At 41.1% G+C, this 72,089-nt stretch overlaps 1 non-coding gene across 1 annotated transcript; it reads left to right on the plus strand.

Moving 5' to 3' along the window:
• The first annotated feature begins 39,625 nt into the window (after nt 1-39,625).
• LOC118908711 (U2 spliceosomal RNA) lies at nt 39,626-39,815 on the plus strand. The gene has a single exon (XR_005023314.1). It is a non-coding gene; the product is annotated as a U2 spliceosomal RNA (small nuclear RNA).
• Nucleotides 39,816-72,089: the final 32,274 nt, after the last annotated feature.

Consider the following 72,089-nt stretch of genomic DNA (forward strand, 5'->3'; position numbering starts at 1 on the left):
AGAAGCCTCATGCCCTTACCTTCCTTCACATTCTTCTCCAGCAAATGAAGAGCCTTGGGCAGAGAAAGGATGTGAGCTAACCTGTATTTTTTCCAGGATCTTCTATCATCCACAGAACTTCCTCTCACTTTCTAAAAATCCTCCTCATTCTAGTTTCCCTGAAACGCTCAGCCTGACGTTGACACTGCCTTCGTCCGAGGTCCTCCCTTTCAAGCTAAATCCATTTCTTGCCTCAGCCACGACTCCATTTGTGGGGTCTAAATGTGTACCTCTCCGTCACCTTAAGGACTGAGAAACATAAAATGCTTACAATGCATTCTCACTGTTTAATTTTTAGCTCAGGGATTTAATCTGACAAATTACCCTTATTGCCTTTATGATGGCTAAGATTCACCAACTTTCCCCTGAACTAAAGGACAAGGTAAAATGCTGCCTAGGGGGAGAAACAAGAAGTTATAGTAGTTCCTGGGGTGCAATTATTAACACCAAATCTAATGTAATCATCTAGCAAGTGCCAAGTATAATCCCGGCACTTGGAGAAGTTTATCAGTAAGTGCAACGTTTGTCCGTCCTCTACCAGAATGGCTGGTATAATAAGAAAATATTTTAGAGTTCTCTCAAGGTTGAAAGAGAGCTCAAAGAATCCTCTTGATCACATTCATCAAGGCTAGAATCATAAAACAAAAGACTGATAAAGCACCCAGCTATCACTTGTTCTTAAGAAGCCATGTCAGAGGGTCTAATTTAATCATTTAGTGCTATTAAGTAGAAATGAGGTTTCCATGGAGGCAGTGGCTTTAGACTTGGCAGGATTGTGATTCTGATTTGCTAGTCTTTTTTTCTCTACAGAAAACATCAGTAATAATAGCATTCATTCCCTTTTGCATTTCAAAAGCCACAGAACCCTGAAGCTTCTTAACACCCAAATTTGGGTGATGACCTCTGAGGTTCATGGTTCTGGGAGGGGATTGTCTTCTGGCCATGGTAACATGAGACAAGATGAAGTAAGCCCAGCGCTCAGATTTTCCTCATTGGCATTTTAGGAGTCTGAAATTAGGAGTCGGAAGCTCTGGACTCTTTTGGATTGATTGTCCTGCTTGATGACTCGATTGATTTACCTGACTCTGAGTCGGTTTTTCTCATCTCTGAGGTGGGGATGATGTCTCTCCCACAAGCATGAACTGAGAGAACATGTGTGCTTTCCAGCAGAACCAGCAAGCTCAGAAGGCGTTCAACAGATATGAGTGCCCTTCTGTTCCCCGTGTGCAGAAAGCTGCACGGACTCCCTTATAGGCAGGATCAAAGGATGCACGTGTCAAACCCACTTAGAAAAGAAGTGATTGCTTTATATTTGCTAACTTACCCAATACATAGACATGTCCTCATTATGCTCTGAGTGGGAAATAGATGAGATTTTTATTTCTCTGGTCTTTCTCTGTTATGGCTCACATTTCTGAAACCATAGTTTATTAACTAGTGGCAGACCATCCCTTACATGGGAACCCCAGCATCCCAGACCTGAGCTTCAAGCCGTGTCCTCCCTATGACTGCGAAGACTTCCAGAGGATCCGGCTGTTGCTACTGAGAAGATGATTATGCTCATACTGGTGCCACCTCATCCCGGACCACATGGAGGGATGCTGCCAGGTTCAGAACTGGGCACACTCGGGCTGTGGCCCACCGAGCCTCACCTGACATCTGCTTCCCCAAACCCTGCTTCAGATGGTAGAGTAAATGGACTTGATCTTGGGCTGGCATAACCACTCAGTTCAGACAGTAGAGTAAATGGACTTGATCTTGGGCTGGCATAACCACTCAGTTCAGACAGCTGATTGGGTGACCCCATGGAGAATGATCTGGGAGAGAAAAGCAGGGAGGCGAGAGCTGCAGGTACGATTAGGAACTCATAAACCTTTAACTATTTCCCTTTACCATATTGTATAGATTCAGTTTTCATTTATATTTTATAGAGTAATTTCCTATTCTCCCCCAGCCCCTTTCTTCCATTCCTTTAACAAATAGTTAATGAGAACCTGCAGTGTGCCCAACATTGTACTGGGCACTGGGGAACAGCATAAATATTGCAGAAAGCTCCTTTGAGATAATTTCTAATAGCTATTTATTTCTACAAATGCAGTAAGCTTTTTCAGAAGGAATGAAGTCAGGCTCTGGACTGAGTACCCAAGTCCAGCCTATGCTGACACAGTTGTAGGATCCTGGGGCCTGAAAGAGCATCAGGCTCAGGAATCTCATCCGCGTCCTCTTTAAATCCTTTGTACAACCTCATGGGCTCAGCCAGTCTGCTCTTGCAGACTTCCGTGGATGAGATGCTCCTGTAACACCTACATTTTCAGAAATCTATCATTTCCAGAAAGTACCTCTTTCGCTTGACCAGAACCCAAGTCCTTCTTAATGGTAGTGTTCATTTCTTCCTTCTGGGACAATATGGAACTGATTTGCTCTAATATATGATTTTTGTCTGTCTTTCTATTTGAAGTCAGGTTTCTCATCTCTAGTGAATCTTCTCTTTTGATATTTGACTTTAGCTGCTTTCTCTTTGGTTCTTTAATTCTTGATTCTTTGGCTTGACCTTAAATTCTCCCACCTTCCTGGCCACTCTCTGGTGTCTGCCTTTTGCCAATTCAATGCTGACTAGTAGGTAGGGAAAGGGAGCAGGTGTAATTTTAATCAATCATTTGTCCTCCTTGTTAATGCTTCTGGAAGGTTCCTGGAGAATATTGCTACACTATGGCGAGAAAGAACATTTAGAGAGTTTCATGAGATTGTATTTATACCACCCCAAATATCATGGGATGTTGGAGCTGTGAAGAACCTCAGTGATGATATATCCCAACACACTCATTTTGCAGGTGGGAAGCTGAGGCCCACAGAGAGAAAGTGCCTTGCCTGAGACTCGACAGACAACATAAATGACAGTGGCAAAGTTGGGGACCGAATTCTAAATCCATGTCTCCTGATGGCCAGGTTAGTGTTCCTTCCATGCAGACACACTGTTCCTCCTGCTCCTTGGTACCAGGTTCTAGGCAGGGACACAGGTAACCTGGTAAGTTTGACCAAAGAATGGTCCTCGATAATGAGGTGTTGTCTTCATGAAGTACACAACCTAAGGAGAGATGCGCTTGAAACATCAGAGAGGAGGGTGACCCCTTGGTCCGGCCCTACCAGCCCCAGGGCTCTGTAGAGTGAGAGGTATGTCAGCTGAATGCTTCTATATCCCTCTCTTCCATAGAAGAGAGGTTGGCACATTACAGCTCTCAGCCTAAAAACAACAGCCTGTTTTTAAAATAGTTTCATTGGAACATAGCCACACCCACTCATTGACATAATAGCCATGGCTGCTTTTGCTCAGTGATAGCAGAACCAAGTAGATGTCATGAAGTGCACGATAGCCTGCGAAGCAGAGCTGTCTGCTGTCTGGCCCTTAGCAGCAGTAGCTTTGTGATCACTACCGTAGAGAGCTGGTGATTCCAGTAGTGCCTCTGACCCCAGTCCTTGCATGTTTATTAATCTACCTGTGCAGCCTCTTTGCTTGACTCTATCAAGATGGCTCTGGGTGACACTGATTTATTTGCACTATTTCAATCAATATAGGGAGCTAAATGGGCTGGGAATTCCAGTTCAGGCAAAAGGACTACATACACTATTGTAGAATTTATGTACATAATAAAGAAGCAAAAATCAGTGCTGTGTCTTATTTACAGATGTGGTTACCTATAGGTGTACATGTGTGGATAGGGTTGGGCAGGCTCAGTTTTGCTTGTAATTTTTAATTAAAAACAAAAGTTTGAATATTGACAGATGCACGCTAAGCTATACATGATAAATTCATGAGCTAGAATAGCAACCATTCATTGATGAACTTACTGATTGTGTCTTATGCATTAATGAATTTGATTACTTTTGTAAATTATTATTTATATATTTAATTAAGTCTGGTTTTCCACATTTTGACAGTGGTAGGTATATGATTTTGTTTTATCTTAACTTGATTGGGATATTTGAAAACTTTTATGGATGATCATGTCCTGCTGGGAGTCAGAATTGAGGAAAGAATCCTTCACTGTGCAGGACTGGCACACATTTGTATCATCATTGAAAGTTCTCAGGGATGAAGCCTCTGAAATATGTTACTATTTCATCACTTTGCACATGATTGCATTGCTTACATAGCTGAGGGCAGTTGAAATTGGTTATATATAATTTCAAAATATATTTCTCTATATTTTCAAGATCTCCCAGTTTTTAGAAGACACTAAAAATCCATCTTAAACACCTTTCTGTTTCCCAAGAGAGTTCAAAAAGTTTAATGGTTTCTAACAAGTATACTTGGAAAGGTTTGTTTCACAGTAATTGTACTAGTACCTTCTGAGGGAGATAGGTTTGACTTTTTTGAGGTTGAGCTATGATTGAACTTAGGAAATTGACAATTAAACCAGACAGGCCAGGAGCTGTAAAAGGAAGCCCTAAGGGTTTGAATTAAAAAAAAAATTTGTCCACCAAATTAATTGAGAATGAGGTTAGATTTAGCTCAGTTGTGGTTGCCTAGTAACCAAGCTATATGCTGGAAAGAGGATGAGGGTACTTTAGCCCCTGGGTACCACTTAAGGCACTGAGTTTCCTTGAAGGATGTGAGAAAACTCTGTGCTTTGGGAAAAGCTTTTTTAATTTTTTGGGAAAAAAACTTTAGGAAGTTTCTGATAAAGATGCATGTGATCCATGCCATATGCTTTGATGGCCTTTCACCTTTTAAATCGGATTCGGTATTGAAATTCAGCTCAGTGTCACCTCTTGTGTGAAGCTTGCCCTTACCATTCCCAAGGACCCCCAGAATCTGGGCCATGCCTTTTTCCTGTGCCCCCCTCATCCTGTGCATCTCATTACCTTTGCACTTATTGCAGTGTCCTAGAGTCAATAACTTGTTCACATACCCACTTGTGTATCTGTCTGCCCAGCTGGATTGTAATAGGCACTGTCTCTTGTTCCTTTTTGTATCTCCCACGCATGACCATGGGTCTTGTATTTTGTAAATTGGTCTGGCATTGTTAGATGATGGATGATGAAGAAATGAATGCGTGAATAAAACAAAGAGTCAGTCAAGTTTAGGGAAGATACTACTTTTATTAGCAGACGTCCCTATTTTGTTCAGGGAGTCTGTAACATGTGCAATGTAACAGAGTAACTAATACATATTACTGGGAAGAACTTAGTGAGAAGCCTATGTCAAGCTATGTTCTAAAGAGTTAGTTTGAATTAAGTTGCCTTCTCCCTATTTTCTGTTCTCTGCTCTATGGGCTGCTTAAGTGGTTGTGGCTGGTTTTTAAAGTGAGTTCAAATTGTCAGCCAGTTGCTTCCCATCCCAAGGTAGGCATGCCTAACTGCTTCTCCTTGCTTATGGGGCTTTGCCTGTGGTTTATTGCTCTGTTTATTACTCATGTGCTGCTTCTCCCCTTTCATTTTGATGTGTAGTATTCATGTCCGGTTGGCACAGGGAAGTTTTCTTGGGGAAACTCTTGGTTCACTGTGGCTGTTAACATGTTTATTTATGACTGTAATAACCCTAGAACTCCCTCAGATAATCCTTACAAAGGAAACATCAGGATGTTTCCTGAGCAAAGGAGCTATAAAGTGAACTCATTTCTCAAATCCAGGCCTTCACATCTGAGGCATTAGAGGAATTCTGTTTGGGTCAGGGCTATGGCAGGAATCAGATGGAAGACAAATCAAGTAGTTTGGAGAATATTTTAGTGAGGGACTGTTTATAAAGATGTGGTCAGTGCATAGGGAAACCAAGAGAGATTGGGTAATGCTCTGTGGCTAGAAACAGGCTAGTCTCAAGGGGAGATGGGAAAGAATGGTTGCCAAAATCTAGAGGAAAAAAATCAACAAGAGTAAATGGGAGCTATGTGGAGAGGGTCGACTGAGGGGAGGGCACTCTTTGTTTAAGCCCATGGAGATTCTGCAGAGGGGCATCCTGGGGAATAAATGTCCTGAAATATTCCACTCCCTTCTCCTGGTCTCCTGTGGATGCACTTGCAAGGGCCAAACCCAGCCAGAAGCCAAGGGGCAGCAGAGCCCAAAGAAGTGTCCCATCCGAGCCAGCCTCTTGGAACACTGGGGTAAGTGATGGCAAGAGGGTCTGGAAGGGCAAGGGAGATATTCAACGCAACCACCCAGCAGGACCTCAGACTGAATGGGCCCTGTGAGTGGAGGCAGTGTTTCCTATAGCTTCACTGAAAAATAATTATGGGGGAAATATTTTGACATTTTCTTACTAATCTTCAACTACTTCTGTAAGTATTTATTTTGTTGCTCATTGGCATTAGCCTCTTACTGATTTATCAATTTAAGGTCTACAACACCATAAAAACAAATAAACACAAGCTTCCTTTGGCTTGTTATTACCTTGAGGATAAAGTCCACCTTTAGTGTGGCATTTGAGAACCTTCAGCTCTGGCTCCAACTTTTCACTGTCTGGGTAGCTCTTAATCAGCTTTCAGTGCTTACTAACTTGAAACTTAACTGGATATAAGAAGAAGGAATCTGTGTTATATTGGTTTAGGCAAGGAATAGAATTTAGTGGACAGATTACTGCTCAGGAAGGTCAGAGCTCTGAACAGCTTCTGGGATTTCAGCATCATAGCTGGGGAGGTTTCTCTCTAGAACACTATCATTAGCTCCCTGTCTCTATGTTTTATATGTTTCATTTCAAGTTCTCTGGAGAGATCATCTGATTCGTCCAGCTCAGGTTAGGGGGGACTTGTTGGTCTAATTAGGTATGGTCAGTAGAGATACAAAGTAGCTATGGTGTCCCTAGGAACTTCTTGGTAGGTAGTGGTCATGGAGCAGATAGTTCATAGAGAAGAGAGGACAGATTATGAGTTGAGCACACACTTTTAAAGGTTACCTACTATAAAGAGTTAATTGTGATCTTTTTAAATGAAGTCTTCTCAAATAAAATGCATTCACTTTGGTTAGGAAGAAGTAAAACTGTCACTGTTTGCATATGACATGATACTATATATAAGAAATCCTGAAGACTTTGTTAAAAAACTATTAGAATAAACAGATTCAGCAAAGTTGCAGGATATATAATCAATATGCCAAAATCTGTCACATTCCTATGTACTATCAATCAACTAGCAGAAAGAGAAATCAGGAAAACAATTACATTTGTAATTACATCAAAAAGAATAAAATACTTAGGAATAAACCTAACCAAGGAGTTCAAAGACCTGTACTCTGAAAAGTATAAGACACTGATGAAAGAAATTGAAGAAGTCACAAATAAATGGAAATCTCATGCTTATGGATAGGAAGAATTAATATTGTCAAAATGGCCATGCTGCCCAAAGCAATTTACAGATTGAATGCAATCCTTGTTAAAATACCAATAGCATTTTTCAGTGAACTATAACAAAGAATTCTAAAATTTATGTGGAACCATAAAAAACCCCAAAGAGCCAAAGCAATCTTGAGAAAGAAGAAAAAAGTCATGGGTATCATGCTCCCTGACTTCAAGCTGTACTATAAAGCTGCAGTGATAAAAACAGTATGGTAATGGCACAAGAACAGACCCATAAATCAATAGAACAGGAGAAGAGAACCCAGAAATAAACCCACAAACATATGATTGATTAATATACCACAAAGGAGGCAAGAACATACAATGGGGAAAGAACAGTCTCTTTAATAAATGGTGATGGAAACTGGACAGGTACATATAGGAGAATGAAACTAGGTCACTGTCTAACTCCATACACAAAAGTAAACTTGAAATGGATTAAAGACCTAAATGTAAGACAGAAAATCATAAAACTCCTAGAAAAAAACAGATAGGAAATCATAAAACTCCTAGAAGAAAACATAGGCAAGAATCTCCTGAACCTCAGCATGAGAAATTTCTTTATGGATATGTCTCCCCAGGCAAGGGAAACAAAAGCAAAAATGAACAAATAGGACTGCATGAAACTAAAGAGCTTCTTCACAGCAAAGGAAACCCTCAACAAAGCAAAAAGGCAGGCTACCATATGGGAGAATATATTTGCAGATGATATATCTGTTAAGGGGCTAATATCCAAAATGTATAAAGAACTCATACAACTCAACACCAAAAATCCCCCAAATAATCCAATTTAAAAATGGGCAGAGGACATGAACAGACATTTTTCTAGAGAAGTCATATACAGATGGCCAACAGACACATGAAAGGATGCTCTACATTGCTAATCACCAGGGAAATGCAAATCAAAAACACAATGAGGTATCATCTCACACCAGACAGAATGGCCACTCCAAAAGACAACAAATTTAGCAAGTGTTGGCAAGGATGTGGAGAAAAGAGAACCCTCCTACACTGTTGGTGGGAATATACATTGGTCCAACTTCTTTGGAAAACAATATGGAGGCTCCCCAAAAAACTAAATATAGAAATACCATTTGACCCAGCAATTCCACTTCTGGAAATTACCTGAAGAAGACAAAATCACTAATTTGAAAAGATATATACACACCTGTGTTCACTGCAGCATTATTTATAGTAGCAAAGATATGGATGCAACCCATGTGCCCAACAACAGATGAATGGATAAAGAAGATGTGGTATATATACACAATGTAATATTACTCAGCATTAAAAAAACAAGGAAATCTTGCCATTTGTGATAACATGGATGGACCTAGAAGGTATCATGCTCAGGGAAATAAAATAGGCAGAAAAAGACAAATACCATATGATGTCATTTATATGTGGAATCTAAAAAACAAGAGAGAGAAATACACCCACAGATATAAACAACAGACTTTGGTTACCATAGGGAAGGGAGTCAGGGGGTGGGTGTAATAGGTGAAGGGGATAAAAAGGTACAGACTTCAAATTATAAAATAAATTAGGCATAGGAATGGAAGTATAACATAGAGAAGTTAACTAAGAATATTGTAATATCTTGGTATGATAATGGGGAACTGCAACAGTTGGGGAAAGCATATAGTAATGTATATGATTATCCAGTCACTATGTTCTGCATCTGAAACCAATATGATATTATGTATCAAGTTTATTGCAATAAAAAAAGACAGAAAATAAATAAATGAAGTGTTCTCAAATTCCTCTAGAGCCTTCTGTATCCTTTTTAATATGCTTATATTGTTGTCATCTAGTTATTTTTCTAAGTGTTCATCAGTTGCTCCCCTAAAATGCTGAATTCAAGGAAACGGACTATATCTTGTTCATCTTGGTATGCCCACTAGTTACATGGTGAATGGAGAAGCACACAATACTTCTGGTTAAGCAGGTGAGTGAACATCTTAGTGGAAAGGTAATGGGCATTGAAATTGCCGTTCATTTACTAGGTCAGCTGGTAGATGAGAGGTCTAGAGGCCTGTGTGCCTTTTAGCATCCCATAGATTATAAAGGGAGGCCCTGGCTGTGCCTCATTGAGAATGACCCTGCCTGGAGTAGTCTTTCCAACAGTGTCTTCCTTCTCTAGGTATAGAACAAAGGGTAGTTTACTTGAAGTGGCAACATTATCTACTCTCACTCTATGGATCACTCCCTACCGCGTTCGCCCCTTGTGGCGGTGACGACAGCGATACGTACACAGACCTGGTTCACTTCAGTTCTTTATTGTTGCTCGGAAGGCCGGGAGAAGGTGAGTGAGAAGAAGCAACAGCTGGGGGGAGCGAATGAGAGGAAGAATGAGAGGAGAGAGAGACAGAGATTGAGAGAGAATGAGTGAGAGACTGAGAGAGTGAGTGAGTGCTTCTCTTTCCTGCTTATGCCTTATATAAAGGAAGCTGGCCTATGGTGACCAAGATCATGCAAGCCTATAGGAGCAACTTCCTTATGCTAATGCCACCAAACCAGGCAGGGTGGTGCCCAGGAAGCGTGCGCCACCTTAGGGCATTGGTCAACTAGAGTGGAAGGGTGGTGTTCAGCCATAGTGGGACTCAGCCTCGGCCGTAGGCCGGCCCCTACAACTCCCAATCTCAATGACTTGGTCTTTCCATCTGTGAAATGGGGCTAATCCCCATCCTGCTTTTCTTACAGGATAGTTTTGTAAACCAAAGAAACAGCATGCAAAACATTTTGTGAAGAGCCCTGAAAATCACAGATATGTTTCCAAATGTCTCAATCTCATGTAGCTCGAGGCTTAGAAAGGCATTTTTTTCAGGGTGGGGATAATTCATCTTGATATTTTTTGCTCTCCCCCTTAAAAGGAGAATCCAAACCATCAATAAACTTTGCGAGACTGTGTAGGTTTAAACTGTCAGTGATTTTTTAAAAATTCAGGTTTATTGGAATTGGCAACAGGGAAACATGGATATTAAAAGACCAACTCACAAACTGTTCTGGAATCTTAAGTAAATGTTGAAGAAGAAAAAGGCTTAGTTCTAGATGTTAAAGAAATAATATGAGTTTTACATGTAAGAATATCATACATTCGTTTATAACTGAAGTAATTAACAAGATACAATTCATAAACTATCATTCTATTCTGAACTAGCCATTTAAAAAAATTTTCCATAATAAGATATATTTTACAGACTTTGATATCTAAGCAGCATAAAGGTTTGTATTTCAGAAGCACTTAAACACATTCTATAGTAAAATTGAGAATAAGTCCTTCTTTGCATTGAAGGGTGGAACACTACCCATCTTTATTTATGATTGGCAACTTTGTTGTACTTTCTGCCTTATCTGGTTTGTGAGCCAACTGAAGGCTTTGTGTTTACCAACTGTGTTTGCAAATTGTGGATCCTGTGGCTTTTCTATTAGCATAGGGAAGGAATTAAAACCAGAATTTTCAAAGTACTTTAACATTCTAGAGATTTCCTTGTAACTTCCTTTAATTAAAGTCAATTCCCTTTTTAAAGAGGGACTCATTTCTGGTCTCATATACTCCCTTCTTCTGTCAAAGAGGGAACTCACAATAATCAGTTTCCACATTTGCAAAGGTAGGTAGCTTTCAAATTAATTGCTCTTTTTTTTTTTTGAAACCACTCTTTCCTGTGAATACCTAATGTGGTAGTTTTCTGATTTGCAACAGAGATCAGTGACCACTGGATTGTATCCAGAATTCAATGAGTTAAGTAGATGCAGAGGATTTAGAATGCCGCCTTGCATAGAGTCAGTACTGAATTGAATGTGTGCCTCCTGTTGCTGTGGTTACTGCTGTTGGTGCAGCAGTTGCTGTTGCCTTTGGTACTCCATGACCTTCTTGAATCATATTCTTGAAAGAACATGAAGATTAATGGACTACTTTTGTTTCTTGTGCTCTAGTAGAATCCAAAAAGATTAGACCAACTAGTAGGATGATCTGAGGAGATAAATACAAGATTTTATTCCAGAAGCTTCAGTCTTTGAGAGTCTTCCCCTTGGGAACAGAATGATGACTATTTGGAGTACTCCAAAGCAGAATAATGAATATTTGCTTTTTCTTTCATGTTTTTTACAGTTTTCCTGACTCAGAGGCACTAGTGGCTTCTGTTGTCAGTTTGGTATTCCCTAGCTGTTATTGTGGGCACCTCGCCTGATTCAGTTATGCTTTATAAATTTTAAAGTAGTGCTGGAGTCTTCATAGTGCTTTATCTCTGGGTCTGAGAAATGCAAAAATGAAAAATATAGTGGAAGCCTGTACTTGTTACAATTAAATTCAGCTGCATATGAAAGAAACTAAAATATCAGTGGCTTAACTAAAATGGCCTTTTGTTTTGTTTTTTTCGGCCTCACATAAAAGATGACTCTTGGTTGGCAGTCCAGGGCTGGTATGGTAGCTCCACATTTATCAATGACCAGGTCTGTTCTTTCTTTCTACCCTTCCATCCTTAGTATGATTTCCGTCCTCAGGGTTGCCTCATGGTAGTGATATGGTCATTGTAGCTCCAGCCATCACGTTCATGTTCTAGGCACAGGATGGAGGAAAGGAGAGGGGAGCAAAGGTGATTGTGCACTGATCAGCTACTTTTAAAAAGCTTTGTGGGAAAACCACACTGCAACTCTTCCCTACTATCTCAAAGTGAAGATGGGGAATATAGGCTTTATCTAGAATTTGCTGAAACCATTTATAGTTTGGGGGTGTGTCTATACCATCTCTATGTGCTGACCAGCTATACTTGCCATTGTATTTCATAGTGGTGAGAAGAGTGGACTACATGGGTTACAGAATCAGAGCAATCTGAATTTGGATCCTGGTCTGCTCCTTATACTCTTTTGATGTCCTTGGATGAGTCAAGGAACTTCTTTGAGCCTTGATTTTGTCATTTGTCAAGTAGAGGTAATAATAGAGCCTACTCTATAAGGACTGAAAGAGATGATATAAGTACATAAATTTTAATCCCATTAATAATTTTTGAAATGAGTACCCATATTAGTCAAATATTGTACCAGATTTTGCAAATGTCATATCTTAAACTCATAAGAAGTGTGCGATGGATTTTACAAATGAATAAATCAGTAGCTTGAAGAGCTAAGTAGCTTGACCATAATTATACAAAACTGAAATATAAACACAGCCTAGATCTTTCTGACTTTGACAATGCTGTTTTTTTCATCCAAATTAGATTGTTACAATTAAATACTCATTATATACAAGTTCTTGCAGTAACAATTTGGGTTCTAAAAGCATCTTTATTTACTGATTGTACTCACTCAGCAAATACCAGGAGCTTCTAGAGACGGTGAATTGGGGCTTTAAGCCCAGGTTTTGGAGAGGGAAAAGAATGGGGCCCTATTGTAGAAGAAAAGAAAGATCTAATGCCTAAGGCGTTGTTGTTTCAGTCTTGTTTCTGCGTCTGTCTTTGTCACCTAGTTACATATATAGCCTTCCACTGAAATAACCAGGTTGAGAGGCCAGATCCTGTTACTCTCTGTCTTGTAATGTCAATTCAATTAGAAAAGTTGAAATGGAGCATATGTTGTGCTAGTTGTAAAGTTGAGCTTGACTAATATGATAGATCCCTGGAGTGTATATACAATGCCCGCGTGATTTCCATAGATTATAAAGGTTGCCGTGATAGAGGCAATCTAGGATGCTGTCACTGCAGCAGAAGGTGTGACTAAATGCACAGCTGGGGCTCAGAGCAGTTTCTAAGCTCTGACTTAGAACACGAAGAGTGGAACGGGATTTACCAAAGGGACAGAAACTGGAAGAATATTCCAAGGAGAAGGGACGCGGCATGTGACTCTGACCCTTAGCTTTGATGGTAAGACACCCGTCCTAGGACTGTTTCCACCTTTCGACTTTTGCCTTGACTCTTAGAGGGCTGGCTTTCATCCTCACCTTCTCAAAGCCCATCATGGAACATGGATGCCACCACCTTAAACAGCATGCTCTTGGGATTATGTCCACATAAAGCCAGTGCTAACAAACCATTCTGCAGAATTTTTGTAAAACAGAGATGTCAGCTAGGCTTCATTTTCTGTGCCAGTGCTAACAGTTTGTTGGTAGCAGCCTGCACATATCAAAAGTATACTGAGGATTAGTGAGAAGAGTCCCACCATTAACTAGTGATGCTTCCCCAGGTTCAGAAACAGTTCTGATACACATTCTTGGGCCCAAAACTCTCTTTCCCCCTTTCCATTAAGTTTGAATGGAACTATGAAAAATACCAACGCAGAAGCAGAGTGCGGCCAGAAGGGCATATGAGAACACCTCTGACCTCTTGCCTGTAGCACTTCCAATCACAGTGTACAAATTTGGCTTTTGATAATAATAACGACAAGCTGCCTCCAGGTTTCCTTACATCTGCAGGCCCCTTCGGACACCAGCTGCTGCCCCTCACACCCCTGCCTTCAATAATATACATGCTGCAGGGGTGGCCCCTGACAGGAATGGCTGAGGGGAGGCGGGAATATTGTCCATGGTCACAGATTTGAGGTTTCTACTGGCCTGCATGGACTTGAGCCTATGAGTCCATCCTAAAAAGTATTTTCTGTTAAGCCACTGAGTAAGAAACCACAGGCAACTGTCTCCTTGGCAAAAACATTAAAAAATTTTATTCGGAATTATTACTTTACTTCCCTGCTTAAAACTTTTCATTTGTCCCATTGACTGCTTGCCAACCATTCTAGTCCATCTTGTACTCTACATTCCCGCTGATACACAACATGCAGCTAATAGATAGCACATCGTTTTTCTCTGTGCCTCACTATTTTGCTGTTTCTGCCTTTGTCCATTCAGACCCCTCCCCTTAGAGCCTTTTTCTGCTCCACTTTGTCCCTTTAGCTACTCCTGTTCAGATTGCTTGTCCACCCCACCAGTTCATCTCTTACCGGTGCCATCTCTCGGCTTTTTATAACTTATTTTCGCATGTGCCATGTTGGTTGTAAATTAACCACGTGTGCTCTAGTAGACTGTGAGCTTCCTGAGGGCAGGAATTGGGTTGTCTTCATTTTCCAACAGGCTTTAAAGCCAAAGGCTGGCCACACCAAATATTGAATTTAACTTAATCATTGAAGGAAGAAAACACACCGAAATGTTCTTTACATCTACTTCTTATTTAACTCTGTGCATGTCTATAGGAAGTGAGGAAACTTCTGGCCAAAGGAAGGGATATATGTCTGTTTCATTTGTTTATCCTTGAATTATACTATTTCCAAGAATATAGTCAGGACATGGAAGATCAGGATTAAAAAGTAGACATTTTGAGTTATTTCAGTGCAGTTTGGAGGAACAGAAGGCTATTCATTTTTCCTGGATTTTTTTCCCAGGAGGAACAGAAGGCTATTCATTTTTCCTGGATTTTTTTCCCAAAGAGATTTTATTTTTATTGATCACAGCAGGGTTCCAGGCACCAGTTTGCCTGTCATGTTAATTGAATTATTTGGATTGCTCATGAGTTAATATTGTTTTATCTCATGTTTCCATCTCATTAACTAATAACCAAAAACCCAAGTAATTCAGGCATTCAGAAAATGCCGTTAAGTGCCATTGGATTTCATCTCCCTCCTGGGTTTGTTGAGTAGCTGGGTAGGAGACACTTGACCCTTGGCTCACATTACCTTCCTAGGGAGTGGCCACCATCCTTTTGGCTTCTTCCCAAGTGCACTGGGCTAGTTTTCTGCACTGTGGAATCTCAAGGCCTTTATTCCCATTAACTGCTGTGATGCGTGGGAACATGTAAGTTAAAGGTCAAGGAGAAGAAGAAGGGTTGTGAGTTCCCATTTGTCCAAACATACTTATCTGCTTGTATTTTCAAAGTTTGATAAAGACAAATATTAGTATATCCTTCCTGTGCTGCTGGTTGCACTGTCTCAGGGGGATTCACTCACATTGGGATTCCTTCTGTACTATGCCTGGACCTGGGCTCACAGTCTCTTTCTTTAACTCACCATTGACATAGCTAATGCAAAGCAGCGTCAAAATGTGGACAGTTGCAGTACAGAGATTGGAAATGGATGCAACAGGTCTCAGAGTTCCTAGGCTATCATTGTATTATAGAACCTAGCCCTTCTCTCTGAAGCGATCACCCCTGACCTTCTGCCCATCTGAAATCCCAGACAAGATTCCGAGGTGTCCCTGACTCACTTAATATCTGTGTCCTAGGATGCCTGGTGGCTGGGTATCCATTTTCTTTAGGAAAATAAATAAGCAAAGCTTGTTTGGCTGTCCTCCAGGCTCCCCTGTATGGTGGTCACCACCAGCAGGACACGGCCAGACAATAAGGCACGAGCACAGCCACTGAGGTGGGTTTGGCATCACCGGTTCGGTTTTTTTGGAGTCTCTCTGGCAAACTGGCTGCCACTGCCCTCTGTCATTCTTTCTCTTCTGTGAGCTTTTGCATAAAGAATAGCACATGCATTAGAAAATGAATGTGTTCTTAGAGAAAGCATCATCTGTAAAATGTTGTCACAAGGAGATCAATGTCTACAATCTATTTCAGAGAAGCTTAGATCATCTTTGCCTTCCGTTTCTTCATTCTAAAACTCTTTGCTTCACCTTTGTACAACTAAAAGCCAAATGAGGGTGATTTTCCCTAAAAAGAGGTAAAGTTTTTCTCTCAAGGTGAATTCAATTTTCTACTTATAAAAATACTAGAAGTATCGGAATATCAGTCTCCATTTACATACCCCACTACCCTAGCTGTGAGGGTTTCCAAGAAAAAGAAAAAAAGATAGAGGGAGAGGGAAGAGGGGAGGAACTGAGAGAGACTGAGAAAGAGAGAGAGAGAGAGGAATAGAAATGGAGAGAGAGACTGAGAGAATTTTCAACCCCTTGGGTCCAGCCCAAGGCTGGACCTGCCCATTACCTCATGTTTTTTTGTTTTAGGGTTTCAGTTCTTCCTGCTGTCTCTTCCTCCACGAGTAATTGTTCTTTGGGTTATACTTCTATAAGGCACTTAGAACTGGAAATTCCATGAGTAGAAGGAGAAATAGCTCAAGAGTGGTGAGATGTGAAGGATGCCATGATAGCACTGCTCAGAGGATGCAGTTTTTCAGCACCTCGCCCATCCCGAGTGCACGCTGGTGATCGATTTGTGATGTCTGCTGCGGTGTGGGTGTGGGAGGAGATGGAGATGCTCTTGTAGCATGGCTTATCTGTTCCTGCCCTGTCCACTTAATCTTTTAAACTCGTACTGTAGCTGACCTCTAGGTTAAACTCTGTATCAGGGATCAGTGAATTTGGTGTGCCACTGTTTTTGTAAATAAAATTTTACAGAATGCAGCCACACCCATTCAGTTGCATGTTGTCTATGGCTGCTTTCACTCTACAAAAGCAAAGCTGAGTAGTTTCAAGAGGGACCATGAGGCCCACAAAGCCAAAAATATTTGCTGTCTGGTCTTTTACAGAAGAACTTTGCTGATCATTGCTCTCTCTGGTTCCAGACTTGGGCCAGCGCCCTTCTTGATTCTGCCAAGTGGACTTGTTCTGTTCTGTTATCTAGAGTATTTCATGTTCTAATCAGAACTCTTGGTAGCAGACCTGAAATCCAAATCAGACCCTCTACAGTGAAATAGTAGAATTTTGGCTCAAAACAGGAAGTTCCAGGGATAAGTAGCTTTAGGTAACAGATGGATTTCAAGAGGTAAATTATGTCACCAGAGGTAATCTCGCCATTTTCATCTCTCAGTCTTGTCTTTCTCTCACTCAGGAGTCCCAGCTTTATAGCTGACCAGTTATATATATATGCAATGGCATCTCCTTCCCAGTTCACCGCAAGGCCCAGCATTGAGTGTAAGGGGACCATCAGAGAATGTCTGACTGCTCTGACCCATACTGTGAGCAAAGGGTGAATTTTGTACAGACCTGGCTGGAATCATGGGTTTTTCCTTGTAGCTGGATCTGGAGTTAGCTCCTCACAAATTACAAGACACAATTATGAGGCAGAGCTTGTTTTCCAAAGGAAAATAAGGGTGATGAATGTGTAGTAAAATGTTTAAAAAAAAAAAAAAGTCCCACTACTTCTGAGATTTCTATAAGGAGGAAGAGAAACAAAAGAGGCAGACAACTCATCCTTCTAGGTCCTGGTCCTTGCAGATCTAGCCTGGGCCTTTTAGATCCCTGCCTGATAGTTCCTGGTCTGATTTTGTGGCCCAGTCACTGCATGCCAATCTGAGGGATTATCGGGCTGCCCCAGCACCAGGTGGTGACCAGGAAAGAAAATGTGATGGCCTCTGGGTGCCTGCACACTCTCCCAGCCATGCACATTTGTATGGGCAGCACTCCCAGCTCAGAGCATTGTCCATTGTCACCTTACTGCAAGACTTGTCCTGATAGAGCAACACCAGTCCATGTCCAGGTGTAATTACTAGTCACAAGGTCTCATAGCAAGAGACAAAAACTTGGCTAAAACCACCAAGGAGGTGTGGTTGGTATCTTTCTTTCTTCCCCTAATGAACCCAAACCATGAAATGGTGGTTAATTTAATAGCTTTGGTTGAGAGATGATCATTGTTGACTGTAAATAGAGAAGTGAGGCAGTGTGCCCACTTCAAAAGTTTATTTCCTTTTCCACCATAAAGTTAAGTTCAGTCAGTGCTTTCATCTGTAAATACCTGCAGTAGAAACAAAGCCACAATTTCCTGTCCCTTTGCCTTTTATTTATTTAAAATAATGTCTCAAGAAAGTACAGCCCTTTCAGTTTACAAAAACTGTTCATCTGCAGGTGAACATGGACCACTTTGTGCACTTATCCGAACATGTTATAGAAGGGGCATCAGAGCATCTGTACATTTTAAAGCTCTACAGTCATTTCTAGGTGCCCCTGATTTAGAGAGTCTTTCTTCTTGGCCCCTTTGAACCTTCTAAGCCCTACCCTGACAAAGTTACTTACCATCTTCTCTCTGTTTCCATTGTACTTATGTTAAGAATTCGTGCACAATTTGCAACAACTGATTTTCTTATTTGCTTCTTTCACTAAACTGTGCTCCCTGTGGGCAGAGTCTGTCCTGTTCATTTCTGTATCTTCAGTATTTAGCAGAATACCTGGAACCAGATTGGTACTTGGTAAATCTTAGCTGATTGGGACAATCTTACACCATCATCTCAAAAGATGCTGTGAAGTAGGCATTACTGTAATCATTCCGGTCTTGTTATCAGAAACTGGGGCTCACAGACATGAAGAGCTCTGTACAGAATCTAACTTGAATCCAGAGCTTCAGACCCCAAGACTGTTTTCCTTTCCAGAACATCACTCTTGGTGAAAAAAACTGATACAATTGCTGCTGTTTACGTATGAATCATTTAAAATTGCAGGTCAAACTTGTCAATTTCATAATCTTCAATTTAATACTTTTGTTGTGGCCTTTTTTCAGGATTTGACTTTTTGTTAAAAGAGAGCAACACCCAGTAGTCAGAGCAAATGGACTGAAAGTCAGGGGCTTAGCTGGTCAGAAAAACGGCACCCAGAAGGCAGGAGAGCAGATAGATAAGAGACCCATTGTCTCCTCATAGTGCAGATTTCAATAAAGGGTTTTATAGAATGAGTTCAGTTTTATTGGCTGTGTGGACATTTTAACCCTCTGCACTGGGGCTTTTATACATCAGCTCATTAAGTCATGAGTTATGTCAATCCCATCAACTTTGGGAGCCTTGGAATCATGATACCTACAATTTCTCATGGACTCAGATCATTGCATGTGAAGTTAGAAGTCCTGAATTTAAGTATCAGTTAAGATACTACCTTGCTCTGTAAACTCATGAACGTCTTTTGTCTCTCTGAGCTTCACTTCTTTTTTTTTTTTTGTAGATAATTATTTTTTATTGAAGGGTAGTTGACACACAGTATTACATTAGTTTCAGGTGTACAACACAGTGATTCAACATTTATATACATGATAATTCTAGGTACCAGCTATCACCATACCAAGTTGTTACAATATCTTGACTATATTCCTTATGCTATACATTACATCCCGGTTACTTACTTATTTTACAATTGTAAGTGTGCCCTTTTTTTTCTTTGTTTTTTTTTGTGAGGGCATCTCTCATATTTATTGATCAAATGGTTGTTAACAACAATAAAATTCTGTATAGGGGAGTCAATGCTCAATGCACAATCATTAATCCACCCCAAGCCTAATTTTCGTCAGTCTCCAATCTTCTGAAGCATAACGAACAAGTTCTTACATGGAGAACAAATTCTTACATAGTGAATAAGTTACATGGTGAACAGTACGAGGACAGTCATCACAGAAACTTTTGGTTTTGCTCATGCATTATGAACTATAAACAGTCAGTTCAAATATGAATACTCATTTGGTTTTTATACTTGATTTATATGTGGATACCACATTTCTCTATTATTATTATTTTTAATAAAATGCTGAAGTGGTAGGTAGATACAAGATAAAGGTAGAAAACATAGTTTAGTGTTGTAAGAGGGCAAATGTAGATGATCAGGTGTGTGCCTGTAGACTATGTGCTAATCCAAGCTAGACAAGGGCAATAAAACATCCACGTATGCAGAAGATTTCTCTCAGAACAGGGGGGGTGAGGTTCTAAGCCTCACCTCTGTTGATCCCCAATTTCTCACCTGATGACCCCCCTGCGACTGTGCCTGTCTTAGGTTGTTCCTCCCTTGAGGAATCTTACCCGTCTCTGGCTAACCAGTCATCTTCCGGGGCCATACAGGGAAATGTAAAGTTGGTAAGTGAGAGAGAAGCCTTATTGTTTGAAAAGGTTAGCTTTTTACTTCTTTGCATATTTATGCCCTGTGAGCTTCACTTTTTAGCAGCAAAATAGAGTAACTCCTATTTTAGCAGGTTATGCTAACATTAAAAATATGTATTATCCATTAAAGGCTTCACAAACTATGATGTAGTGTACAGTCATATGATAATTTTATTGTGGCTCTTACAAATCCGGAAGGGAAAGGCCAGCAGGCTCACTAAACACAACATTGAAATACAAATACTTGAATGAACAACCTAGATGTCTTTAATGATAATACATGAGCATCCTCCTTTTAATATAAGGTCCCCTCTGGCATGAATAGATTGTTACAGCCAGTTCATTTTCCATCTTTCCTGCAGATTAGCTGCTTGTCTGAACTTCTGAAACAGGAATGATGAGCCTCTGAGGAGTTGAAGGGACTTCCTGATTAACTCATCTGTTTTCGTCTCTTGTAATGAGAAGTTACCACTGTGCTCAGAGTATTCTTCTTGGATGGGCTGCAGTTCTCATTTTACACACAGTGGCAGGGGAGCACTCAGACCCACACTCTGAGGAATTCATGACCTAAGACCTAGAGGAAGAAATGACAGGAGTTAAACCATCCTAAAAATAATACTTAAATGTGCCATCTTCCTCCTTGTATATTTTGGGCACTCCTGAATGCAGCTTGGATAGTATACCTCAAAGGTTCTCAAAGTGGGGATGCTAGATCATCAACACTATCTGGGAACTTGCTAGAAATATAAATTCTTCATCTGAATTTACTAAATCAGGAACTTTCAAGGTGGGGCCCAGCAATCTAGATTTTAACAAACATTCTAGGTAATGCCGATGCACATTAAAGTTTGAGAAGCATGATATATCATTACTGTATAAATTCATGACCCTTTAAGTAAAGCAGGGACAAACATAGTAACCGTATTTCTAGTTAATCCCTCTTTGCCTGGTTATCTACTGAGAGTTCTTTTTTGATCGTGCTTAGCTCTGTTTGTGGGACTTTGTTAATAGGGGTATGGGTGGAGAAAATTGGGTGAAACTATGAGAATCTGAATTAATGTAAGTTTCAAAAAGACATATTGCTATCTTAAGTTAAAAAGAAAAAATCTGGAAATTATCATTGGGGCTAAAATGGGAGGTATGACCCATGCAGCTAAATGGACTGGTTCTTTTAGGAAAAGACAAAATAAGAGGTAAAACCTCCATGAGCAATCAATACCGAGTCCCTTCTGACTTATTGTCTTTCCTTCAGTTGGCCACATCCAATCCACTAGTAAATATTCTCAACTCCATCTCCAAAATATATCCTCGACTCACTCACTTCTCCAAAGCTATGCTGCCCCTGCCAAATCAAAGGCGCTACCGTCTTTCTCCTGGACCACATGTTGCCTCTTAGCTGGTCCCCTGGCTTTTACTTTTGTCCGTTTACTTGGTACACAACCAGAATCATCTTAAAGCATAACTCAGATCAGTCCCTCCCCTCCCTGCTTACAATTCCCTAATGGCTATTCTCTGCATTTAAAATAAAACATTGGCACCTAACCATGGCCTGGAAGGCCCAGCGTGAGAAGGGCGTTAACCAGCCAGTCTCCTTTTCCGCTCTGCTGTTCTCTCCCCCCGCAGTCTCCTCCAGTTGCATTTTTTGTCAGTTCTTCAGACATTCCAGGCTCTTTGCTGTCTGTGTTGTCCATGCCCTTGCCTCTGCTTGGGATGCTGTTCCTCCCGCTCTGTCAAAGCCAGCTCCTCCTCCCATTTATAGCTTCACTTAAACTGGCCGCTCTTCAGAAGGACCTGCATCCATGAATCTCTCTTCAGTGAGTTTCCCCAAGCTCAGTACTCTAGCTTGACTCCTTTGTCTTATGCATAGTTTTTATCACAGTTTGAAACTGTCGATTGATTGCTTCCCTTACTAGAGTGTGAACTTCTTAGACTGGGATCATGTATGTCTTAAATTTTATTTCTGCCCCTACAAGTGATGGGCACGTAGTGATTGCTCAATAAATGTTTGTTGAATCAATGCATGGGAATATCTTTTGTGTTGCATGATTCTTTAGAAAGATGTATATTGAGAAAGTTTTGCTTTGTGTGCAATATAATTCTGCTATAGTTGCTCTTCAGGAAATCTTGGTAAAGAATTACTGGTTTTACATGAGGTGGGCTATGAATATATGCAGTGGTGTTCTAGAATCAGTTCAGACTGGCTTGTGAGAGCAATTGGACCATCTCTTCTTAGTCCTGTGATCTCATATTTATAACTTGAAATCTGTAATGGTGGAAGTATTTATACCATGGCAGCTGAAAAAAACCTAAAAAAAAAAAACAGAATTTTTTTTTTCCAGAGAACTAGTTGTTAAACATTTCACAGTGTATTTTTGATAGCTATGTGTGTTAGGTTGTAATCCCCAGAAACAGACCTTGAAGTGAGATTTTTGTGAGAGAATGATTCATTTGAAATTATTCAAAGGATGTGGGGGTAATATTGGGGTAAGGAAATAGGACCAGTAAGGAAGGACTAAACAAGACTGTGATACCAGGCTAAGTCCCACAGAGAAGCTCTGAAAACAAGAGATATCTAATCCGGGACTAGGGATTGGGATCATTTGTACCTGTCAGACTTTGGCTAAGGACTATCCCCTGGGGCCTACGCATTCTTAGGCGCTTCCTGTTCCTGTGTGCAAGGGGAAAGCAAATTCTGGCAGTCTGAGGGCAGGGCTGTGACACAGAGACACAGGTGCTGGCTGTTAGGAGTGGGCACACTGAAAAGTGGTAAAGAGAGCCTAGGCCCATGGGCAGCCTTGGTGTAAGAGTGCCCCTCACCCTTTTTGATGCATTCCGGTACCCAGGAATACGGTGGTCTGCAGGGTCAGCAGGTCTGTGGCTGGGCCAAATAGTCTCTTTGTCTAACGAGCTCCCAGGAGATACCATTGATGCTGCTCATGAATCAAGTCACTTTGAAGAGCAAAGTGCAAACAACATGCTTTACATTATTTTGTACAGAATATCCAGTTTTATATGGTTTATTCAAGTTAGTTTTCATGGAAACATGGTTTATAGGAAAGTTTGAAATAGAAACACTTCTCTGAGTGGCACCTGATGTTACCACTGAATTTCCCCAAATGTTTTATCAGTGAGGTCAAACATTTAGCCACAGTACTTAAGATTTGCAAGGAAGGTTCCAGATTCCCCAGTACCTCAGAAAAGATGAACAAAGATCAGGTAAGTGCCTAATATTTTTTTAACATGTCATGGTACTCATAGCCAAATCTATTGTCCAGATAACAAACAGCTTTTTTTTTTAATCCTCCGTATCTTTTGGCTTCAAGTTCATTCATCCATTCACCAAGCATTTAACAATACCTTGGTATTTGCAAGTCACTACACAATGTTTTGTTGGGGACACAAAAATGAACCAGGTTAAAAAAGAATAGACATGTGTCTTGCCTTCTGTGATATTATAATCTAGAGGCTGGCTTGTAGAAATGACTGGAAATTGGTTTCAGACTGATCAGCCATCCACAATGTTTTTCTTGGTGGGTGTTTAATGGGTAACCCAGCTGGTATTGCCCCTGAGTTACATTTGTCTTGTACAACCAACTTAAAGATGTGAAGTGGCTGCCTATGAAACAAACTCAACAAAGGAACAAAGTAGAAAATTATTTTTAAGCCTCATCATCGGAGATGTGAAGGGATAAACACTTTTTCATGCCAACTATACTCTTTATTTTTGTATTCCTCAATGAATGCTAATAAGACATACCAGTGCAGACTGCCTTAGGCAGAAATAAATATTATGCACTTGCAGTAATTAATTTATGGCAAAGTGTAGTCAGTAGGGTAAAGTGAATTGGTGAAATTCTCAGAGTACTTGACAGCTTCTTATTGAAGCAGAAATAAAATGTAGCAGTAAATGGTAGAATGCTGAAGAAACTGTTTAGTTATTACCACAAGGGTTATATTAAGTAATTTGGGGTACTTTGCTTTCTGCTCAACCCAGAGGTTATTATGCATTTATATTGTTATAATTTGAGTGCAATATTTTCTAACCCAAGCAAAAAAGAAATTGAGCAAAAGAAAACTTTGTGAAATTATTCTTTGGAAATACCTTTTCTCAGCTAGTATGCAAATAAACTTCTAGATGGTGTGTTAACCCTTGCAGTGGCCCTGCATGGAGCCGCCAGCTCAAGTATTTTGGTTCAAATGATATTGAAACAAATTCAGTAGCAGCAATTCATAAACTATCGTTTCATAGACATGCAAATGATTTGGCAGGTGGACATCGTTGGATGGTGCTGTTGAGTATTTCCAGAATCCCCTGCCAGCAGGTGTGCAGTTATGTTGGTAGTAATCTATTTTGAACTGTTTTAGTTCGAATTCCTAGAAGCAGAGTCTGAGATGGGGAATGTTGTGTGTGTGGGTAGTTTATCAAGAGAGGCGCACTTGAGAGAAAGGGGATGAAGAAAAGGATGTGCTGAAAAATGATTTCAGAGTATCTGGCCTCAGCTGGGTCCTACAGGGAGCTCTGGAATGAGAATCATGGCACAGAGTCGGCCTGCTTTGAGGCAAGGGAGCTGGCCTCCAAGCAGTGCCCCGTGCCAGTTAATCAGGGAGTGACCGCGTGTGGGGAAAGGCGGACTGTCTCCAGAATGTGGCTCCGTTTGGCCAAGGACAGTTCTTGTTTTGGAGATTTGGAGAAGGGAGCAGCTGAGATCTAATTCACACAACAGCTGGAGGACAGCGCATTAAACCAACAGAGGGAATCTGGGTGGGGCAGCATTACCCACCTGGGAAATGACGAAGGGGGAAAAATATCATAAGCTGGATTATGAACTAAGTGCTCTGATAAAACAGCAAACATAACAACCTTGCCCTGATTAGTAGGTCTTGGCCACAAGAACATTTTGGTTCCTGGTATTACTACTAAACTATCCTTTTCTAAGTAAGGAAAAGGCTAATCCCCTAATAATCCCACACTTCTCTGATAAGGTCTTAGCATAAAATACACCAACAGGAAGTAGATTGGTTGTTACAAACATTGGGGGAAATTGACTGGGAAGAGTGGGCTCATACCCTGGATGGCAGAACTGGGGGCAGCCGTTCTGGTAAGCAGACTAATCCTTGGTCACGAGGTGGTACTGCTGTGGTGAGCAGACTGACTCCTCCTATGGTCCCCACACTGCCTGGGTAGCGGCCAGAACATTTAAAGCCCTGATCCCAGGGTAGTAACCAACGCCGGCATCTGTCATCAGCCACAGCCGTGCCGAAGAGCATGGATGGTGGAACCATCCTGCCTGGGAACGTGGATGTAAGTTTAGAGGGAAGACGGATTGAGGACACATTTTTCTTGGCCCACTCTCTTCTTATCACACAGGCACTTCTTAAAAATCACCTAGGTTCCCAGGTATCTCTCTTTGATTGGCCTGCAGGTGCAGGTCAGAGGGACATGGGAGAAACCCGCCATCCTCTATTCTGCTAGTTGGCTTTGCGGGCATCTGGGGCACAGGACAGATGTCATTCACAGGCCCACCCTGTCCTTCCCTCTCTTCATTTTAGGGCTCTTCTTTCCCTTTCTTCCTTTCTTCCTGCTTGTTTCTTTTTTCACAATTAAAAAAAAATTACCTTCCTCCTTTGTTCTTGCTATCTATCTCTGCCTGCCTTCTTCTGCTGTTTTGTACCCTTAGCCCATTCCCTTTTCTCTTCCCATTTCACAGGTTCAAGCCCCCTCTGCCCTCCCCCACTCTCCCTTCGTGTCTTTCCCTCCTTCTCTCCCTCCCTTCTGTCCATCCTTTCCCTCGTTTGCTTTACATCTCCTCTCTCTCCTTCCTTCTTCCCCCTTTGCCACCTTCGTCTTTGGTTTTCACAGCACATCTCCTGGTTCCCAGGTAGCCACAGTGATGGCCATATTCATATCAAGCCCCGGTTTCATCCAGAGGGTCCGACAGGGGCAGGGTTTGTCACGTTTAATTTAGTGAAAGCGTCACAGCCAAATGACATAAACAGCGATGTTTGATCATTCAGAGGAAGGCACCAAGAACATGAGAGGCAGCTAAGTCACAGGGCTGAGGCCTTCCTTCCAGACTTCTGAAGAAGGCTCAGCCCTGTTGGTGCCTGGCCTGTTGGGCTCCAGTGTGTGGGATGAGCAGTTCTAACAGGCTTACAGGTTCTTTTCCAGATCCACCAATTCTTAGTTCATGGCATTCTTTGCAGAGCTCAAATAATACTTATGTAAGTTCACCATCCCAACCAGCCAGCTTTGAGCAAGATCTGTCTCCACTGCCTCGCTCTCATTACACATCCCATCTGTCTCTGTCAGTCAAAGAGCTTGATGCATTACGCATCTCAGAATATTAGAAAGACTATAGAACCACCAGGCTATCAAAACTAGGAGACCAGAAATAATGGGAGCATCTCTTTCAAGGACTTTCCTCTCAGTTGTAATGTCCATGAGGACAGTGGTATTGTTTGGAAGAACTTTAAACGGGAATAAAAATACACATACACTGACAACCTTATACACTGACAATCCTTATGCCCTAAGGATTGACTTTGTCAGCTTGGTTAAGAAGAATGGAGGTAGTAAACATCTTTTGGCAAGAGACTCCCAGAATCATTTGCCTGATTTTGTGATTCAACAAAGGCCTGTAAATTGCTCAGGGTATTGCCAAAGAGGTTCCATTTATGTATAAATAGATGAAAGCAGAGGATGCTGTATCTTTTATGGGTGGCTTAATGATATCCATAGGGTGATACGTTAGCTGTAAAAGTGAGTAGATGGAAGGGATTAATGTGAGTCATGCTTTCACATTGTTGATTTGCTAATTTGATTAGGTGAGCATTGATTTTGCCCCAGAACATTAGTTGGGTATCCTAGAAAAGCATCAACCACAGTGCTCATTAGATCATTCTGATTGTTAGAAAGATTCAGGCTAATCAATGCACAGAAGGCTCTTATCACCAGCACACAAGAAAGAGTTAACTCCATGGGGCATAAGCGGATGTAGTGGTACAAGGTATGAAGACTAGGGGTTCAGAGGAACAGGGCATCTGGAAACCTGTCAGGCAGGCTATTATAATCAAGGAGGGGTGCTTATCACGACTTGAATACCCCCAAACCCAACCCTAAAAATCCAGCTAATTACCCTATATGGTTGCAAAACCTTTATGCTGTGTCATTCCCTGGGTCTAACATTCAGGTGTGGGCAATGACTCAGGGATTTCTCATCAAACTCAGCATAGAAAGTATATCTGCTTTGGTCTTGAGTGGTACAGGGATGTCACCAGGAACCAAAGCCAGTCTCATTTTCTGTCTTCCTCTGGAGCCACAAGATCTCTGTCTCTGTTTTCCACATTTACTTTCAGAAGGAGAAAGTCATGTTCTACTTCATTGCCACATTGGAACCATCACTACTTCCAAAATGGTGCATTTGGAATCCACATCTTTTTATGAGTCTTCTCCCATAGACAGAGGACTGTCCACTCTATCCTGACCGAAGTGTACCATATCAGGACAAAACACCTGATTGGCTCCTTGAGGGTCATCTGACTTCCTCTGAGCCAATCAGCTGTGACCAAGAGGTACAGTCACGGGCCACATAAAAGGGGCTGTGTTCATTTATTTGGTGGAGGGGAGAGGAGTTACCGTAAGATATGGATGTGGTTGGGAACATCAAAAGAAGTCGGCCATAGAACTACAAGATTCTGAAAGTCGAAATGAGGAAGAACACCAACATGATAATCATGGAATGGAATTATGAAAGATGGATGGATCTATAATCATATCCTAATTTAATAAAAAATAATGATCTTAGATGCCTTAAGCTCTCTATAAAAATATGAAGTTTGTACACAAATTTTAATTGATAGAAATATAACATCTTCAGGATATTCTTCCCAAAGGCAAAAGCATTTCTATTTGACACTAAAATAGCCAGTTTAAAATAAATAAATCTACACGATGGCTTTAAATGGGTGTATGCTGGTGCTTCCCTGAATTAAATGTGCTTTTTAAAAAATCATTGGAAAATGAACACTATTGCCAACTATTTGATTCTTTTAATAAAAAAAAATATTTTCTCTCAATATGTAAGTTAAATTATCTTCTAATTTCCCAGCTCTCCACTTTCCCCTTGAAAGAAATATGTCTAATTCTCTGCCTTTCAGGTTGACTTTCTGATATGCCAATAACTTCTTAAATAACAAAACTGACCTGCAATAAACCCTGAGATATGAGTTTCATAAATAAAATCTGTATCTCTGTCATTGCTGCCATTCCTTCAAGTGCACAAACCCGTAACCCTTCCTTCTCCAAACCCAGTCAATCAGCCACCAAGTCTTGCCAATTTCTCTTTCTCAGCATTTATCACATCCATCACTTTCGATCTCTCTTTCTTTCAGTCTTTTATGACCACTGCTGCTCCAGGAATATCCCCAGAGGATAGCCTCACTTTTGTCTTTGCTTTGTGCTAACAAACTTAATGATTCACAGTGAAAGTCTTTCACCACCCTCTCATTCCAGAAACTTCCTACCTCTCAACCTTCACTCCCTTTCCAAACCAAAGATAACAGAAAGTTGGGAACGAAAATGAAAGAGGTCAAGTCTGGTGTGGAGTTTGTGGCTGGTTCAGGTAAGGAAGCCAAATTCCCCCAGTAGGATGAGGAGAGATCTGCCTCTCTTTACCTGGTTCCTGTTGTTTCACATTCTCAGTATTCTTCCCTTCTTTATCAACATACTGCTCCCTGAAATGATTTCAAAGCCTCCCAGTCGCTTCTGAATGAGCCTCTGCACTGCTTTGCCTCCTTATTCATAACATATCACATTGCTCTGCCAGGGGATGAATCAGAAGCCAGAGTGCCAGATTTGATTTAGAAGCTTTTCCGCTTCTCCTCTTAAAAAATTCCTGGTTCTGTAATAAATGTTATTTTGCATTTGCTCATGAAGCTATTTTATGGATGGGGTTCTTTCGAGTTATTTCATTATTTCTCTAACTGTAGAGAAGATAAATTTTGATCTTTGTTCTTATTTAGTCCTATGTGCATATTTAAAGTCTTTTTTTTAAGGAAAGGTAAACATGCAGACATTAATATACACATATAGAAAAGAATTAGTCTGAAATTTCCCCTGGCATCTGGCTTGTGGCAGGGGGATGTGTGTTTTGCTCTGGAGTTACAGCCCTCAGCTAGTTCCCAGCCATTTCCTCTTGGTTGGGGGTCTGCACAGGCACGTACACAACAACCTGTTGGTGGAAGTCCCAGTTCTCCTGCTTTCTTGACTCCCTAGTTTACATCTCTTGCGGAGTTGATAGTGTCCGCTGTGGATCTGTTCAACAAATACCTGTTTTAATCACCTACAATGTGCCGATACTCTCTTAGATACTAAAAACAAAAGTGAGGATTGTCATAGAAGGATTGGGTTGAAGTTTTATAGACTCATAATCAAATTCCAAAGCTGTTTTTATTAATAAGCTGGGCTCTTAAAAAGTTGTTTAAACACTTACAGTGCTTCTGTGTAATTGGGGAGTAGGAATAAAACGCTAGTCAGGCATGAAAGAGTCTGATACCTGACATCTAATCAGTACCTGAAGAGGGCTTTCAGCCTCTGTTTATCCTGGAATTTGTTGACTAGAGACTTGTACTGTGTGGACAGCCTGTTGTCCAGGTGTCCCTCTAAAACAGAAAAATTTCCTGAGCCCCTACTGTGGACCTAATATCATGCTAGATGCTACAGATACAACTAGGACCGAGATGCTTCCTTTCAGATGCTCACAGCCTATTGGATACAAAGAGGGAGGAGGGCTAGGATACCTATATTAATAAATAAATGTGTGGGACAAGATGATCTCATCCCCTGTCTACTTTTCCATCCCACTCCATCCTGACCCCTGGTGGAGGAAGAATGTCTTTTAGCACAGTAATCCATGGAAGTTACCACTTGAGAGGTGATCAGTATTTCTATTATTTCCAGTATGACTAATAATTTAAAATATTATTAAAACAAAGAACAACTTATGTTGATTATTATGTGCCAGTCTTTTAAGTGCTTTATTTATTTCATCTTGTTTAGCCTCATACCTACTCTATGAAGTAGGTACTTCTATTTGTAGTTAAGGAAGTCAAGACACAGAAATGTTAAGGAACTTGCTCAGTAAATCAAAAGAGAGCTTCTCTTGTAAATATGAGGTTTGGCTCTTGCTAGCCTTGGACACTTGAGGCCTGAGATCTGGCTGCTCTCAAACACAGAGAATGAAGGGGTGATTTGATAAAACAGGATCCTGGTGAGGGCAGGTGGGTCGATTCAGGTAGGGAAATTCAGGCAGGGAGAAGAGACTTAGGGGTGGCCATCTAAAGAGGGTGCTGTCCAGTCTGAAGAAGATTCTTGTGGGAACAGTAGAGAAAGCGTTTGATTTGGATGCCAATTATATTTAAGTTTGGCTAACTAAGAATTATTTATATCTGGTAGGGACCACCTAGTTATTGTGGGACATGAGTCATATAACACAAAATCCAGCTTCATAGGTCCTGAGATAGACCATTTTGGGGAGAGGTATAAAAGGAAATGGTCAGTTTTACGTGAATGGGATCTAGGGGTAAGAAAAGCTTCTTGGTGGAGGGTAAGCTGAGTCTTTGAAAAGAAGTAGATATGTACCAGGAAGGAAAGGAGAAGGGCATTCCTGGCAAAATAATCAGTGTGGGCAATGGCATATCAGTGGGAATCAGTCTTCAAAAGAATCAAAGGAAGTTTAATTTGGTGGGTTACCCTGCTGGGGTGGTGTGGCTGGAGATGTTGGCATGGACAACCTAGTAAGTGATATTTTAGAGCGGGATATGGAAAGCCACTGAGGACATTTAGCAGAGGAGTAACCTGGTCAGGTTTGGTTTATAAGGCTCCTTCCAGCATCGTACAGAGGGTGGCTGGGAGAGTGATACCTGATGCTCCATGATGCTGCGGCTCCCAAATCCACCATCTATATGGAAATGTCAAGTGTAGCTCATACATCCCTTTAAACATATTGGATGGGTTGAAGGAGAAGAAAGATACCTAGCATGTATTTTTTGTGCCTTTGAACTTATCAGAAATTGACAAGCTGTGTAATCCTCATGGAGCAGATGGAAGATCACTTGTAGTTTATATTTACATCTGTGAGAAGCCTTAGTGATTGAGTGGTTTAGCAGTACTTCTGTTGTATGTGCTATGAAAATCCAGTGGTCAAATCAAGTCTCAGTGCTCAGTATGAAAACAAAATGTGCTACTTTATTTTACCATTTACTATTTAATTAATAATCAACTTAGTGTTTACTATATGCTGAGTGGATGTTATGCTCTACATTGTGAGAAATGCCAAGATTAGTACAGATTCTAATACTATTACTACTAATATGGTATTAGCCGGCATTTATTGAGTGATAACTTGCATCAGGCAATTTGCTAAATGCTTTACATGGATTACCTCATTTAATTTTTACAAAAGCACTAAAAGGTAGATGCCATTATCATTTTTATTATACTGATGGGGTAACATACCCCGAGAGATACACTGTAAGATTATACAGCTAGTTAAGAGGTAGAGCTGGGATTTTAAATTTGTCTGACACCAGATTTTGAGCTTTTAATTTGCTACTAAAGGAATTTAGATTCTAATTGGGGATATGGGCCAACAAAATAGGAACACTAAAAATATCACAGGACAGATACAAAATAAATGTAAACTGGTTCAGAAAAGTAAGGTGACCATGCTTAGCTTGAGAAGATGAGGAAACCTTTGTGGGAAGAGGGTACCGTGTCTTAGACTGGGTTTCTGTACAGGGAAACTCTGAGATAAGAGCTGAAATCTAAGTAGTTTATTTGGGAAGCACTGGCAGGCCTGTGGGGAAGTGAGAGGGGGTGAAAGCCAGTGAGGAACATGTTCTGGAACGGGGCAGTGCTCTACACAACGGACACGTAATCCCACTGGGGACTGCAGGCGATAGCAGAGAGCACGCTTCCAAACGGTGCCGTCCACAAGGGGGGGAAGTTATACTCCTATTCCAATCTTTTGTTGATTGAAGGCTGCTCCTGGCCACATGAACTTACTAGCATTTCCAGCCAACCCCAGGCACTGCCCTTAAGGCAGTGAGTATCCAGCACTTGTACTAGCTTGAGGTTGGACTGTACTGGAATGGTGGCTGCTGAGGGAAAACGGACCACTGGCCCTCCGTGGCCCGTGTGAACTGTGGCCGCCCCTAGGTTGAGAAAGAGGCAGATGTCGTCTTTATTTCGATCTGCAGTGTGCTCAGCTAAGGATCTGGGGTTCAACTTCTGAGGAAAAAGGAAAGAACAGATATAGGGAGTGATTCATAGTCTCGGCTGCACTTGCTCAGGGAATGGTTCACGGGGGGTCCTGATATACACGAGGAAGACTCAAGAAGGTTTCCTGAAGAAGTGTCAGCTAAGCTTAGAAAGTTGACATTAACCAAGGGTGTGTGCTGATGTTGGGTCTGGGGGGTAACAGTAAAGGGCCGAGGCAGAGGAGAACATGGTAAATCGGGATATCTGAAAGGGAGGCAGTATGGGTGAAGCGCAGGAGTTAGGGGTTAGGGGACAGGATGCAGTGAGGCTGGAGACTCAGGGGCCGGGTGCTAGTCAGGGCCAGGTTAACGTGAACTAGCCTTGAACCTGTTGCACTTAAATATCCCCCTCAAACAAAATGCTGCTGGGAACTCGTTGGCAATGAGCATTATCGTAAGCCCGCTAAAGAGTGCCTGCAGTTACATGGACCATACGGTGGGTGACGAACGACCACCACCTGTCATTCAGTGTCCCTGAAATAATACTATGTGGGTGGCTACCTTTGTTATCAGTACGTGTTTGAGTATAAAGAAACTGTGACTCAAACTGACTTAAGTAGAAAGGAAACTTCTCTCCGAGAGAGAGGTGCGTGATCAGGCTCCCCGTGATGAGGGGTGTGGCTGGGCGGAGGGATTCCCTCCTGCTCTTCTGATGCCTTCCTGATGATCAGCTTTGTTCCTAGCATGTCTCTCTTCATGATTGCGGGGTGGGTGAGAATAGCACCTGGGGCAAGGCGTTGCTTTGTTCTGGTGGGAGAGAGAGAATCCGTCTCCCTAATTGTAGCATAAATGTTCTTCCTTTCAGTCTTAGTAGACTGTTTTATGTGTGCGCCCGCCCGCCCCTGGACCAGTGATAATCACCAGAGTTCCCAGAACAGATATGCTCAAGCATGAAGTCCGGTCACCATCAAGGAGGACAGGAGCCCTGCGGCTGGCTTAGACTTTACAAGGATCATTTCTGGAGATGAAGATGGACTTACAGTCTTGGGAGAAGAGTGGATACCTGACTGGCACAATGATTTTGTGAGGAAAGAGGGAAGAAAAAATGATGCTGGGCTGATCACCAAAAATATCTACTTCACTACTAATTCCATCTATTCAAAATAGCTACAGAAAATATGACTCTAATATTTGATACATTTCAAAGCATAGCTATCCTTGAAAATATTCCTCTGAGGCAACAATTTTGCAGTTATAAGCCTAGAGTTCAAATCTAACCACCTGATTCTAGATCCCGGCTTCTCTATTTACCTGATTTGTGATCTTAGATGACATACATTCTTGGTTATTATTTATCTGTATAACGGAGACACAAATAATCATCTCTACCACAGAGAGTTTGTGGATGCTGAAATTAGATGATTGTAGAAATCTTGGACCAGTGCAGGACTCATGGTATGAAACCAGTAACTTTAAACCAACTGCCGTTTGCCTAGTACAAAATGCTTCTTTGCCAGTTGTGCTAAAATAGAATGAGAACTTGTGACTGGGAATTTCTGACTTGAAGATATCTTTGGGAATTGGTTAAACTGATATGAATTTAAAATGATGCTTTCTGAATGTCCAGTTTACAAATCTGGGTTTCAAAGTGCAATGAAAACATTAAAAAGAGCTTTCCTGATATGAAAGCATAACCAGCATATTAGTGTTTCTAGTATAAACATTACTGTGCCTCTTCAAGGAGCAGATGGACTTAAATATGAACGAATGAAATGATAACCAAGGTATAATTAGTGGGAAGGGATAATGACACTGTTATTAGACTGGGGATAAGCAGAATTAGAGCAGGCTCCAAACACCTATCTTTGACTGCCCTGAATCATTATATGAGGCTGGGGTAGGGAGAGCAAGATGAACTTGCTTGATAAGCATGATGCCATTGCTTATGCCAAAGCACATCTAGCCATTTTGTACTTTTGCAAATCTCTCTCCTGAGAGAGTGAGAAGATAATTTTCAAGGCACCTAAGCCCACATAACCACTAAAATGAAAATGAAATTAATGGAATAGTTTTTATATTCCCTTTCACACTCATCTATAATAAATCACGTGAAACCATAGCATTTCTGCATTTATCCCACAGACAGTCCCTTGCCTCTGAATAGCCATACTTCTGTCTTTAAGTATCAGAGAAACGGGTTGATGGTCTAGAGTCTGGGAAAAGGCAGTGTTTGCTTATAAACAGCTATAAAGACAGTGAGCCGGTGTTGCCCGCCTGGAGTTGCCTTTGGGACTGTTGAGTGATGGGAGAGTGGCTCAAGTGAGAGAAGCGCAGGTAAAGATCCATCCTCCCTCATCTCTGTCAGTCCATCTCCTAAAGGACAGTGCACTCTCCTGTTGTCTGTGTCATGAGCAATGCTTCCGTGAGAGTCCATTTTTTCTCGCATGATTTATATTGAAAGCTGAAAGCTGGGGAATCGGGCAACTCAGGGTCTCTTGAATGCAAATACATTAGTCCTGAAGAAAATGCATGGAAAGACCCTCTGTGAGTTCTGAATATTCTTTGCACTGATACACTACCTCTTATCTTCCATCTAAAAGCACTTTGTATGGAAGAGGGGGCTCATGGCCGTTCCCCCCCCAGGGCGAGTGGTAAACCCAGACACACAGGCTAACAGAGTTCTCTCTTGTCCTTTTAAGTCTTAAGGCCTCAGCTGCTTCTTTGTGGAAACTAAGCAAAGATGAAGGAATTTTGGACTGGAATGCCAGAGTGAAGTCATTTGAAAGTGGTGGCGTTTGCTCAAGGCTATGCGTGGCTGTCTGAGGTGCATGTGCTCCCTGGGGTCCTGGCTTAGGCTGCTTGGTGATATGCAAAACCTCAGGTGAAGTGAGGTCTGTTTTAGTGGAACAAGTTTTCCTGATAGTTGGTGTGTCGACTGGGAATACATTTGGCTGCAAGTAACAAAAACAGTGGCTTAAGTTTATGTAACATGATCTCCAGCATTAGACAGTCGGTGCTTTTAGAAACTCAGATTTTTTTTTTTTCTATCTTCTCATCCTTGGCAGCCATCCTGCAGCCATCTTTGGCATGTCACCTTTTGTCCTGTTTCTTGCACCTCGTGTTGCAAGATAGCTACAGTGCTTCCAGGGACCAAGGCTGTGAGCATGTGGGGAGAAGGAAGCAGGGGGCTGGGCAGAGCCGGCTGCCTCTGTCTTCTTTTCAATGGAAGAAGGAACTTTCCAGGGTCCTCTCCCTAAAAACTCCACCATACTCAGTTGAAATATTGGACTATATTTCATCGCTATTTGTAGGGACAGTTACATGTCAGAAACCAGAATTACTTCAGTTGGCTTAGGCTAGTTATCATCCTGTATTTGGGGGCTTACCACATTGCCATCTTGAACAAAATTCCAGTTCTGTTAACAAGAAAAAAATGCATATTTGTTAATTAATGAGGTTAACTACAGTAAATAATTGAGAGTATCTTTTAAATGCTAACATAAGGATGTGTTGCTTGTCAAAATGCATAATTTGTGTTACATTTTAAGACAGTATATGAAGAAATCATGTGCTTTCAGCATGTACTTCAAGCTTGCCTTAGGATATAACTGACCTCTTTCCACCTCTTCCCCTCATCCGATTCACTTTCCCCCTAGTAACAGAGCGATTGTTGAAAGGTATAATCCTTCTGAGTATGTTGTTCCATTACTTAAAACCCATAAGTACCATCCCAGCAGTGTTGGGATAAAGCCTAAAGTTCTTATCGTGACTTTGAAAAATCTCTCAAAATCTGACCTAGACTTCTGTCTCGTCCCATTCTTGCCAACCCTTCCACTTGGCTTTGAAACTCCTGTTAAACTTGTTTCATGCTTCAACAGAGCCAAGAAATCTTGCCCTTGAACCTGACATATGCTGCTTCTTATATCCGGTTGCCTCTTCTCCCACCTCCTGTATTTCCCCTCCACTGGCTAACTCCCAGCTGTCCTTCCAGCTGGTGCTTCTGGAAAGGTTTCCTTCCTCAATGGCCCTCGGCAGGATCTCATGACTCTACTCTTTGGTCCAGCAGCACCCTTTCACTGCATTTAGTCCTCTCTCAGAATTGCTGTAGATTATTCAGAATACAGAACTTTTCCATCATACCATTTTGTCTACTGTTTGTAACATATTGCTTGGTACTCAGTGGGCATTCCATAAACACCTTGATTTTTGTTTGTTTTCCTGAATACTCCCAATTCACTGATGGCAGTCTAATTATACAGAGGAAGCTCAATTCCTTTCCAATGAGTTTGAACAGACAAAATTCAGACATAAAAGAAGGAAAATAGGGTATCAGAGGCAGAGAGGCATTTGAGCAGTTGCCAAATGTGACTCCAGGGCTGTGTTCATCGGGAAGATTCAGCAGAAGATGTGAGTTTTACCACAGCCGCTTCTGAAATCACAGTCCTCTTTAATAAGTAAGGCTTCTATTTTGCTTCTGGCTTGTTTTGTAAAGATGTCTGTCATCTCATATTAAAGGAACTGTTGTTGTTTGTTTTGTTTTCCTCCAATTTACCAACAAGAGTGTGGGGCCTAGAATATTAATTAAATTGGCTTTTCTTCTCTAAACTCTGATCCTTCTTAGTGGGTCTCGGTGCCATCTAACTCAGGCAGGCTGGAACTGCGGAGCAGGAAAGATGGTACCTAGGAACCCGACTAGACCAGCCTGATCACTGATACCTCCAGATTCATGGTTCATGTTTTGATAATTAAAATAGGCAGAGAAAGGAGCCCCCTGAGCTCTTAGATCCAGTCATACAGGAGCTGTAATAAACTCCCAGGTTTATGAGTCAGTAAATATCCTTTTTGCTTAGGCCACTTTGAGTTGGTATTTGGTCATTCAAAAATGAATAGTGAATAAAGCATTTGGAATCTGAAGTGTGATGTAGTTGAATAGGTAGAAGCATCACTGAATACTCTGTTATCAGGAAAGAGGGAAAGGATGCTAAGAGACAGCAACAAAACCCAGAGGTATCTATTTTGTCCATATCGTGTTCTCCTTTGTGGCTGTACCTTTAGCTAAACTCATAATGTGCCACAATTTCTGATATTGGAGCTTTCTTTAGGATGGTAGAAATGGATAACTTTCTGAAAATTAAATTCTCTGAATGCCAGTTGCAATGAAAGGCAATTTGTCAAAAGTCACTTATAAATTTTAATCTCAATTTCAAAGCATATGAATAAATCAGAATTAGCCAAAATAAATCATACACTAAATTAGGATTAAAGGAAAACTCCCATATCAACACAGATTTTAGTTCCAAATGATAAAATGTATTTTTCTAAATGTGGTATTTAATAGCCAAAGTCAAAAATTTTTGTTTAAACTGTTTTATAAAATTATAATGAGTGCACTGACAACACCAAATGCTGGCAAGGATGTAGAGCAGCAGAAACTCTAATTCATTGCTGGTGTGGATATAAAATGGTGCAGTCACTTATAAAGATAGTTTGGGGCTTTTGTACAAAACTAAACTTACTGTTACCCATATATCCCAGTAGTCACGTTCCTTAATATTGATCCAAAGGAGCTGAACACTTGTGTCCACATAAAAATCTGCCCACAGATATTCATGGCAAACTTATTCATAATTTCCAGAGCTTGGAAGCAACCATGATGTCCTTTAGTAGGTGAATGGATAAATAAACTATGGTGCACCCAGTGGAATATTATTTGGCACTAAAAAATAATCAGCTATCAAACCATAAAAGACATGAAGGAGCCTTAAATGCATATTACTGAGTGAAAGAAATCACTCTGAAAAGGCTACCTATGATTTGATTCCAACTACGTGACATTCTGGAAAAGGCAAAACTATGGACACAATGAAAGGTGAATGGTGCCAGGGGTATGGATAAGGGAGGGATGAATAGGTAGATCATGGAGGATTTTAAGGGCAGTTAAAATATTCTTCATGGTACTATAATGATGGGTACATGTCGCTGTACAGTTGTGCAAGCTAGTAGAATATACAACACCAAGAGTGAACTCCACTATCAACTATGGACTTGGGGTGATTACAGTGTGTCAGTGCAGGCTCATCACTGTAACAGATATTCCCTCTGATAATGGGGGAGGCTATGTATGTGTGGGATCCAAGATATATAGAAACTCTCAGTATTGGACCTTCAGTTTTGCTGTGAATCTAAAATTGCTGTTAAAAAAATACCTTAAAAAATCACAATGGCTCTGACAAAAGAAAAAAATTACAGTGAACAAATTCGGTATATTTGGGCAAATTAACCTTCAGTAACTTAGGCTTTCTCCCTTGATCTAGATCTAGAGTGGGTGAGTAGAGTCATTAATGTTCTTCACACGTTTATTTGGTCCACTTGAATTCACACCAGTGGGTGGGCTTTCCATGAACAAGGCAAGAAGTCCAATGTAGGTGGATAAAGATGGTAAAGATAAAAGAGGATGTCTTCCATAGGGGAAGATCTACAGTGTGCAGGCTGTAGCTATTCAGCACCTAGCCTAACCTTCATCTCCTTTACCAAGTCTCTGATCTAATAACTTGCCTCATTTCTGAGATAATTTTTTTCTTTTGTAAATATGCTGTGGGGATTATGGGGCCTGCTTTCCAGTATTAACCATTTCATGAATCTGTGAAACATGTAAGTCAGGGTAAGTCAGGTTCTGCTGCAGTAAGGGGTATTCTCTAATTCTCACTGCCTTAACACAGCAATGCTTTATTTCTTGTTCATGTTCTGTATCCAATGGGGGTTAAGGGAGCTGAACAGAGAGACTTAGGTTATTATTGCCTTTACTGAAGGTTCTCACAGGAGCTACATCAGCGTACAGTTACGCTACTGAAACACCTGTTCTCTTTGGTCAGCTCAGCAAAGAAAGTAGAAGATCAAATAGAGGCTCTAACATGCTCCTACTCAGAAGTGATACATCTATTCATATTCCATTGGCCCAAGCAAGTCATATTGTTACATTTCACTTCAAGTGGGCAGGGGACTATAATCCTCCCAAAACTGATTAAGAGAGAACTGGATACTGGTGAACATGAGTGTTGTCACCCACAGGTAACTTATTATTTTGTGCCTCTGTTAACTCATCTGTGAAGTGTGAATAATAATAATAATAATCATAATAATCATAATATATAATATCAGCTATTTATGGAATTAAAAATTAAATAATGTAAAAAGGTTGGTACCGTAGTTGGTAGAAATCAATAAAATTAAGTATTATTTATCGCTTTTCGGCCTTTTGGCTAAGATCAAGTGTAGTATCTGTTCTTATCAGTTTAATATCTGATACATCCTCTATCTGAGGACAATGTGTTAAATGGGTTTTTGCAGCAGGAAGTTGGAATAGGAGCTTGCTCTGTCCACTTCAAAAGAAAAAAAGAATTAAGTACTATTTAATGAGTATTTATCTGTAGGGTGGACTATCACATTGGGTAGCAGTATTCTAGATCTTTAAAAAAAGTATATCATATATAAAGTCAGATTAATTAATTTCCATTAGGATGAATAAGTTACATAATCACAAATTTGTTCTCTTTTCCTCCATTTTTGTGAATGACATCTTCATCTACCCATTTACTTAAGCTATAAATGTAGACATCATCCTTAACACTCCTTTTTGCTCAGTTCCCTTATTGAGTCTATTCACTAAATCCTGTCAGTTCTACTTTATGAACTTTATGAATATCTTTGCACCCCACTGCTACCCCCTCTTCCAACTTCCACCATCTTTTCTGTAGGATGAGCAGTAGCCTCCCAGGTTATCTTCTCAGTATCCAGTCTTGTGCTTCTCTATTCCTATTTCACCCACGGGCCAAAATGATTTTTTTTTAATGCAGCCATGAGTAACCTTCTCTCTGAATTACATCCTTAAATGGCTTCCCATTTCATTTTTATGAAAGCCTACAAAGCTCTCTATGAGCACACGTCAGCTTTTCTGCATAAAAATGTATTCCAGTTCCACAGGGATGGGAGAGTCATCCGGTGTTTCTCCAGTTTATTCTCTCTAGGTTCTGATGCATTTGGCCAGAGTTTCTGATATACAGGCTGTCACGTGGAGTTACTCTCCCTTTTTCCAAATGAAACTGCCATCAAAAAAAGGCAAACTCAAAGGCCAATCCTGCCACCTCCCCAGCGTGCTCTTGGGGCTCTCACATTCCCAGAAAATATAGATGGAATTACAACTTCTGCTAGTCAAAGGCCCTGACTAGTAACTCAGAGGGTTTTGCAGATGGTGTGATTGCAGACTGTGTACCCATTTGAAAGCTTTTCTCAGCTTCTGTCTGTTTTTAAGATGGCAGAATCAGACACAAGACAAATTAAAAATGACTGTTCTTATGCTTGGGTCCATCAGTCAATCCTTCTGCACATGATTCTAGAAGGGACAAGGGTTTGTATTCCCAGATGGGTGCCATTTGGCACGATGCAGTTTCATTCTACTTGGTAGGTCTGCAAACATTTGTAACTGGAGGCTCTTCTTATGGAGCCACTTAGCATGATTTTTAAAATTGTTAAGGCATAATTCACATATAAACAAATGTACAAATGTTGACCATATAATACAGTGAACATTGATGAATGTATATACCCATGTATAATAATAAATATGGGACAGTAAAAATATGGGACATTTCCATTGCCCCATAATGTTCCCTCATCTCCTTTGCAGTCATCCCTTCCATCCTCTGCTGAAGGTAACCATTAATCTGCTTTCTGTGACTACAGATCAATTTTGCTTTTTCTAGAATTTCACATAAATAAAATCATACAGTGTCTACTGTTTTCTGGCCTCCTCCCAACACTTTTTTTTTTAGATTTATCTATATTATGTGTATTCATAGTTTGATTTTTTTCTGCATAGTCTACAAAGATAGCACAGTCCGTTCATCTGTTCTCCTTTTGATACACATTTGAGTTGTTTTTGGTTTTTGGCTAATGCAAGAATAACTTCTGTAAGCAATTGTGGACAGGTCGCTTCTGTAGATATGTTTTTTAATTTTCTCTTAGGTAAACACCTCCCCTAGGTCAGCACAATTTGTAAGTTCTCCATGATGGTCTCAAATTTAAAAACAAATTTAGTGTTTTAAATGAAGGTATTGTGAGCATGACACTCACTTTTAAAGTTTGATCAGTTTAGAGCAAAAGTTAAATACTAGTACTTTGGTATAGTTAGGTCCATCAAGGCATAATTAAGTAGTTCATATATTTATTAACAGTGGCAAGTCATCTTGATCATGTCAGCAAATATCCTATTCCTACCAACTAAAATATACAGTATGAATAACATCTGTGGGATACACTGGGGAAAACTTGTCTCTACCATGAAAGACTACAATCTAGATGGGAATCCATGTGATTCGATCAGAGACTTCAAAATAATGATGGAATACTGAGGTTGGGTGGTACACACTAGCAGTGAATCTCAAGAGATCAGAGGTTGAATGATGGGGAGCCGTGACCTGGAATGCAGGTGTAGATTTCAAAATGGGAGCACTGTAGAGGTAGAGATACTCCAGCCTCTCTCCCCAGAGCAAAGAGGATCTGATCTGTTTGGTCAGAATCAAGCTGGATTGTAGAGTCATTTGGGCTTGTGGTTACTGTGTGGCAAGAAGGCAAATGCCCACTTGCATCTCATTTTCTCTTAACCTATACAGGTGAGTGGGGAAATGGACTTGGAGTCCTGTGGCCCCATTTGTCACATGTGCCCTGCAGGAATAATGGGGCATTATTAGATTAGGGTTTGGGAGGTAATGGAGCATCCATCTTAGCCTTGAGGATAAAGCACAAACCGGTATTTATCAGCACCTCTCAGTGATAGATGCTGATTTAGGTAATAATACTACCTAAATGTTTTAAACTACGGAAGATTTCTTTTCACATTTACTGTCACTGCTTGAGACAGACTTACAAAATAACACAGCAAAAATAAGCAAAGCTGAAAAAATCTTGTGGAATATCTTCCATCTATTGGTAACAAAAAAAAACCTCCCTGCCTTGAATTTCTACAACAAATTGTTGTATTTATTAAAAAGAAGATGAGGGGCAGGTAGAATCTTTGAGGAGAGGGAAGGTTTAAGGAATCCATCAGACATCTCCTGCCCTCTTTGACCTCCTTTGAGAAGGTTATGTGGTACCTTTCCCAGTAAACAAGTGGTTCAAACAGAAGAGTAGAGATATCATTGTTTCTAGTTAGCAATTTAAATCTGAGAGGAAAGATGGCTTACTACTAACTTCATTGTTAGTGGCTATCCAGAGACCTAAGAGGAAAAGGTTAAATGTGGGCTCCTGTGAAGAAGCACTGAAATTGATTAGTGATGTCTGACACTAGGCCTAGTGTGAAAAAGTATTGAGATCAATTAGTCATGTCTGTCACTGGTGAAAGAGCAGTTAATTGTGAAGGTTTTGTCATACTTATCTGAGCCCTCCAACCTGAATGACAGCTTTTCTCTTGAGTCCCAGGAATCATCTCCCTTTGGAGAATTTACTTTCAAGAAGCATTAAAAGGATAGTGGCTGTTTATTTTAAGAGTGTCAGGAGGCATAAATGGTGTTGGAAAGTGGGGGAATCTTTGAGGAAAGCATATCATAATGCTAGGCAGGTATGATAATAGTTTTATGTCTTTTACTAACGTTTATTGCTGGAGATATTTTTATTTCTCTCTCATGTGCCACAAGAACAACAACAATGTTTTGTTCAAACAGAAATTTTTTATTCAAAGGCATCCTACTGTAATGGGTAAAAACTTGGAAAATGCCTGCAGAAAATTAGCACAAGTTGCTTACTCACTTACAGCCCATTAAAATCATCCTGAACCTTATAAACTGAAGGATGTTTTCCTCCCAAAGACCTTGCTTCAGCTTTTAGAAATAATCCAAGAAAAGTAAACATGGAGTCTGGGAAGACTCCAGAAAAGTTTCAGCTGAGATGCACAATTCAGTTACCTTCTTTTATTACTTTGTTTCCTTCCAAAGCCCATGGATCACACCATACTGTTCTTTCTGCAGAACAGTTGAGAATTACCAGTAATTGGAACTATTTACATTCCATGCCATCATGACAGAAGCAGCTTTATTATATTACAGGGGGATGATTAATATATGACAGAGATTAAAGATTGCATCGCAGCGGGTAGGCCTCTTGTCTGATCTGTCATTTTGCTGATTACAAAGGCATGCAAATTATATAAACAGAAAAATGATTTTCTTTTATGCTAAGTTTAGCTCAGCCCACCTGTGCATTAACTCACTTTCAATTTAGTGGTGAAAGGTGGATTATAATAGGTTCACTAAGGCAGATTTCTGCTTTGTTGCCTACCCTCTCTGACATCAAATACAGCTTTATCCTTATTTCAACCTTAGCTTGAGCCCCATATTGTTTTTTTTAAACCTGTTCTATTTAATTCTTGAAAAGATAAAAAAATCAAGCAAATAACAACAATAGAGATTTAGGAGGTGTTGTGACATGGTTTTGTTAAGATAGAAGGCTTGTCTTCCCTGACAAACTGAACAGATGAATGCAGCATTCTTGGCTACTCGACTATTGTATGTAATATTTTTGTTTTGTTGTCTGTGTCTGTTTGCAAAGAATCTTTAATACCCAGTATTGTTAGTTGCACATACTACAAATACCCTCCTCCTTTACCTCTATCAAAGGCCAAATGCAGATGCAGTATGGATAAACTGTCTTAGATTTATTATCTCTGGAGCAAAAATGGAAAATAAGTGTCATGCCAACCAATTGGCAGTGGTTTCCTGGAGTGCGACGTGACCACGTTCAGATTCTAGGGAAAAACTATTGAGGTCAGTTTGTGATGTCGGCTGCAGGCAAGGAAGCAGCACCAGTGATTCGTGGTAGGGATTACAGTCCTTGCGATAGGATTTCCTGGCCTCTATTAGGCCATACGCTCTCGAGGGCAAAAACTGCATTAAGTCCTGTTCGGAGCCCCAGGTCCAGGCACATGGTAGCTGCTGGCACCTGATAGCTAAGGACGTTGGGCTGGGAGTCAGACCTAAGGTTTGAGGGCTGTCTCTGTCACTTACAAGCTGAGTGACCTTGGCAGGATTTTAACCTAACTGGTTCAGTTTCCTCCTCTAACGGAAAGGGAATACAATGAGTCCGTAATTTGTTGGGTTATAATGAGGGTAAAGTGAATGAAATTATAATGCATATACAGAGCTTAACAGAGGACTGGAACCCAGTTAGCGCTCAAGTTAGCGCATGCTGGAGTTAACGTAGGAAGGAGAAATGCCGATGCATTTCCAGCTCAGTGTTCATTTTTATTTGGAGCAAGGAAACTGAGGGAAAGGTGAGAAACAGTCCTGCTGGTGTTGGTGATTACAATTCAGAAATCCCTAACCATTAAGATTTGGGTCACAGCCTTACCACTCCAGGTTGTTAGTAAATGTGAGGCCATCTCAGAGTTTGGAGTGAGAACAATAGAAGGAGCGGCCAAAGGAACTGCAGATAAAACCTGGCTTCTCTGGACAAAGGGTTTTCCGTGAGCTTGCCTGTCTTGCATCCTCCCATGCACACTCCCGGATGCGAGGCCAGTGCCATGAAGATTTGTTTGTTTTCCTGCTTGGACAACCGTGAGGCAGGGCCAGCACACAGGGGAGGGCTTCAGCTACAGTTTCAGCCACTACTCCCCCATCTCCCGTCTCCCAGAGGTGACCCACTCCCCAGTAAATGCCTACCTCGTGTCACTCATGGAATTGGCATTTATATACCTCATTTTGATCCTCTCTGCAAACAAATAGGGAAACTGAGGCCCATGGCGAGAAGCCGTGCCCCTATTCAAGGACTTAGCATTGCCATGTTCCAAATGGCTGGTGATTCCTGCCCTAGACATCCTGAACCAGCCGGTGGTCCGAGGTCTTGGCCAGGCAAAGTGGGGGCCCAGGTCACCTGGCCATGCTGACCTCAGCTTCAAAGTTTCCTCTCAAAGTTCCCTGTACCTTTTTTTTTTTTTTCTTATCTAGAAATAGGGATTAAGTGGGCTAGGTAACATTTTAAATCAAACTGAACATTTGACTACTGAACAGCTTGAGAAGCTTGGTTCTGTGATTGTGTTGCACTCACAGGTTGTGTGGTTCAGTCAGTGCTTGGAGAACTAATGTTCATAAGAATCACCTGACGATCTTACTAATAAATGATTTAGAGCAGGTGGGGCCTTTCTGTGTTTCTAAACTCTCCCAGGGGATGCTGGCCTGGTAAACAAGGACCACAGTATGAGTTGCAGTGAGAACAATAAAAGGAGAGGCCAAAGGAACTGCAGATAAAACCTGGCTTCTCTGGAAAGAGGGTTTTCCATGAGCTTGCCTGTCTTGCATCCCTCCATGCATACGCCCGGAACTATGGCTTTAAGTTAGGTTTCCTCAAAATGCTTTCTGTAGATGACTTGTATCAGAATATGCAGATGTAAAGAGCATCTGTGTCAGTGAGTGTGGGGAGAGAGCCGGGAGGTCTGGTTACTTAACAAGCATCCAGGTGATTTGGGTACACAGGAAAGGTTTTGACCTCAATGAAGCAGTGTTGTCCACACTTGCCCCATCATCAGAATCACATGTTGGTTAAAATCCACAGCCTCCCATGCCCCTCCTCCTAGTTAGTTTTTAAAGATCTAGTATTTTGCATCTCAGTCCTCGCCATATCCCAGTCTGTGGCTCGGTGAGCATAAGCCGCTTGTCCAGAATCAAAAGCCATAAAGAGGAGTCTTGAGTGGATGTATAGATTCATGGAGAGGAGAAGGAATGAAGAGCCAATGAGAGGAACAGGGGCTGGAGATGCCCCATCACGAGGCACCCGTGGGCTGACCAAGGCCATGCGGTCCAGTGGGTCTGCTTCGGAAAGTGTGCTTAGCCTGCAGAGGACTGCAGTATCTCCCCGCAGTACGTCCCCGCTTCAGGAAGGTAGGACGCAGCCTCCTTCTCAGACAGGTAAGGCGTACGCTCCAGAAGGGGCAGCCGTATGGACTCATAACTGACTGGAGAACTTCCCTAGGGGGTCACAGATTTCTGGAGGCCCCAGTGTTTGTCCTATTAGTTTTCAATGCCTAGTAATGAGCAATGTCCACGGACATGACGAGAAATCATGTTCTGAAGATGTAAGTTTCATAATAATCCCCTATACTTCTGTATCAAAATTTTTTTTTTTCCGGTTTTTACTGAACACACACACACACACACACACACACACACACACACACACACACACACACACACACACACACACACTTTCTATGTTGGTAAGATGGTTATTTCAGAGAAGAGTTAGATTTATTAAGGGCAATTTAAAAGTCCAAATGAGCCCTAATAGATAGATTTTAGTGGAAGACAGATTTTTGTGGGCAGATTAAGGGAGAATGGTTTTAGAAACCAACATGAGAGTTAACTAGAGATGCAAAAATACTTAATCTTTCATGCTAGTCCCCATCAATTATTGGCTGTTTAGAGAGCTGTGTGGAAAGGATTCTGAGCTGAAATCTGGTCTTAAAGGGAAAGTGCCATGTTTGTTTAATGACATCTGTCCTGGGTTCCCCGGAAATGACTTGTGGCACACTGGTCACGTTAGACTCTAACTCATTCTGTGTACATCCGGCATTGCATTAACAAGTAACACCTCACTACAAGGTGGCTGGAAAGAAGATGCAAGACTGGGCTGAGGACGGTCCAGTCCTTTGCTGTTTAGTTCTCCACTACATCATTTTCATAGCCCAGTCATGGATGGCAGGCATAGAGAAATTTATTTCTAAAAACGTCCACATACTAAATATTTTGGGCATTTGGGGCCATATGGTCTCTGCTGCAATTCCTTAACTCATTTCATAGACAAGAAAGCAGCTGTAGACAATGTCATGTAGACAAATGACGGTCATGGTTGTGCTCCAAGAAAAATTTATGTACAAAAATTGGTGGTCGGCCAGATGTGGCCCATGCACACTACAGTTTGCTAACCCCTGGTATGAGGGATTTTTAGGAAGTTGGTTATGGACAGTGTAGATGCTGGGATAAGGAAAATGAAAGAGTTGATTAAGGAGTAATTATGCTTTGAGATAGTTCTGCAGAGAGCCACCCAGCATCACACATCCTGCCTACAGAGCTTGCATCAGGATGTTGCCACAGATTGATATCACATTATGAGAATTGACATGTGGTTTTCTAGATCCAGTATATTGTAAAAAGGCAATAGTAGTCAAGTGTATTCTGGCCTTTGGCTCTGCTGATGGGGTTTTTGCTACAGATAACATCAGTGGTGGGTACTGAGTGAAAATAGCAAATGGTTTCACAGACTAATATCCTATTTACTATTAAAATATTCAGCTTGTCAGTCAACATAGTTTTTGAGACTGCTGTATTATAGATTTTTCTCTCCACAGCATTCTTGTTTGAGTCTGAATATTTGAAAATATCCAAAATAGAATGGAATTCCTATTATTTACATATTCTCTTTTTAGTATTGGTAGCTTTAGTCCCTAAAGCAGTTTCGAAGTACTGTGTTTTAAAGTGTTTTTTGGAGGGGGTTGAAGGGTGTGGATTTAAGAACTGTGGTGGCTATTTTTTATTGCCTGTAAGTTCTTAAAACTGGCTTTGCATAAATAAATTTAGTCTTTTAAAAAAGACCTTGATGGTCGAGTCTTGTGTGTGTTATGTGTAACAGGAATTATATTTCAGAGTTGTTTTCTGATTGTACTCTGGGTGAATATGCAACAGATTCTGGGTGAATCAGCATTAATATGCTTGGGGATTTGATGTGGAGGGACTAGTCATTCCTTAGTTGTTATTAATATGCTAAATAAAACTTCATTTGCCATGCTTAGGGCCCAGCTCTAGTGATATGATGGTTATTGAGTTTAAGAACTGGAATGGAACAAACACAGAAGGTTCTACCATAAACACCCTTCCAGAGGCAAAAGAGATGCATGGGGTCTTGCTTCTTGGCTGGCCTTACCCCCATTTCCCATAGGACCCGAAGTACCCCCACAAACCCATATGTGACTGAAGTCTCCGTTTGTCATCTTCTTAAATCCACAGCACCTAGAAGAAAGTTCACCTTGTCACTCAATATCCGTGCCCTTCATTCCTGTTGCCTCCAGCTCAGCCACACAGCCTCACCCCTCCCTGCACCCCCAGCGGCCATCTGACTGCATTGGTCTTGTTAGCCTGCTTACCCCATGGGTTGCGTCAGATCTTTACACAAATCACGCCCTTTATTCCCATATCTTCCACTCTCTCCCACCTTCAGCCCTGTCCATGAAATGCTGGGACTCAATTATCTTTCCAGAGTTCTAAGCCTTCTTTCTTTCTGACCCAAGGAAAATTCAGATTCAATATCAATTTTAGAGTTGGAGAGAAAACTCTTTGTTTTTTAAACTTGGTATTTTCCTATGTATTCTTAATTTTAGGAAGTCTGAAGTTGATAAAAGTCTTCACTCTCCTTTTGGACAACACAGAGACCTGAGAATATTTAAATTATAATCACCTCCTGCACGCCCGTTATGTATGGTTAGTGTTCAGTATTTGAATTTTATGTTTTTTTGTTTGCCCCAAATCACTGTTGTTTATTAATACAGTGGATGCTTGTTTAGACCCCCTTATACGTTTTCCTGTTTATCTTGCTCACCATTCATTATTTGTGTCTCAGACCTCTCTGATATAATGTTTCTTTTTCCAAAAGTATGTATTTTAGAAATTCCTCTAAGGAAGGTTTGTTACAGTGAACTGTATGTTTTGGTGTATCTGAAAATAGAATTTCATCTTTTTCTTGAGAGATTTTTTTTGTTTGTTTGCTGGAGACATCATTTTAATTGATAGCTATTTCACTTCAGACCCTTGAACACATTGTTCTTCTATATTCTGGTCTCTGTTCTTGCTGTAAAGAAGTCTTCTGTTAGTCTAGTTACTGTGAGGTGATCTTTTTTTTCCCTCTCTCTAGCTGCTTTCTTTTTTTCTGTAGTTTCACTACAGAATGTCTAGCTGTGGATTTGTCACTGATCTCCCTCAGAACTACATGTCCTTCCTGAATCTACAAATGCATGCTTTTTCTTAATCATGAAAAATTCTAAACCATTATCTATCTTGGTGAATGGGTCCATGTGCTGTTGAAAAAAAAAAAATAAATGTGTAACCTGCCAAGTGTGTGATGTTCTATCATGTCATTTAGGCCAAGTTGGTGGATAGTGTTGTTCAACTCTGGTATGTTACCTCTGATTTTCTGTCTACTTTATTAATTATTGAGAGGAAATGTTATTCTCCAACTATAACAGTAGCTGCTTTTATTTCTCCTTTTATTCTGTCACTTACTGATTTATATTGAAACACTGTTGCTAGGTGCACAACCATTTAGGATTTCTATATCCTTTTTATAAACTAGCCCTTTTATCATCAGGAAAATCTTTTTATCTGAAAATCGACCTGAACCTGAAGTCTAATCACTCGTCTCTCATAGAGATAAGCTAGTTCTCTCATCCTTCATATTTGCATACCATATCTTTCCCATCCTTTTACTTGTATTTGTGTCTTTAAATTGCATTTCTGGTGGACACCATGTAGTTGGGACTAGATCTTGGTGGGGACAGCCTATCCAGTGTTGAGAGTGGCCCAAAGGGTGTAACCAGTTTACCAGCCAGATAGTCTCCTTATTTTGGTGATTAGGAGCTCGAGACTTGGAGAGAAGTGACTTGGTCAAAATCCCATCCCTAGTTGCTGCAGTATCAGCACAGAATTTCAGTACCTACTGCTCAACTTGGCAGTTACCTCACTGCTTCACGGACTCTGGCCATTTGCACTGAAATTGAGGGGTTCCTCAGATATCCTGCATTTAGTTTGATTTCCAAAGAAGTTTTTCAGGTGTAGGTCTGTGAGAGCCATTGTTCTGGGTTAGTTGAAAGCCTTTGACTTTGCCTCCTTCAGTGACTTGTTCACGGTATCCAGTCCTTAGTGCCAAGCAACTCCTCTCAGACCTTCAAAGATTTCAGACAACCGCAAACTCTCTGTAGTGTGAAACTGGGCAGTTCAGAGTCCAAGTGTTCTTTCAAAGGGAAGTGAGAAGGCCGCCTATGTGTACATTTGGTCTTTGGCCCTTTCTGATGTTCCCCCCTTTGAGGAGTGGGTCCTTTTGCATTCCAGCCTCTCCATACTGGTGGGGTGGCAGTGATTTCCCTTGGAACCTCCATTCCTCATCATATCCACTTAACATGAAAAGACACTTGAAAAATTCTTCCTGAACATAAAAGGTCTGGTATTTCGTTTGGTTCAAAAAAAAAAAAAAAAAGCGATGATGATGGAAATGAAGGAAATATTTTCCTCTTTGAAGGTGGAATTACAGAGCTATTCAGAACTCAAGGAAGCTCATTTTATATTTTACTTAAAGTTACATTACCGTAGCTGAGCTACAAATGAAAATCATCAGTTAGGCATACACATAGGTTTCAATTCATGGACTGTAAAATCTTGGAAGGAGCTCAGTCATGGGGTGAGAGACAAATGATTTCTACTTTTGTGTTTGACTACTAATCAGATGGTTGACCTTGGGCAAGTCACTCCTCTGGGTCTCAGTATCCACATCTGATAAGTAAGATGTTTGGGATTCCAAGGCTTTGAGATTTCCTTCTTAAGCTCCATTTTGATGTTATAAAGATGAGCAATTTTTTTTCTTCTGTGGATAAAAATGAAATGGGAACTGTTAAGGGAAAAATTGTTTTTCCAAATACTTCAAAACAATGGTCTCTCATTTGTTACTTTGAAGGCCAGTCATGGTGGTAAATGTGAGCTTTGAAGTAAACTGTTTGAGCTTGACTGTGACAAATTTTCTTTAGATGGAGGATTAGAGACTTGGTAACCTTGCTGAGCCGTGGCTTCTTTATATGCAAATACAAATTACAAAATCTAATTTTGTATGGCTGCTATATGGTTAAGTAACTTAAAGCATGATAAGGCATATCTTACGTCTGGTATATAGCCAGTGCTACATTCCTTTCCTTTCACCCTTAAAAATTATCACCCATGACTCTGGTCATCAATTAAGATTATCAACAAAGCCTTCTTCTTCTTTTTAATGTATGATTTACTGCTCTAGGTGATCTGGTTCCTTCTCTTGGAGTGGTGTCATAGTATTCATAGGTCTAAGAAGGCAAAATCCTCTTGGAATACGTCAAGTAAAGAGAGTTTTGAGAATGCGTGGGGAATGGCATGGATCTCAACTGTAATAAATACAACTCAGCATCACAGGAGCTAGAAATGATCAGGTTCTCCCTTTCTCCCTGTCTTCTTTACCACCTGCTCTGCCATTTCTGCTTCCCCTTGGGACTGCTCTGTTCTCTTTGCAGGTCTGAATTAGACACAGTTAAACTTATCTTTGATACCCATTCTACTCTTGACTTCCATGACACAATTTCTAGTTTTCTCTCACCTTCCTAGCATCACTTTCTTTTTTTTTTCTGCATTCTTTTCCTCTGCAAGACTCTGAATATTGATATGTCCGAAGGTTATTCTCTGAACACACAGCTAAAAGATTTGGTCTAGTGCTTTACCCATTATCTCTGAAATTATTTTCTGCAGTCCCTAGTCCTAAACTCCAGATCTATATAGCCGCCCTCCTACTTGATCTGTATGCTTGAAAGTCAAACAGGCATCTCAAGTTTAACATGGCCAAAATAGAGTTTTTGGTTCTTCAAGCCTGTCTGTCCCTGGAGGTGTTTCAGAGCACCTAGTTTTCTCAAGCCAAATCCCCTCCAAATTTCTCCAAATCCCAGTTTTCTAAGCATCATCCTTATCATCCTTATTCCTTCCTTCCCTTCACCATCCACATGTTAAAAACCCGTCTGAAGGGTAAATTTCAGGTGGGTTTGTTTTCTTGTTTTCCAGGTATTTATCAGTGATGTTGATTTATAAAATAGAAGCAATTACAGCTAACCATGTAAAAGCCACACAGATGAAATGATATGCATTTCATCTCATATCATTAGTAGGATATTTTTAAGGTCTTTAAACTTGAGATAAAAACTAGAACATGTGAGCAAATCAATCTAAGTGTTTATGAAATGGATAAATGTCTATGAAGAAGCTATTTCAAGAGATTTGTGATATAGTGTAGCTGCATCCTTAATGAGATATAGTCTAAAAACAAAATAACTACAAAATAATTTTAAAAAGCATAGAATAGTTTTGTTTTTAGAAATAATGTTGATTATGCTATTTTGAAACTATTATGTTTAAATTACTAGGTGAAGTTAATAAACAAGTGTGCTAGTATAATTAGAAACCATAATTTCCAATGTGGGAGAAAGGAAGTGCAATTATAAAAGGAAAAAATGTGAAGTAAACCTTTTATAGAGCTTAATTTGACTTGGAAGTCTCAGTATGTACTTGTAATTTTTAAAAGATAATTTTGCTGACTCTACATTGAAAACGTCTGGAAGCAATGACTTCCCAGAATCAGTGAATACCTCCGGGGGTTTAGATTTTATTCCGTACATACTATTTCTTATTGAAAAAATTTGGGGCTCTGGGGAGAGATGGCTGGTTTCTGGTGCAGGGAAAGCCCTGGGTGTTCCTGGGATGCCCTAGATTTATGAGAAAGCAGGAATATTTAAAGACTAATGTGGTCATTTAAAAAGACACAGAGCCATTTTGATGGGCTCTTAGTATCCACAGTTGATATAACTCAACAATAGTAAGAATTTATTATGGCCCAATAAATACATAAAACTACATGAGTCCAAAGTCATTCTCAAAAAAAGAGAAATCTAAAAGCCAAGTAATGATGATTAAAAAATCCATTAGATATTTAAAGGCAAAGAGGGATGTATTTGCCTTTCCTGTGCAAAAGCTGTGGGTCAGGGTGATCACATAGCTCCATCTGATTAGAAAAGGCTCTCTGTCTCTCTTTTTTAAACAGAAGACTGCTTGGCTAATAAACATAATTTTTTTTTTTAATAATTATTTTTTATTGAAGGGTAGTTGACGCACAGTATTACATTACATTAGTTTCAAGTGTACAACACAGTGGTAGAACATTTATATACATAATTCTAGGTTCCAGCTATCACCCTACCAGGCTGTTACAATATCTTGACTATATTCCTTATGCTATACATTACATCCCGGTTACTTATTTATTTTACCATTGGAAGTCTGTCCTTTTTTTTTTTTTGTGAGGGCATCTCTCATATTTATTGATCAAATGGTTGTTAACAACAATAAAATTCTGTATAGGGGAGTCAATGCTCAATGCACAATCATTAATCCACCCCGAGCCTAATTTTCGTCAGTCTCCAATCTTCTGAGGCATAACAAACAAGTTCTTACATGGAGAACAAATTCTTACACAATGAATAAGTTACATGGTGAACAGTACGAGGGCAGCCATCACAGAAACTTTCGGTTTTGCTCATGCATTATGAACTATAAACAGTCAGTTCAAATATGAATACTCATTTGGTTTTTATACTTGATTTATATGTGGATACCACATTTCTCTCTTTATTATTATTATTTTTAATAAAATGCTGAAGTGGTAGGTAGATGGAAGATAAAGGTAGAAAACATAGTTTAGTGTTGTAAGAGAGCAAATGTAGATGATCAGGTGTGTGTCTGTAGACAATGTGTTAATCCAAGCTAGACAAGGGCAATAAAACACCCACGTATGCAGAAGATTTCTCTCAGAACAGGGGGGGTGAGGTTCTAAGCCTCACCTCTGTTGATCCCCAATTTCTCACCTGATGGCCCCCCTACGACTGTGCCTGTCTTAGGTTGTTCCTCCCTTGAGGAATCTTACCCGTCTCTGGCTAACCAGTCATCTTCCGGGGCCATACAGGGAAATGTGAAGTTGGTAAGTGAGAGAGAAGCCTTATTGTTTGAAAAGGTTAGCTTTTTACTTCTTTGCATATTTATGCCCTGTGGCTTCTATGCCCAGCATTTGTCTCGAGGTATCTTTACCACTTGGAAGAATCATGATACTCGGTAAATTTGATATGAGGCACGAATTCTATTTAAGGGTTGTAATTAGGAAGGAAGAAGAAAAGCTATAGAAGTAGCAGGCGGAAGAAAACATGGGAAGATTGATTATTTCTTTGACATATCTTCTCGTAGAGTACTTCAGCATGTATAGGTTTTAAGCTACTACTTAAATTGCACACACACATTAACATAATAGGAGTATAGTTACATAACCAAAGCATATCTGTAATTACCAGCCATCTCCAGTGAAACCAAGAAAACCAGTTAGGCACCTTAGGCATTTGTGAAAACTTATCTATGATATGGTGGATATTGTCCAACTGAACTTGAACAGTCTGAGAGAAATCAGACAAATTAAAACAACCCATTCCTGGGGCATGTTCACATCCCTTATGTTCTTTTAACAGTAAATGGTCTGTAGTTGTAAGATTTTGGAGTGCTACAATTTGCACTTCTCCTAATTCTTGGTTGAGTTCCAACAGTATAGACCCAGTCAAATTTGTTGTTTTACTGTATGCACAGGCCAGCTTAGATATCTCCTTCCTCATTCCCATGGCAAGTCCAGGAGCTGGTGGGATGAGTGCATCTACAGCTGTAGCAGTGCGTGGATCTTTGTTGGGGTTTTTTGATGATCATCTTCTGGCATGAGTCTTCCAGAGAGTGCTGATGTTGGAAGATCTCTTTCATATCGTATCTTAGTTCATTTTCGGGGTAGCCCAATTAGGCTTTGATCTTCTGTATAGACGTAAACAGACCCTTTGCCTACACTTTTATATGCCCTTTATACCCTTGTGTAGAACTCATTGGAGGTTACCGCACAGGAACTGCCCTTTTTTTTTTTTTTTGCTTTGTTTTTGGTATCACTAATCTACACTTACATGACGAATATTATGTTTACTAGGCTCTCCCCTATACCAGGTCTCCCCTATAAACCCCTTTACAGTCACTGTCCATCAGCATAGCAAAATGTTGTAGAATCGCTACTTGCCTTCTCTGTGTTGTACAGCCCTCCCTTTTCTCCTTCCCCCCCATGCATGCTAATCTTAATACCCCCCTTCTTCTCCCCCCCCCCCTTATCCTTCCCTACCCACCCATCCTCCCCAGTCCCTTTCCCTTTGGTACCTGTTAGTCCATTCTTGAGTTCTGTGATTCTGGTGCTGTTTTGTTCCTTCAGTTTTTCTAATAAACATAATTTTGAAGTATAGTTGATATACAATATTATGTTGGTTTCAAGTATACAACAGTGATTTGACAATTATATACATTATTAAATGCTCATTCCAACAAGTGTAGTTACTGTTCTCTCAACATAGATGTTACAGAACTATTGACTATGTTCTTTATGGTGTCCTCTCATCCCGTGACTGATTTATGTTATGACTGAAGCAAATACTTCTACTATTTAGTGGCATAACTCAATCATTTAATTATGCTTGCAAAGTGTGTGGGTGAAGAATTTGAGCTGAGTGCAGCAGGGATGGCTGCTGGTTTCTGTCCTACAGTGTCTGGAGCCTCAGCTGCGAAGGCTGAATGGCTTATGGCTAGAACAACCCGCCAGTTTTCTCATTCACGTACCTGAGCTGAGGTAACACTGGACAGCTGAGCTCAGCTGGGACTACTGACCGTGGTGGCAATATGTGGCCTCCTGAGGTGACTCGGGCTTCTGCACAGTGTGGTGGAATTTGGGTAACTGGACTTCTTAATAGCTCAGGATTCCAGAAGGTAGTGTTCCAGTGACCAAGGTAAAGCCTGTGTAGTGTAGCATGGGAAGTCGTATGACGTCACTCCTACTTTATTAATTACAGCCCAGATTCTAGGAAAGAGGATTTAGAAGTCACCGCTCAATGGGAGGAGTGTCAAATAATTCGCAGTCATGTTTGAAAACTGCCATGATCAGGAATACTATACTATACAATCAGAAATAGTTCCTGGTATGACTGCTTAAAAGAAGACGCTTGTTCGCAGTCGCAGGCAGACTCTCTCCCTGAGGCAGAGAAGAGTTGAAGCAGGGCTGTCCTTAGCACAGCTTTACCCTTTTAGCTCTAGTTTGTGTTCTGCTGATTCCTTCTCACTCAGTGAAGGATAGTATAGAAATGTGTTTTGTATCCCAGCTAACAAGCTTTCCTAATTGTGCTTTACAGATCTAGATACCACAAATTCTGTAAAACCAAAGAGTTAAGTGACTAGTGGAACATTTTTAAAACGATCAATGGATAGTGATTCCTCCCAGCTCTAATCTTCTTTGATTCTGAAATCACTTTCTTCAAGACACTTTTAGAGGTGATTACATCCGATCACAGTAACTGGGTACTTGTGCTATAAACATGGTATCCAATCACGATCCTATGAGCTGTTGGCCTCAGGAAGCATGAACAGCAAACAGGTGTTCAAATTGTACCGATAGTCCAAACTAGTAAATAAATTATTGAACAGCCTCTACCAAATGCTGTTGACATGTGTGCAAGTTGACAAGATTACTATAATGTCCAGCCCTTTTAGGAAAGCAATTCTGTAACAAAATTGCCTGCAGTGGAGGTTGTGGGACTCAGCCCACATGCTGGGTGACAGCCATGTCATAGCAATCAGAATGGAAACAAGAAAATCAAATATTAATGAAAGGTGGATTTATTTGTGCCCAGGGTTGTTTTTTCTTTGTAAATGCCATTTTACTTCTTCCACTGTCTACTTTACAGCCCAGGCTGGAGTATAAGCTCACTGATGCTAAACTCAAGGTGACATTTCTCATTTCAGTGATTTCCTGAAGTGTCTTCCCCCTCCTCTTTCTCCCACTTCTTGTCAAGAACTGCAGGCATCATAATGAAACCCTCCATCAGCTGTGGAGTCCAGGGTCTGAAGAGGCAGGACAGAGTTTTGTTGAGGTTTTTGTAGAATGCATCCTAATTTGAAAGCCAGCATGATGCTTTGAGGAGGATCTTGGCATCTGGGAAAAAAAAAAAAAAACCAGTAATGTATTATGGAGATAATTTAACCTTAAAAGTCGTCTTGAATTTCTAGTTAGCAGATTAGCTGTTAGCGAGCTATACACTGGAAACTTTCAAAACGAGAAGTGTAGGGCTGACTGTCCTAATAGCTAACACTCACTGAGTACTTAAGCTGGATATTGTTAGAGAATCTCTTGTTCTCTGAAGAATTGGTGCCCATTTTTAATCAATCATGTTCATGCGATCTGCTAAACTTGTTGCTTCTGATTGATTCTTTTGCATAATGGGTAAGCAGCCAGGAAAATTCACAGAGCGAGTGGAATAGTTTCTGACTGGCCATTTTGACTGAGATGAACGATGAATATGTAACTGTCTTGAAAGGCTGTCTAAAGGAATTAAGCTGATCAACTCTACTAAAATGAGGAGATGCCACCAGTCTTCAGAAACATGGAATATGTCCCAGTTACTGTACTCTGATCTATTTGCCAGACTCCTGACCTTACAACTTTTATCTTGAATTAGAATGGATAATAATTGCTTATTTTGGAATGGACTGCAATACACCAAACAGAACCATTCTTTAAGTCTTTAACAACTGAAGATGGTATATTTAATAATAAAAAATGAATACAAATTTGGACAGTCTCATTGTGTAAAATGTTATGTTGGCCTCAGTCAGAACCCACCAAAATTTGGTTGAAGACAAGCATGGCCAAGCAATACAGGAGTAGGTAGTGGTGCCGTGGGAAGTTATTTTCAGGGAATCAGGTTTTAGGATGCGGCTTAGGGTCAAAGGAGTGAGGGATTAGGAGGAGAGACTCATTCCTCCTTTCTTCCCCTCCATTCCCTTCTGTTTCTTCCCCCCTCTGTGGCAGCAGAATAATGGCCCATCAAAGATGTTCATATTCGAATCCCCAGAGCCATGAATAAAGTACCTTGCATGGCAGAAGGCGCTTTGCACATGCAATTAAATTAAGGATGTTGAAATGCTGTGGAGCTACCCTGTAGGCCCCTGTAACCCCAAGAGTGAGGCAGGGGGGTCAGAGTTAGAGAAGCCGAGTCAGAGTTACGCCATTGCTGCCAGGAGGCCAGGGGACGAGGAATGAAGGCAGCCTATGGAATTCGGAAAAGGCAAGGAGCAGACTGTCCCCAAGAGGCTGCAGAAGTAATGAGACCCTGCTGGCACCTTGGCTTTCACCGTGTCAGACCCAATTTTGGGTTTCTGACCTATAGATCTGTTTAAGATGATAAATCTCTGTCATTTTAAGCCCCTACATTTGTATTAAGTACATCAGAAATAGGAAATGAATACAATCTCCGTCCCCTTCTTTCTCCCTGATCCACACCTGCTGCTTCCTTATTCTCCCAATTTACTCTCCCTTTTCTTCCTCCCCACTTACTGTTATCCCCTTACCTCCACTAATTTCTCAAAATACACAACAGTGAAGATACAGCTAATGCTCATGCCTCTGTGTATTATCTATGAATGGGGAGAGCAGAACCGCACACCAAGAGGCAGAAAACACTAGTTACATATCATCTGTACCAGTGAAGTCACTTTGAAGGGACTAAGCAGGGATCAGAGGACAGGAAGGTTGTGTTTACATCGCTGTTTGTGAGGGTATTGGTAAGGAGGTGAAGGATCTGCACACAGTGGAGTCGTGTGTGTGTTGGCATGGGTAGGGGGTGGTGGCCATCTGTCCAGGTAGAAGGTCCAGGACGAGCCAGGCAAGAGTAGGCAGAGGAGTTCAGGTTGCTCTCTAAGAGTAACACTTGTCAAACCATTATCGTTCTCTTAACCTCAGCGAGTTAAAAAGAAAAATCAGTACCTCTCATACCCAGGCTTTCAAGCTCTCTATCATTTTAACTCAAGCTGCCAACATTCTTGTTCTTCAAGACATGTAGGTGGTTTGATGAATTGGTTTGCTTTCAGGGTCCGCCCTGCATTGGCTAATAATATCTAGTGACGGCATGCCATAGAAGCAGCAGGGAGCTGGCTTAGCATTGAATCCAGTTACTAAAGAGACTCCGGCTGCTCTCCATGGCCTCTTATATCCTGTGTGGTGTGGCATAATTTGGGGCTCAGTGGGTGGTGCAACTGCTTATCTATCTTCTCTCCATCTTTAAATTCAAGTTCTCTTTGCGTTTGAAGTTTCCAATAGCACACTCTCCAGAGATTTCACCTTCTGTTGTTAAGACACCAGCTAAGGATATTCATGCCCCATATCCTCTTCTCCCATGTGCTGTACCCCAGTCCTCCCTCATAGAAAGTGGGAGATGGACAGGATGGCATGGATCTTTCAGTCACTGAATGCTTTTCTCAGTATTATCCAGGTTACTGCAACCAACTTCTACCTTTTGGGTTGAATTACCTTTTTAATAACAAAACTATTGTGTTTGAGGTTTTGGATTTTGGTTACAACAAATAGCAAGGTATTGCATTTGTAAACAATAAAAGGAATAACCGGGATAACAATTGATATTAAATCAGGTCACTGGCTGTGTGACTTTGTGTTAGGAATTGCTTTTTTTCCTCTTACTGCTACTGTCTTGAAATCATCCTGTCTCATTTTGAATTGTCAGTATCACACATACTTTACTCCTTGACTTTTCCTGTTTCCTCAAAGGCCCTTGATACCGTCCTAGTAATTAACTAGTTTTCTGCTCCTATTTTTTATTTCTCTTTCCGGTGACATTGTAGATAGCTGTCCCTTCTTTAAATATTTTCCATCAGTAGCTTCTCTGATATGTTAGTGTTATCATTTCATTATTTTTTTGGGGGGGTTTCCTTCTTCATCCCTGTGGGCTGCTCCTCTGGCTCTTCTTCTACACTGAAATACAAGGATCACACTGTGATCTTCCCTTGATCACGTTTTCTCTTTTTTATACTCTTGAATTGGCCATCTCATAGCATGTCACTTACCTGTGCGTACCTTCTCTCCAAGGCTGAATTCTCTACTGAACTGCATTTCTAATTGCCTGTAACACACACCTGCATTCAGTTGTCCTTCTGGTGCCATTAGGGGCTTGCAAAACTCTCCACTGAGTCCCCAAGGAGATCTTACTACCTAAACTCACTGTTCCATGGCTCAGTTTTTGAAGTCCCAACCCGTACAGCAGAGACGTCATATGACTAGGACTGAGCACCATGGCTCAGTATTCTGCCACTGGAAGTTTCTACAGAAGCCCTTTCTACAATGGTTTCTGGCAGAGTCACTGGGAAGGATTCTAGGACTTGTTCAAAGTGAGTGAGACAGAGGCACATATTATAATCCTGTGGCAACTCACAACGGGTATATCATCGTATTTGCGGAGGGGGTCAGCCCTACCCCGCCCATCCTCAGTGGGATGTGTTTTCTCATTCCCTTTCCCTGCCTTACCTTCCTCAGGTGCTCCTGGCCGCAGGCTGTCTGAGATGTCATGAATGTCCCTTTATTTCCTCTTTTCCTGTGTCACCCCTGAATGAGTGAAGGAATATGGAGTTTGCAGAAAATGGGCCACGGTAACTAGGACCTTGTGAACATGATCTCATGGGGAGTGTGTAAGTCAGTCATCTAGCGACCCTCCAGCTTTGTACTGCTTCATCTCAGTTTACCCCACAAACCAGCCTTGTTCTTCCTCAATAGGCCCCCTAAGTGTGTTCTTTATTTTTGCCAGTGGAATCGCTGACCATCTGAATCACCCAGGCTCTGTATTCTGAAGCTGCCTTTGCTTCTGATTAGAATGCTATTGAAATACTATCACTTTGTGCTAACAAGTGTCTAAGTGGAACTGAAGTCCTGATTATGGGAATGGAGAGGGAGGGGCAAGTGCAGAAAATAAATTAAATGATGAATTTAATGAGACTTGCGAGTTCATTTATGAAGAAAGGGTAAAGGAGCGGGTGGAGTTGGATAGCAATAATAGTTCACATTTATCGAGCCCTTACCGATGTGCTGGGCATCATTCCAAGTTTTACCCATAATACCTCCATTCAGGAATTGTAAATAGGTTGATGTTGGAGTTTCACCTGAAGCAGCTGGTGGTAAAAGTCAGTGCCACTCAAAGGGAAAACCATGGGATGTGCAGGCCCACGAACTGTTAGCACTGATCCATGCCCAGCATACACACTGAAATGAATGACTAGAAACTTTTATGGAAAGTTAACAGTGACTTTATGTAATGATAAAATTTGGGCTCTAGATTTTGTGCCTTTGCTTTTTATATTTCATGTAATTCATTTTTGGGAGGGCAATGTAGAGGCTGTCTCATGCCTTATCCCCCTAAATTAAATTCACTTTATCCTCCAGCCTAAATTCAGTCTGTTTAAGTGTAGAAGTAGTTACTTCTAGTAATACTTTGTGTTGCATCTCATTTAAGTAGTCTTTGCATATAAGCCCTTCTTCGTAGGTAACAAATTACCTTACATTTTTTCAGGAGAAATATTCCAAAGAGGTCTGATAGGACACTCATAGCTGAGCTGGGCATATTTGCAGGACGTGTTGAAAGTTGGCTCACTTTTGCCTTTGAGGAAAGATCTCAGTCCAATCTGTTCACACTGGGCAAAGGGGGATGCTTTCATAAAGGTTCTTTCAGGGGTCTTGGCAGCACATTTGAATCTGATTTCCTGGATTCAGCATAGCGGGTCCCTTCATAAGGATCCAAATCCTGTTCCTTCGTTAACTACAGGTCCAGGTTTCCTTGACTTTGTTCTAGATCTGCTGGGGCTGGGACGACCTTTATGAGAAAGGAGAGAGCCTCAGAGCTCAAACTCACAACCCGTCTGATGAAAACAACAGCTGATTTCCATTGAACACTTAGTATGTGCGGAAAGTATGCTAAGTTTTCCACCTGTGTCAACTTCTTGAATCCTTACAACAACCTGTGAGGCTGTGGTATCATGGTCTCTACTTCATAGATGAAAAAAACGAGCCACAGTTTTTAAGTTGCTGATGGTATGGGTAGTAAATGGCAAAACCAGGATTCACATCTGGGGATTCTGGCCCCACATCCTGGACCACTGTACTTTTGAGGCATTCTTGTGTGTTTGTTTTTATATTGAGATATTGACATAGAACATTCTATAGTTTCAAGTGTACAACATAATGATTCAGTATTTGTATATATTTGCAAAATGACCACCACAGTAACATCCATTGTAACACAGTTACGAATCTTTCTTTCTTGTGACGAGAACTTTAAAGATCTGTTCTTTTAGCATATAATTCATTTTTATTGCATTTCATACATGCATCTCTTATGTTTATATACTTACAATATTCTTACAGGAAATGCAGTGTCTCTGAATCAGAGCACAGATTGTTTATTGCTCACACATATCTTAGCACCAGTCCCCTGAGCCCTAATCCTCTTGGGGTAGTAGAATGAGAGCAAGAGACAACCAGAAATTATGAGACTTGCAGCTTATATAGGGTGGCTTACAAATCAGCCCATCCTCCCCTCCAGAGAGAGAGAAACCTTTATTCTGGAATGTAAGTAAATATTCTCCAGGGAGGCAAGGAGAGTGAAATCTATAGCTTCCCTAACCTAGAGTGTAAGCCAGTGGCTCGGAGAGGTAAATTTCTAAACCTCTCTGGAGCAGTATACTCTCTCCAGCTTCCAAGGCATATTTGACATTAAATCATCCTTTACCCAAATTTCCCAGGTCTCAGAAAGCTCAGACTAAGCAGAAATGTGAAAATACTCGTGGAAAAATACCCATGGAAATTTGTTCCCAACAGTATCATCCTGCAAAAGAAGGAAGAATTAAAAACATAAAAGGTTCCTCCTCCGCAATAGTTTGAGAAACGCTCTTATAAGTGGTCCAGACAAGGAAATCAAGACATGAAGCCAGACTTGGGGAGGTGCAGGGGGAAGAATTTGGTTGAGATGATATTTCCTGGGAAGGTGATCCTATGGCTTAGAGGAGAAGGAGAATTAGAGAAACTGTTCTGCAAGTCATTATTAGAATGGTATTTGAGACCAGAAAGAGTAGAAGAATCTCCCATGGACAGAGAAGGGGGAGAGAGGAAAAGAGAGAGAAGGACATTAAGAAGCAAAACTTGTCTAAGCATTGGGATTAATGGAGGAAAAGATATTTGAAGAGGAGTGTCTGGAGGAGGTTGGGTTGGACGTCTAGATGGAGCCGAAGGGGGTTCTGAGGAAACACTGGTCTCCCCATGGTCAGGCTGTGGTCCGCTGCTCTTAGCTGGCAGGCCAGCCTCACCAGACACGTTAGGATGCCAGGTGCAATCCCTAAGGCCCAGTCCTATGAAATCATCTCTCTTTCAAATACTAATTGTTTGGGGGGCAAGGGGGAAGAATGCCTGCTAGGACTAATACTTTGAAAATTTAGAGCTTTCTCATGAAATTTCATATTATTGACTTCTCTGTCTTCTCTCTCTCAAAAACCAAAACCCCCAAATCCCCAAAGTAACAGATCAGCCACACGAGATCTGTTATCTATCTTTTGATTAAGTCCACAATCCCCAATATGCTCTCTTTCCCTGGATCTGAACGTGAATGACTGTTGCCCTTAACTAGTGTGGGCATCACGCCTTTCTTTTCCCTGGCTGGCCCTACTCACTTCCGCGATTTACCTGGCACTTGCAAAGCACAATATTTTTCCATATAAGTTTCCTTTTGGAATTATACTTCGGCATCTTTAAAACGATATGAGTCCCTAGAACAAAGTTTCGTGACAGAATCTGATCCAGCCGAGGGTCAAGAGCTGAATTTCAAATCTCAGCTCTGCAGGTCCTAGCCTGTGGCACGGAGGGAGGCCAATGGCCAGAGCTGAGCCTCTGGTCAAAATGGTAGGAGTTGCTGCTGCTCAGACGGGTATACATTTCTGAACTCCTTCGTTTCTAGGTGGGACCATTTAATTTTGCACCGGGAAATAAAATATGGGAGGAAATGATGCATGTCATATCCTGACCTAGGAGGATTCTAAGTGGGTTTACTGTCTCCACCTTCACTGCACTTCTGTGATGCTCCCCTAGGCCATGTGTTGAAGCCTTTAGCTGCATGAGATGCCTCTAACCTGGGACCCTGAGTCATGGCTTGAAATAGAGCTACCCGGTGGGGATGGGGTTACTCAGCCTGGACTTCCGTGGAGAAAGGGATACCTGTTTAGTAGGTTAAGTCCTCCAAGATTTTAGGGTTACCTGATATTACCTGATGTTACCTGATACATACCTTGCCCACACTAGTTAAGGGCAACAGTCATTCACGTTCAGATCGAGGGAAAGAGAGCATATTAGGGATTGTGGACTTAATCAAAAGATAGATAACAGATCTCGTGTGGCTGATCTGTTACTTTGGTCTAGATATATGACCATGGGTGGGTTAACTTGCCTGCCCGTGCCTCAGTTTCCTCATCTGTAAAATGGAGAGAATATAGAATACCTCATAGAGCTGTGAGAATTCAATAGGGGTAATACATGTAAAAAATTTAAAACAGTACCTGCCACATTATAGGCATTCAAAAATTTCGCTATTGTTTATTTGTATCCTGGTTATTCCCATTTCATGAATGGAGCCAAAGCTGGTCGTTACAGAAGTGGAACTCAGTCTATTTCTTCTCAATATATGGTCAGACCACAAAGCCGCATTGGGCAAAACCTAAAATCCCTTCCAGAAATCCAAGTAAAACTAAAACCATCTACCAAGAAAGTAGAAAATCTGATGGTCTGTATTTTAGTTTGCTACAGTTATCTAGATAATTGGAAAGGGCTTTCTTGACAAGGCCCTGCTGTCAATTCCTTATTTTTCTGGGCTGAGCCTGTCCAAGCACCGAGCTAATGGCCAATGGGGGAAAATACAGCAAATTCCATCAAAACCAGATCTATTGAATTATTATGTCTGCTATTGGGTAGGTGTAGAGCCATGGTAAGGAGTGGCTGTTGTGTTGGCCGCCCCTTATTATGATGCTTCTGGACAAAAATCTCCATTAACGGGGCAGGGAGCCTCAGTGCAGAGACTGTGCGTCTGTGAAGCCTGATTGAGTGCCTGGGACTCCTTGACTGAATTTTCTACAGTCTCCTTGCACCCCACATTCCCCTTGCCACAGGCTGTGGCAGTTACCGTGATCCCCACCATCATGGGCAGGTTGCAGCCAGAGCACCATGCTTTGGGAAGCATTGCTTGGCTGGCATCCCTTTCCTGTGATGTGAGAAGACACAGGAAGAGGAAAGAGTGGTAATATCTGGAGGGCTCAGACCCAAGAAACTGTCAACAGTTTGTAGGTATCTGTCCTATAGGGGGAACTCTACCAGTTTCCCTGTTTAAGCTTATCAGAACTGATTACTGGAGCTCTGAAACTGCCCTCACCCTGGTCTGACTCACTGTTTCTCTATTCCCCACCCAACTTGATTCGAATCATTGTTCCTTCTTCATTGAATGTACTTCTCATTGTCTTGACTCGTTGTAATTAAAAAAAAAATCAACTCTGGCTTTACTTAAATTCCAAAGGAGCCCACATGTGGTCAGTCCCCTGTTTTTCCATCCATGGTTTGTTTATTTATTAAAATACGCGAGGAGCACTGTGGCCCTTCATCAGGACCCAAGGCACGTCCCCTCTGTCCCCTTGCATTCTCATGCTAGTTTCTCTCCCCAGAAGGCAGCTCCAGAAGAAGCCCATCAGCCCTGGGAAGGAAACCAAGCAGATAATCAGGGCATCAAGTATTCACCAGGAATAGGTATTTGGAGTGCAGCAAGTTCAATTTGCCAGATAATTTGCTTCCCACACTCAGCTTTACCTACAGCACAATGAAATACATTTCGATCTAAATTGCCTCCTAACTTCAATCAGCATTAATTTAATAATACATATTCAACAGATATAAACACTTCAAATGACTGGAAAATGAGTACAGATCCACATGTGTTTATGCTGATATTGGTGCCTAAATGCGATATTTATCAGTGATGGCAATGGAAATGTTTTTTTTTTTTTTGCATTTTACTCCCCCCTCCCCGATATGAATATGAAGTCATTTGGAAGCTGCTAAGGGATTTACACATCAGTGTGTTGTGAGAACCTCTGGCCACATTTTTTTGCTTTTCTGTGCATTTTTCTAAGCTTTTCTCTGCAGAGCCTCACTTTGGTCTGATGAATTTCTTCTCTAGTCAGGGCACATGGCTGCTTGTTCTGGTTGGTGTAGAGGCTCAGCTCAACCTGTGGTGGTGGTTTTTCTTCCTTCTTTGTGGAAGCAGAGGGAAGGCTGAGGAGGTATCAGCACATTCTTACCGTGTGGACAAGGGGGACACAGAAAAGCCTTTAGAGCAGGAGGCATCCCTTAAACGGAGTGTCTTCAGGATTGTTAGATCTTGGAAGAGCACCCTAGCCACTCATGACACAGGTGGGGAAACTGAGCCCCAGGAAGGAAGGGAGCCTCTTCCAGAGAGTTAGGCAGCGCAAGGACCCGCAGTCAGGCTTGCTGACCTCCATCCCTCTGGACATCCCCAAATGCAGCTCCCACTCCAGGAAACACGTCAAAGCCTTAAAACTCACATGCAGCTAGCTTTCCTTTTTCATTGGTATTCAAAGGAATAGTCTAGCAGCTAAGCGAAACAATGAAAAAGAAATTTGAGACTTTAATATAAAGCAAATGGTGATGGTGGCAGAAGGAATTTTACACTCATAACTCTATCAAAGTATAATTTTCAAAAAGTTAAAAACATGGCCCTAGTACAAATAGAATACAGGCGTCTAATGTATTTAGGTCACAAGTAAGGGAACAGGTGAGATGATGAAGCTGGCTGCAAGAACATTTGTGGACTTTTGGTATTTACAGGAATTAAAAAAAATGTTAGCCTAAGTTTGCTAGTTGGGAAACAAAACTGGTTACTGTCCTACAGGGCAGTAAAACCCTTCAAACCCTAATGTTTGGGGGCACGTCCTTTATACCAGACATAAACCTGTGAGTTAACATGTAACTTTACAGTGTCTAGGAGTCAATCAAATAGTACAGACCAATGTCAAACATAGGTATATCCTCGAGGGAACTAAATAATCCTTGGGTGGGTCTGGAAGGCAAAGCCACAGTGTACCATTGATTAAAAAGGCCATTCTCCCCTGCCCCTCACCTTATTTCAAAGTGTCAGTTAACGATCAAAGCAGATTTCCAAGTTTTCGGTCATAGTCAAATAGAACTTCATAATCTCTTGTGTTTTCCTACATGTTTCTCTCATACCATTACTCTCTGCTGCGGTCACTCGCACTTGGCCAGTCACTGTCCTACCCTCTCTACTTAACCCCTGCCTGGGCTTTCATCCCCCCTGTTCTTCTGCACTGAGTCTTTTTGCTCCTCCAACTCTGTAGTTCTTTCCATTTCGAATGTTAGTCCTACAAGATCTTCAGGCTTTTATGGTTCCTCATATTATGGATCAATCTAAAGTCATAAATGGTGATGCTAGACAAAATCCCATGGCAAAGATAGATACAAGGGTTAGACCCAGAAGGAAAAAATGAAATTCTCCTTGGGGAAGACAGGCAGGAGGAGGGAGCTAAGGATTCCCAAGCATTAGACGTCTTATTTTATCCATGCCACCAATAAAATTCCCACCCGGCAATAGGTCTCTCAGCGATGCGTGGTTCTGGAAAAAGGTAGGATTTGCTTTTTTGGACCAATAGGCCAAAATTCTTGGTTGCAACAACCCCTTCCCTATTGGCCATACACCTTCTTGAGCTATTCTTGGAGCTGAAACCACTTAGAAAATTCCCAGATTTCTGTGAGAAACTTTGTTGGATGTGATTTCTTTTTTTCTGCTCTCTCTCTGTTTGTTTTCCTGGCTCTGTAATTATAATTAACCATTTGACCTGTTTATTCAGGCTCACACTTCAATTGCAGTACCAAGTTCTAAAATTTTAAGAAAAATTTGTGTTTGGAGCTGACATTTGTCAGGTTTCTCACAGGATCTAGGACAAGGAATGCATTCGCTGGGTATAAATAATTAAAGACATTTCTGCCTTCAATTGGAGTCAGTAAGAGCAGAATTTATTTACTTTAAAAACAGATCAGAGATAAGGAAAAATGTGTGGGGTTTGAGATGGACAGACCCAGGGTTTCACCTGAGGAGTCTTGTAGGTAGCTGTGTGGTCTTGAAGGAGCTCTGTAGACCCTGAGGGGGGACGCGACCCTCGCCTTGAACCTTGAGTCATATATGGAGCTAGTTAATGATGGGAAGTGCATCTGGGGAGGGGTGGGGGTGGGGGTGGCGGTGGCTAAATGGGGGGGTGGGGGCAGCGTGGAAACCTCCTATTCTGTTTCTCAGTGCTTGACTCATTTGAGTATTTGCGTATTATACCTAGAGCTATAAAATCAAGTGTTATCTTGGAATTCATTTTTTTGCAGTGTATCTAAAGGATATAGTAATCCTCGTCTTTGACAGAGCTATGTGATTAGTCATCAGAGCCCTGGAGGTGGGCATGGTACTGCCTCTTGCCTTTCATTTGGGACATGTCACAGCCTGCTGCAGGGAACTATCCAGTCCCCCCACCCCTGTCAATCCCGTTAGCTCCACCCCTGGAGAATCATTGACAGGAACAAGGTGGGAGGAAGAGGCCCAGGGTCTCCTTTCAGAACTCCCCGAGGTGCCTGGACCAGATGCAGGATTTGTGTGTGTTGCTAGGAGCTAGCCCACGTTCAGGATGTCCAGTTCCCGCAGTGGGTCAGTGTCACTTCACAGAAGCTATGAGCAGAGGATACTGACAAGGTGCCTGGGATGCTCACAGTCAGTGTAGCCCAAACCCCCCGCCCCCACACACCAGTCGCCACTGACGGCCTCTGGGTGCAGGTGTCAGAACTGGGGAGGCTTCTGTCTTTGAGTGCCTTTTACACCATCTCCTCCCAGGCCCCAGCGCACCCCCAGAGGTGGGACTCACTCACCCAAGTTATGGTCCTACCACTTGCTGAGCTCAGTGACCTCAGGCTAGCGTTTGGGTGGATTATTAGCATAGTCCACCTCTGCCCTATATTTCCTGCTCTTTGATTACTTCTTTAATGCTGGAGATTCTGAGTTGTGGCTCGACCAGATTTTGGCACAAATGGCGCAAGGTCACCCACCATCTTTCTGAGGCTGGCTGTCTTAATATGTAGTATCCACACCCTTTATTCCCCATGTGGGTTGCAGAGGCATTCAGCATTTGTATAAATTGATGCATCATGCCTGAGGAGTTCTGTGATCTCAGAGACTTCTCATGAGGAGTGAATGCAAGCTGCCATGTAAAGCTGTTTTTTTTTTTTAAATTTCCTTTGCAGACTAACATAACTTCAAAACACAATAAAATTTTTAAAAATTAAGTTAAAAAATATACAAAATAAAAGCTCACTTTTTATGTTGTTATTAGATTCAACAAGTGTAAAGTAAAAGATGTTTACCATCCAAGACAGTCTTGATTTTAAGTTACCCATTACAGTGTTTCTGGTGAATTTGAAATTTTCCTAACCAAACCGGAATTACTTTTAATTACCTTACTCAGGGCACGTGGCCTAGATACATGCATTGGGACATCAGTATTTATATCGATTATTTATTAAATAAGGGAAACAGGATAATGGAATCAACAGATGACCCAAGTCATCCTGTGTTTTCCCAACATGCCAGTTGGAAAAGGTTCAGAAAGTGTAAATAATGTTTAAAATGTAAAGAGGTCTGTGTAGAATCCAGGAGCTTTAAAATAAAAGTAAGGAACCGATGACCTCATCTAAGTGTTTAAGATAAAGATATAAATACTAAAATAAAGGGACAGGAGGGTAGGGAGGGAAGGAGAGAAAAAAGAAGCAAGAATCTCAAGCTCGGCGGCAGCAATGCCTTTTGCAGGAGATGGATTCGAGGAGTCAGCGCTGATCTTTAGGTTTTAAGCATTTTCATTTCTAAGTACATCAAAATCATTTAAATTCCTTTGCTACTACTCTAAGGAGCACTTTCACGATGGTTAAAATAATGCATCATAGCATTAACTACATTAAGTGTATTTGTTTACTGCCTGTATCAGTCAAGAAGATTGCAACTGGCTTGGTATATAATTCGGAGAGAGAGATTTGCTTCTGAAACTGGAACTATATATAGACCAATTAATTGGAAAGACAGTGCTGTTATCTGAAGAATTCACACAAAAGAAGGTATACAAAATATGGAGTTATACAAAGAGATTTTTGGGGATCATCAGAGAGAATTTTCTATATTGACATTTGGTAGAAGAGTCGATTTTATCCAACTGGTCTTACTACTTAGTAAAACTTGTTAATACTGGAATATATGATGCCTACCTTATTAGTGCCCCCACCAAACTGGCAATTTATTTCTTACTTAGAGAAATGATATGGTACAATTGATACAGTAAAATGCTCTAACGGAATGAAAGGGGTAAAGTCTTACAGTTGCCAAATCTTATTGAGTATTAGAACTGCCTGGGGTGCTAGTAGATTCTAGGGCCCCACATCCAGACATTCTGAGTCATCAGATCTGGGACAGCATAAACTGCCTACCTCAGCAAGCCGGGTGAGTTTAACAAGGTGGCTCCTAGGATACATTTTCAAGGTCAGTGCAGCTTCCTCACTGTCTGAGGAAATGGAGACTCCTTAGCTGTATGACCTTGATGAGGTCATTTCAACTCTTAAGAGGCAGAAAGCAGGCTGGAATTCAGGGTTCCGGTCCCACCCCCAGGCTGCCTTAGGACTACCTGGGTCTCTGGCTGAACTGTATCTGTGTACAATACCTAGGAAAGAAACTCATCTTTCTCAGTTTATAACATGGAAGGGTTTTGCCCAAACCAGGGAAGCCCAAATCAGGAAAAATTCCCAGTAGGTCATTGTGGCTGCTCCTGAATTCTAGTGACACTCTATCCCATGACCACCATGGATCTCCATAACCTCAGACATAGCCTGAGGACCTCAAGGACAGACAGACTCTCTTTTTGCAGAATCTATTAACCACAAAAGCAGATAGAAGAACTGAAATTCATACCCAGTTCAGTTATTGGCATGTGAAGGAAGGTTCAGAACCAAAGCAGTTCTTTGGCATCATCCCAACAGCAATTCTCTGACACCTACCAGGTCTCCTGTAACTCAGTTTAATTCTGATGCTAGGGTTGAGTCCCATAAGAGTGCACCTATGTCATATTCCAGCCCTGAGGCCCAGGGGTTCCCAGGCCACCTGTACTGCTTGGCCAGCTACAAATTTGGGAGTTCCCAGGTCATCCCAACCCCTGCACTTGAGGTTTGATGACTTGTTACAACAGCCAACAGAACTCAGGGAAGAGGTTTACTCACAATCATAGTTTTATTATGAAGGATACAATTCAAGAGTAGTCAAACAGATGAGGAATGGGAAGGGGAGCTTCCATGCCCTCTCTAGGGTCCTCTCAGATCATCAGTGCACTCACCACCTGGGAGGCTCTCTGAACCTCAGCATTTCAGAGTCTTTTATGTAGGTTTCATTACGTAGGTATGACGGATGAATCATCCATCATGTTGATTGACCTCAATCTCTAGTCCCTCGCACCTCCCCATAGACTGGGGGAGGTGAAATTTCCCACCGTCCAGTCACATTTCTCTTTCTGGTGACAATCCCCCAACTGAGCTGTTTAGGGGCCTTTCTCTGAGTCATGTTGTCAGCTTAAATGCAGGTGGGTCTAAAGGGGCTTGATATAAATAATAAACACTCCTACCACTCAAGAACTCCAAAGGGTTTTAGGTGCTCTGTGCCCAGAACGTGGGACAAAGACCAAAACGTGTTTTCACTTTTACTACATCTTTCAATTTTGTTTGGAATAAATACTGCTGTCAGAGAGGGCCATTTGTCTTATTG

The sequence above is a fragment of the Manis pentadactyla genome, chromosome 1 (assembly GCF_030020395.1).
Source record: "Manis pentadactyla isolate mManPen7 chromosome 1, mManPen7.hap1, whole genome shotgun sequence".
Taxonomy (NCBI): domain Eukaryota; kingdom Metazoa; phylum Chordata; class Mammalia; order Pholidota; family Manidae; genus Manis; species Manis pentadactyla.